Source organism: Podarcis pityusensis (genome assembly GCF_964106645.2).
Source record: "Podarcis pityusensis genome assembly, chromosome: 1".
NCBI classification, from domain to species: domain Eukaryota; kingdom Metazoa; phylum Chordata; class Lepidosauria; order Squamata; family Lacertidae; genus Podarcis; species Podarcis pityusensis.
In genome coordinates, this window is record NC_138028.1 from 47,700,303 (window position 1) to 47,770,756 (window position 70,454).

A 70,454-nucleotide genomic window follows, 5' to 3' on the forward strand; every position below is an offset into this window, starting at 1 on the left:
GTGGGTTATAAATGAAACCAAGTCTGTCTTGTGGCAATTGCATTGCTACCAAGGGCCACTAGAGGGAGCCCATGCTCCTCCAATACAATAACTCGATAGTAACTTGTGGCTGGGATTGACTTAATTCAGAATCATAGAATTGAGGAGTTGATAGGGACACTGAGGGTCATCTAGTCCAACCCCCTCAATGCAGAAATCTCAACTAAAGCATCCATGACAGGTGGATATACAACCGCTGCTTAAAAACCTGCAAGGAAGGAGAGCCCACCGCCTTCCAATGTAGTCTGTTCCACTGTCAAACAGCTCCTATTATCTTCCCCTAGACCAGTGGTTCCCAACCTTTTTTTGGCCATGCCCCACCTAAGCATCTCTTAAATCCTGATTCCCCCCCCCCCGTGACATATAATTCTTATTATTCAAAAAGTGAACCCCTATTCATGTGGAGAAAGCCTAAAAGGCTATTAATGATTAATAACTCATTTTTGAATTGCCCCCCTTAAAAATCAAATTGGGAACCATGGCCCTAGACCCTCCATTTTTATTTTTTACTTTTGTTAGATAAGGAAACAAGGAAACTATTGATGTTTGTGGCAGCAAGCTTTTGGGTCAGGCCTCCTTGCAGAACGCGGTACTGCCATGCTGCGTATGCATTCCTAGCCACAGACACCAACAGCATTAGTGCAAGTTGAGGCCAGTGGTTGTGCAACTCAGTCACCACAACTGACCACTGGCTGCACACAAGCCACTAAAACTTTTGAAAGGGCATAATCAAAGGCATTTTTCACTATCTTTGAGCAAAGTTTCTGTAAAAAGCCAGTGGCAATTACTTACATACATACTTACTTATTTTTTCTTCCAAGTAGCTCAAGGTGGTGCGACATGGTTCTCCTCCTCCCCGTTTCATCCTCATAACCACCCTGTGAGGTAGGTTAGGCTAAGAGATGGTGGCTGGCCGGCCTAGTGAGCTTCCCGGCTGAGTGGGGATCCACACTCTGGTCTCCCAGGTCATCGGTCCAACACTCTAACCATTACGCCATACTGGCTCCATACAGGAATGGAATCCAGAATTTGGCCTGCCTTCGACTTCTTGCATGTGCAGATGAGTTTGACACACCAAGGAGACTTCTCCCCACTACCACACTTCTCTGTCTTCAAGAAAGAAAGAAAGAAATCCAGGAGGCATTTAACGGTTTAGCAGCACAACATTATGAAAAGAGATTTATGAAAGGGCAAAGTCATGTTACAACCATCTGCCTAGGCTGACTTGCCTGATAGCTGGTGGCTACTCCAAGGCGCTGGGATGTGCAGGCCTCACCGACAGCAAAGTGTGTTCAGATGCTAGTAATAATAATATCTTTATTTTTTTATAATACTGTGTGCTTATTGAGGAAAGCCAGGAGGGAAGGGAGCCACCTGAATTTGGGCAATAAATAAGACGAGGTAAATTTTGCCGCTGGCTAGCAAGAAGCAGCCTTGGGAAAGCTACAAAGGTATCCTATTGTTTTAAAGAGCTTCAAAAGTGTAGCAATGTCTATCTGCTGCCGCCACCCTGCCCTGCTTGTGAATTTGTAAACAAACCCCATAAAAAGCCTGTTAAGTCCTCAGACCTCTTGCCTTGCAAGAGAACCAACTCTGTGGAGGGCTGCCCTTGAAATGTCCTGCCACTCTGAGGAAGTGGGAAGCACAAAAATGGTATACTAGAAACATGTAGTTTTTGCAGCCAAAGCAGAATAAATACAGATAACTGTCTCCTAAGTAGCCACCCTATGCTTAGGGGAACTGCCTGCACATAAGCTGAGGAGCGTTTTGGTCATACTTGCATATTCAACCAGAAACCCAAGGAAGCAGAATAGGAATATCATTCCTCTCACCACAATGAAAAAAAGACTCTCCTCTTGTGTAACTGGAGGTCAAGCTAGTCCCCTAGTCTGAAAGGTTTGGCCAAACATTCTTTAAGAGTAAGCTGTGGTTTTGATTTGAGGCAAACTATGGAGTATTGACAAAGCACATCTAACTGGGAGTCTCAGCTGATGGGACGGGGCAGCTGGCAGACAAGTCATAACATGCTTGGCAAAACGGCTCCTCTCCCCTCAGGAATGGCGGCAAACCACAACCTCCACCAATGGAGAGTGTTCTAGTCACCGCCCATCATTCCCTCAGAAAGAGCGCACTGCCAGCTGGCATCTCAATTCCGCCTCCTCGTCGCAACAATTTGGTTTTTGGCCGAGTGGAATGGTGGCAAGCTGAGTTCGGACTCTCCCTCCCAAGAGAAGGAGCAAAAGTTCACTTTTTGTTGCCTGAGGAGGAGCTCTGGCGCGATATCATGATCTGATAGATGGTCTCCCGGAAGTGCTGGTCCTGAGTCAGCCTCTTGGCCGCTTGCTTCAGGTCTTCTATGCTCTCGGCCTCCGAATACATGAACGACTGGGACTGCCGCACTGAAAATGAAAACAGCACACAGCACTTAGTGCTGGTAGAGAGCCACACCAGGCGAGGAATGGGGTTGTTGAATCTGGAAGCTATTATGATAAAGTTTGACCTAGGTGGTGTTTAGCAGAAATGACTGAGGGCTCGTCCACACAACTGCTTGTCCTGCCACTTTCCCCCGGGGTAAACCTGCTGTTTACTGCTGAATCAGAACAAACATCAATCGGTTTTTCTGAAGACTGGCAAATTTGTTCCAATTCATTTGTAAGCAGTGGGTTTTCCTGGGAAAAGCAGTGGGACACACGAATAACTGCTCAGACACATGCCTAGGAAGCCCAAGACAAGCAGAAAACCTCTTGGACTGATGCTTTCTAGGCAAGGGACAAGAGGAAGTGTGGCCTTGAGACCTCATTGTATGCACATAATTCAGTGCAAAGGCCAAAGAAGAAAGGTCAACTCACTCAGCCACAGGGGCTCACAGGCCCATCAGAGCCAGAGCGTGATGTGTACGTCACAGAGCATGCAAGGGAAAGGGGTGTCAGAGCTGGTCTTAGCAAAACTGCATCCAAGTGTTGCAAGGCAGGGCTCCTGCAAAACCTGCACTTGGCACCCCACAACACAATCCCACAGGCCATAGGAGAATATGGGGAATAGCACCTACAATCAAGCCAGGAGTTGCTGGATCTCCTGCGATGGAAACGGCAGCTTTTTATCCTGCGAGTGGCCGCCTTGTGGAGGTACACAGAGTTCTTCATGATCACAGGCATCTTGGCTTCCAATTCAGCATTTCGGATGCACTCTTCAAAGAATTCTGCAGGGAAGAGACACCCAAGGGAGCCAGTTAATATGTGCCTTAGGCAGCCTCAGTTCAGGCGGATGTAGCATTTTGGAGAATCTCCTTGAGGAGATTCAGTTCTGGCTGACTAGGATCAACAGTAGGCTTCTGCTTTCAGTTGTTGATCTGGATTTTTGGGGTGATGGCACCGGACGTGTTGGGGAAGGCAAGATAAATTATGGCTTGCTTACTTTTCAGATTGCTGACGTCGGCTTTCATTTTTTCCTCCTTCTCTTTGTTACGGTGCTTGCAGTTCAGGCCTTGCTCCAGGCTCTGCAGGGCCTCCTCAGCCTCCTGTAAACGCTTCTCCAGGTCCATGCGAACCTTCACCTCTGCCTGAGCAGGAAGGAAATCAGGCAGCCCTCAACCAACCAATAAAAATAACCCAGGGAAAGAAACAAAACACCAAAAGACAAAATGTAAGCAAGGACTTCCTTCCTTCCTTCCTTCCTTCCTTCCTTCCTTTTGCTCTCTCTCTCTCTCTCTCTCTCTCTTTCCTTGTCTTCTTCTAAGGCACATCCGGGAACTTGTATGCATAATTTCAGGCATAATTTATTTAATTATGGTATGGATTGTATTACAGTGGTACCTCGGGTTAAGTACTTAATTTGTTCCGGAGGTCCGTTCTTAACCTGAAACTGTTCTTAACCTGAAGCACCACTTTAGCTAATGGGGCCTCCTGCTGTTGCTGTGCCACCGGAGCACGATTTCTGTTCTCATCCTGAAGCAAAGTTCTTAACCTGAGGTACTATTTCTGAGTTAACGGAGTCTGTAACCTTAAGCATATGTAACCTGAAGCATATGTAACCCGAGGTACCACTGTATATAGGTTGTTCATCTAAGATATGTATTTATCTATTTAAAAGATGTTTTTGGGGCCATGCCAGTCAACATTCTGTGTGAAAGTACTGGGAGGAACGCAATTGTGAGAGACCTTTGAGGAAAGAGGAGTGTGCTTCATAACGTTTGGTGCCCTGGGGTAGGTTACTTGGCTCCCAATGTATACCTTTCTTTTATATTGCTTTTATTGTGAAGTTCATGTGTTATGTGTGTAGGAATAGGCCATATAACTTTTTGAACAAAGAATATACCTTCAGCTGTTGGCAAGAGAGAGCGAAGGATAATGAGATTGTTTGCTGAGCCTAAAGCAGAAGCCAAATTGGTGTACAACTCTATGCTATCAGTAGAGATGGGTGAATCAGTCAATTTCAGTTTCTCTCAGTTTCTCATTTTTCCAATCTTAAGTACAATTATGCACATTTCCACATTAGCTGGTGATATATATATATTTAAAAAGTCCTCATGAACATTTATCAGCATTTAAGTACAAATTTCTGCCAATATAAAGGTTTGTATACAATTTTGTCCAATATATGCATATTTGCAAAGCAATTCTCCCAAATATAATGCATTTTTAATGTCATTTTCACTAATATATGCATTTTGCTTTGGCTCAATATATGCATTTTTGTCACATTACTTGGGATTGCAACATTCAGGGAAGTGTAACTTCTCTGAATGGCTCACAGGATGGCTGTCTTCCAGTTCTCGTATGGTTTGGGAAAGGGCAAATTAGGTAGACTCCCCTTTAATTGCAAGCTGAATCAGATCGAACTGAATCCCCAGCTATCAGTACCTTGAGATCTCGCTCGGTTTGCTGCTTCTCAGCGGTCAGCTCTGAGAGCGAATTCTGCAAGGCCTGCGACTGGGAAGAGTAGAACTCCCGCTCCTCCTCCAGAGCTCGGGAGCGTTCTTCATTCTCCTTCATCCTGCAAAGCAGCACCAGAGACACATTCAGCCGTTGTCCCCATTCCTCTGCCTCTTTTGTGTTTCTAGAGTTGCCAGGTTGCAACCCACAGATTGACTCTATACCTTCAAATCCTTCCACACGACAGAAGTGGCTCCTCTTTGGCCCATTCCCTCCTCTGCCCCCATTTTCCCACTCCCTCTCCTGCCTGTGGGATGACACAAGATCGCAGGAGCCACAGAGTCAAGAGAGGAATGGATACAAAAAGCCACAGATGCCAAGTCGCCCGCTTCTTTCAACCATCAACCAGGTTGCAAACAGGGAATCCTGTCTGTTTGGAAGACTCTCCTCCCCACCCCATCCCTCACCTTTTCTCAGCCAGGAGTTTCTCCTCCAGCAGCTGGTGCATTTTCTCCTCGATCTGGTGCAAGCTGCTCTGCAGACCCCCGGCAGCATCAGGTTGCTCACAGCTCGGGCTGGTTGGGGGCTGCAACTCGCTCTGGTTCTCTTCCAGCATTTCCAGAGTCCGTTGCTTTTCCAGGGAGAGCGCCTTCAAGCCACACAAACAGGTTGGATTGGTTACCCCTTACTTTCTGTTCACATAGGGGGCTCGTCCACACTTCCTCTTTCCCTGCCACTCTCCCCTGGTGAAACCTGCTCTTTACCGCTGAATCGGGGCAAACATCAATTGGGTTTTCCATGGATGGATGTTTTCTCTGATTCAGCTGGAATGAGCAGGTTTTCCTGGGGAAAGTGGCAGGGCATATGGAAAACCACTTGAACCTGTGTCTAAAAAGCACGGGCAAGCAGAGAACCTCTTGCTTGCTAGGAATGGGACAAGCCAAGTGTGGATGAGCCTTTAGTTGCAGTATGAAAAGTAGAGTTGCTACATTTCCCTTGATAGCAGTCCTTTAAACACACCCTTGTCAAATAGAAACTTTGCAGCTTGACCCTTTCTCATCACTGCATCTCAGTAACAGAAGAAACTTGACCAGCATGATTTCTCTCTCATTCAGCATTTAGGCCGGCAACCCTTGAGATTACATGGGAAATGTACCATGTGAACAAAGTCAAAGAAAACCCATAATTCTGAGAGTGACTTTCCAAGACAATTATACCAAGAGGAAATGGTTTTATTGGAGGTAAATTAATTTGTTGATAGACGATTTTGTTGATTTCAGTGTCTATTTCTATTTTTTTCCAGTCTTGACATCTGTTTTTCCCATTTCCACATCTCTTTGCGGTTTTTAAAAATGAAAACAGCATCAAAATTCGTATACATTTTCAAGCACATTTCTCGTAAAATAATGCAATTTTGCCAAGTATACACACTTTGGGATGCCTTTTGTGATTGGTAAGCAGCATTCCAAAATTTAGAGAAGTGCAACATTTCAAAGAATGAAATGTTCAAAGAGTTTTGGTTCATGTATTGGTTCAGGAAATGAAAACTGGGTATGAAAACAAAATGTATTTCAAAAAGCCCAGGAGTCCATTGTACGATCTCCTAAAACATCCCTGCCATGAATAAGGGAATTGTGCTATAAGCAAAACATCTTTCCTTGAAGCCTTAAGATTTTAGTTCTTACTGTATAGATTAAAAACTCATTCTGAAATGATTTCCATAGAAAACAGTTGCTAGATCTTAAAGGCTGCCATCTGGAGAGAGGTGGAAAGTAAGACACCTACTTCCAGGGTCTTCTGCAATGTCTCTGTCAGGTTTCGGAGTCCTTTCTTTTCCTCCTCCACTCCTTTGAGGGACTGGGCAGTCATCTCCAGCTCCCTGGAAAACAACCAGTTGGAGGAAGAAATTTTGATTCGTGCAGCCTTCGCCAACCTAGTGCCCTCCAAATGTTTGGGACTACAACTCCCATCAACCTTGGTCAGCACAGCTGGTTGGGCGGGTCTGGGCAGGTGGGCCTGGCTTTGCAAGAAACAGCCTTGCAAGTTGCACGTTCACCATATCAGCACTAAGGTAACTATTACTGGAGTTGGGTAAATATTTTGCAGCTGTGTGCCGAAAGACAGCGTCTGGTAAAAATGCTGCTTGGAAGAATAGCAAAATTTAAGGCTTATTAACTTCAGATTAGGAAAGTCATTCTGAGCACAAGAAAAACCTGAAGGCCATATCCAAAAGAGGAGTCCAAATTGCCAAAGGAGGAGCATACATGTATTGATATTATATGGAGGTCAATTTACAAGAACTAGGCCAGTGGAGGACACAAGGATAGTTAAGAAGCAATGGGATGTACCAGGAAATAAGGGCTTTCAGTGAGGGCTTACTAAGGTGGCCATTCCCTCAAGATAATCACCCCTAGCTGCCAATGAAAGGACCCACTTTTTCACCAGGCCGCTTCAGAGTTCAGGTACTATTACCGTTTAATCTGTTCTTGCTCCACTCGCAAATCTTGCACCACCTCCTCAAACTGCTGCTTCTCTGCCTCCAGTACTTGGTTGAGGTGCTCCAGAGCCTTAAAAGAGAAGAGGAAGAGGTACATGGAAAGCCCAAAAGGCTGCAAAGTTCCTTATCTCGTACTGTGTCAGGTGCTCACATGTGGAAAACACTTCCATGTAGAAGACAACACAAACCTTGCACAGGTAACATCACACAGCATTTGCTGTATGCAAACACACAGAAGGAGGTAGTAGCAAATCACACTTTCACCGTGGCCTGGTTCTCAATGAATCTAAGCCATCTAAGTTTGTGAAACTGAACTATGACTAGACCTACTCTGGTTAGCTAACTATGGTGTGTTTGTAGCCAACAAACCACAACATGAAACCATGTTTTAAAGATGGCTTACAAATTTAGGGGTGAGTTAACTTTAGTTTCTCTTTGTGTCTGAGCCCACTATCCTGGCACGTTGTGGTTCCCCACCCCAGATGACTGCTAGGCTACAGAGGTGCAAGGCCAGAGCATTTTGAAAACAAAACCAGGATAGGGTGAAATAAAGCAACAGTTCCTTTGCCTGTGTGCAAGATTTAATCCAGTTTATTTAACAAACTATAGTTAAAACAAACTATGACTAAGGGTAAAGCGAGAATGCAGCCAATGTGTGCATATGCAGCAACAAATGCACAATACAAGTCCGTACGTTCAGTGATCAGTAGGGACAACCATATTATAATTTCCAATATAGAAGTGCTCTCCACAGAGAATTTTAGGAAAGGAGGGTAAACCTGTGGCTTTCCGGCTGCGGCCTGACTCTTTCAGCCCCAAACAGTATGCCCAATGGTCAGGGAGGGATGACTGGGAGCTGTAGTCCAGCAACAGCTGAAGGACCACAGGCTCCCCACTCCTGCTTTAAAGAGATGTCATCAAGGTTTGTCCAGGATGACCACTTTTTAAAAAAAATTTAAAAACTGAAGCACTACACGAACAACATTCTTGTATTTTTCTGCCTATTCATTTATTGATTGATTTTTAAAAAAATAATCATTTGTGACGTGCAAACTGATCTGGGGAAAATTTATTGATGCAATGATGAGGCATGGTGTGAAAAGCAGCTAGTGCTTCAAAACTTGCAGAACTATCCCCCCCCACCAATATTCTATCTATATTTAGATAGAATGACGTTGGTGTGCTTCCAGGAAAGCCATTAAAAGTGTTGCATCTGCCTTCACCCTAAGAAGAGATCATGATACTGTACAATCACTGGACCCCAAACTGCCCCATAATTTTATTATCACAGATTTTCCTAAAACCCCAGACGCCCTTCACTCTGAACCTCTGGAGGCAAAAAATGCAACTTGTTTCTATTGCATTAAATAGAAGTCTTGCTCTTACACATGTTGTCAATAAACAAAGTCAGAAAGTTAAAAGGAGGAGAATAAACCTCTCTCTGCTCCCTCTGTAGACACAGCTCTTCCGTCTCTTCCATCAGTTTATCTGCAAACAGACAGAGAAAAGTGAATGCAAGCAAATTGCTTAAGACAGTTGGACAGAAATTGCATGGACCTTGAAACACAGCACAGTGAGAACCTCGCTTCTTGCATATTGTGCTGTGATTATTTGAATTTACTATGATGAGATTGCTTTCATGTGTTCTCGTCTCCCACCAGTCTCCTGCCAAATGAATTATAGATGACAACAACAACTTGTTCAGCCTTTAGTGCCTTCCTTTCAAGGGGGTCATTGTCTACTAATGTATCTAGATTTACAACCCCTCTCATCAAGTAGGATGGCATCACTGCCTTCATTTAACAGATGGTTAAAAAGAGTACACACTGAACAAGGTCAGCAGCAAAGCAGTGAAAAAGGCTCACTCCTAGTCCTTAAGGGGCTTTGACTGTGTTCATACACTTGGGGGAGGAAGCACGCACTGTGAAACAACAGCACAGTGTTCCCAGCTCCCATGCAAATGTTTCAGGGTGGGATTTGCAGGAGAACAAGTGGGTGGGAGGTGCTTAAATTTCCCATTTCCTGATTCCATTCTATTAATTCACCACTCAGAAAGCCCAGCCCCTTACCCCAACTGGCCTCAGCAATCCAAACCCAAGATTTGCCAGGATGAACACAGTTTGGGATAGATGGTTGAGCTGGCTGAGCCTGGACTATACCAGTCCCCCATCCTCCATCAGCTAAAGACAGGCATCCCCAAACTCAGCCCTCCAGATGTTTTGGGACTACAACTCCCATCATCCCCAGCTAACAGGACCAGTGGTCAGGGATGATGGGAGTTGTAGTCCCAAAAACATCTGGAGGGCCAAGTTTGGGGGTGCTTGGCCAAAGATACGCTAGTATAAGTCCCGCATCCGGGTTCAGTCAGGATTCAGCCCAAGACGACTAAGCCCAAGCCAGGGTGAATTCCTAAAGAAGAGGCCTTCTGGGGGAGGGGAAGGAAGTATTTAATATTCTGTTGGAAACTGCCCAGGGTAGCTGAGGCAACCCAGTCAGATGGCAGATGAGTTATTATTATTATTATTATTATTATTATTATTATTATTATTTTATTACCACTGCCCCATTCCAAACTCCAGTCACTCAGACATATGTGACCTTGCAACCCAGAAGTTACACTGCCAAAAAAGGTGGTGTAAGTCAAACTGCCCCACATCTGTCAGTAGTAGCTCCACTCCCGAGCAGAGGTTGGGCTAGAGATTAGTTACATTTGCATAATTTACCCTGCATAAATTATGCTGTCTTCCTATAGTCTGGAATGCTCTGTCCCTGTGCTTCGACATAGGAGGGGCACCGCAAAGGCCTTCCCTACTTGATCTCGATGTCAGACTGCAACAGGAGCGGGAAATGTTCTCCTGAAAATGCCCCCCCCCCCCAGTCACATTAACTAGGAAGCTTCCATCACAACATCAAACGAATTTCTTTGAACCTAGGAATGGTCTTTGCTCCCAAGGCACTCATTAACTCTGCTTTATTTTTGTCTGCTGTAATAGCTTAGTAGAACATGCTGCTTAATTGAGGTCACTGGCGATGAGGTCTTGAAGGTACACAGGCAGAACTGTTAACTCAGCCATCATTACAGAAAGAAGTTAAGCACCTGGGATGCTGCATATGGGGGGGTCATTACACCTGTCACACACACCCCAACAACATGTTATAAAGCACACTGTACACTGATGCTGCTCTATAAATGATACAATGCATTAATCATATACTGATTTGTGCTGCTGATACGCTATTCCTCCCTGAGGACTAGCGGCTGTTAGTTCCAACCTAAATACTCCTGTTTCTCCTTGGCCAGCTGGAGTCCCTGGGCTTCGAGGCTCTCAATCATGGCTTCTCCCAGCTGAGCGTTTCTCCAGGTCCTGAAGAAAAGAACAAATGGAAGGATGGAAATAGCTCCTTTTAAAGAACAGCCTGCTGTCAAGTTTGCACTCTCCCCTCTCCCTGTGGCTGTGAAAGCAGAAGAACCTCTTCACAAACACTGAACAGAGAGGGAGGGAGAGAGATGGCCTGTGAAAAAATGGCGAGAGTGGGCAGCCTGATCCCCAAGTACATTAACCTGAACAGATAGGCTACCAGTTGGAGATAATGAAAACAAATCGCCAACACGACGACGGATCAGGAAACTCATTTCTCTCCAGAGAACAAAATGGCAATAAAAGCGTGGGGCCGAAGTAATTCATCAAGTCCTTTTAACCATCTCTTTCAATTTCCTAGGCTTTCTGCGGCTCTTGTAGCTCCAAAACTCTCCCCTTGTGTCCCACAAATCACAACCCTCCCGATTTCCCTCCACAGGCAGATTCTACATCCTGAAAGGCTGGAAATGTGAACCCCAAAGCCAGGATGTGGGCCAGGACCACACCCAGATTTCAGAGCAACAGATGGATCCAGAGCTCAGGATCAATGAATAATTTGAATTAACTGGTGGGGAAGCCTGAGTGCTCTGTTGCTGTTGGCTGAACCTTCCAGGCCTCTTGGTTTGGTGCTCAGGATGCTCTGCAGACGACACCCTTTCTCCCTGGGCCACACCATCACTGCCCCTACTTTGCACCAGCTTCTGAGTGCTTCTGCTCAGCCAGAATTTGTCTTTGAACTGTGATGGTGCTTCTTGCTTATCCAGATGGGTGCAGGGTTACCTGTGTGCATGGACATGCGTGTAGAAATCAGTGGTGTTTGCGTGGCTCCAATCTACTTTACAAGAGGTTTTGACCTACAAACGGCTCAGGACTGCAAGACCTCAAGGACCACCTCTTTCCATATGAACCTTCCTGGATCCTGAGATCATCTTCTGAGGCCCTTCTTTGTGTGCCTCCTCCTTGAGAGGTCCAGAGGGTGGCAACACGAGAACGGGCCTTCTCTGCAGTGGCTCCCCTTCTGTGGAATGGTCTCCCCAGGGAAGTTGCCTGGTGCCTTCATTATACACCTTTAGGCACCAGGCAAAACCATTCCTTTTTAACCAGGCCTTTGGTTGATCCAATTTACATCCTATGCCCTTTTAAAATGTGGTTTTTTCTGTGGTGGAGTATTGGGTTGCTGTTTTTATTTTTATTAGGTATTTGTGGTTTTAAATCTTGATTTTATATCTTGATTTTATTCTGTGAACCACCCTGAGACCCCTGCGTATAGGGCAGGATATAAATTCAAACAACAACAACAACAACAACAACAACAACAAAATTTACACCTATTGCTTGACCAGATTTTTCCTCTGCCCCGGCATGTGCCCCCCACCCAAAGGTTGCCCAACAGGGAATGCAGCCCCCAATGCTAGAAGCATTCCCTGAACTAGATGAATGACGTCCCTCCCTATATCTGAGGCCCCTGGACTGAGATTGCCACGCAGAGAGCAAAATGGACGTGACTGCTCTGCTACGGATGGCCAGTTTGCTTGCTTCTGTCCCGCTGAAGCCCACATTTTTCAAAATGCTCCTTGACCTTCACAGCCACGGGCTCTCTGCTTCTCTCCTAACAAAGCAACTGCATGACTGGTGGAGCAATTCCTCAGAGCTATTTTAAACTCCTCTGGGCAGCAAAGGTGCTCTTCGGTGATTTTGCTTCTGCAGCAAGGATTACGCAAGCAGCAATCTAGATTGTTACAGTGGTACCTTGGGTTACATACGCTTCAGGTTACAGACTCCGCTAACCCAGAAATAGTACCTTGGGTTAAGAACTTTGCTTCAGGATGAGAACAGAAATCGTGCTCTGGCGGCGCAGCGGCAGCGGGAGGCCCCATTAGCTAAAGTGGTGCTTCAGGTTAAGAACAGTTTCAGGTTAAGAACGGACCTCCGGAACGAATTAAGTACTTAACCTGAGGTACTACTGTACTTGTGACTGAGCTGGGCTGTAGGCCTAGAGTTCTGGAGGGTATTTTGCACTGCAGACATTCGCTTGGTTATCAGCTGAAGGCTGGAAGCCAGGTTGGCTTGATGGCATACTTCATAGTTCGTAAATTTAGGGGTGAGGCAAGTCCCATAAAGAGGGGAAGAGGAAACAAAGGTTGGGGTCTGAGAAAGTTCTGTAGCAGTTCATGAAGCAAGACAAGGGAGGACTGGAGCAGAAAGTTCAGGTAAGCTGACATAGGGAAGTTAGGGGACATTGACATAATAAGCAAGACCCAGTCTGATAAGGGTTTTTTTTAAAGGCCTGCCAGACAGTTAACAAACTATACTGTGAACCAATAAGAGGCTGGAAGCTTCCACAGCCTAATTAGGTGCTGCTGACTCTCTTCCCTCGTTCATTTGCACATGCAAGGGGTGAGTCAGCCGTTTAAAAGTGCATCAGAGGAAATCCAATAATGTCCAGGGGTGAGTGGGGCAGACATTCATTCATACAACAGTGAACTGCTGTCCCATGTGCACCCCAAAAATCGGCTGTGGGGGGCTGGGGGATCCTGCAAAGCTGTGTGTCTGCAGGGCAAACGAGAGGAATGGGATGTCGTGCAAGTCCACTCATGAGATTTTGCCAGCCGCCCATTGTTTATTATCTCTGGGATAATGGGTCCCAGGTCAATATGGAGCAGCTGGAAATCACGCTTGCAGCTATTGGCAGAACAACCCAGTGCATGTTCACTCACAAGCCAGTTTTCCGTTTCAGTCACACCTGCCAAGAAGGTTGCTTAGGGCTGCTGCATAGATGGCCAATGCTATATCTGATGCATAAGCGCCTTTTATGAAAAGTTAATGTGTGCTTCGTCCTGCTATTGCGCTTGTGTGTGACCTTGCTTCCCCAGTATGAGTACACACACACACAACCTAGAATAAACCCTGGTGGGTGAAAAGGGTTTTTGTTTTTTTTTAATTGTTCCCTGTAAGCTTCAATGAAATAAAATCTTTCTAGCTGGATATAAACTGCTGGTATGGAGCAAACAGCAAAACTTAAGCAGCTTAGCTGATGATTATAGGGCTCTAAAAGTTCCCCATCTGTTTTGGGAGTGCCTCCCACTGTAGCCCTTGCCTTGCTTACTTCTCGGAGATGGAAAGAGCTTCCCCTTTCATTATGTGAAACACAGCATGAAGGTCAGGAGGACAAGCACTTGCAGTCCAGTTCCATGCTCAGTGTGGGGTCCCTAAGCCCACTGAAACAATATAAAACACACCTAAATCAACATAGGATTGCAAGCGCTCAGTCCTTCTTATGTTTATGCACTGGACTCACTGGAAGTACATCTGAGTGTGCAAAGGTTTGCAGCCTTAGTAAAAAAACCACATGCTTGCTGAATATTACAGGTGTGCAAAAGCAGGGTAAGAATCTTGGGATAACAGACTTCTTTGTAGAACTTTGGGGAGCTGTGTGATTGCTGATGAGAAGAACATAATGAGATTCATCTTCTTGAAATGCTTCTATGGTCCTAGTTGCCTGCATCTAGATTAGGAGGGAAGGAACCTCATCTCCTGGCCACAGAACCACAGTAGTAAGTGGCCTAATAAACCCTCCTGGACACGGTAACCTAAGTACAGAGGCCACTTTGTAAAGTTCCCTAGTCTTAAATGTATTGTGGTTCTGCTAGTCAGAACAATGTGCCTACTAGGAAGTTATGAAATCTGGGACTTGATGATGCAGTGGTACCTGGAGAAAGCAGCTTTCATTCTCAGAGTCAAAGCCACAATCCAGACAGAGTTAAGTACCTTTAAATGCCATTGATTTCACTGGGAGAATTAGGGATGTGTGTCTAAGTTCTTAACTCTGGCCGGATATACAGTGGTACCTCGGGTTAAGTACTTAATTCGTTCTGGAGGTCCGTTCTTAACCTGAAACTGTTCTTAACCTGAAGCACCACTTTAGCTAATGGGGCCTCCTGCTGCTGCCACGCTGCTGGAGCACAATTTCTGTTCTTATCCTGAAGCAAAGTTCTTAACCTGAAGCACTATTTCTGGGTTAGAGGAGTCTGTAACCTGAAGCATATGTAACCCAAGGTACCACTGAACCCACAATTTCCATTCCCCTTTCCAGGGCTGTTATTCCCTGCCTACCCTCAGAAAATCCCTCCACTTCAGTTGCCATACCCAACTTCCACTTGATCCCAGCCCCAAATCTCCCCACTAAATTGTAGTTTAGCGTGATGAGAACAAACTGCTGCAAGCTCCATCAGGCTTGCATGTTCTTCCCTCCCCTCCTCTGGTGGAGTTGCAAGGCGTTTGGGAGCTTTTGGTTCTCTTTTTTTCTTAACCACACTGGTTAACACTGAGTATGGTCTGTTTGAAACAAAACAACTTCAACCTATAGTTTCAGGAGATTTCAGGAGATGGCTTGTTTAAATGAACTCCAGTTAACGTTAACCACAGCTGAGAGGTTGAACAAAATGCTGAATTCTGGTTAAAGTAAAACTGAAGCAAAGGCATCAAAATTTCTGCTTGTGGCTGGGTTGAGGAGAGGGGCAGGCAAGCTCTTCATTCTCATCACAGATTTCTGACCGTGGCCATATTCTTGCCATTATCTCTGTTACCCTCCATTACTACAAATTATATATTTTGGGACACAGCCCCCAAAGAGCAGCAGATAGTATTAATACTAACAATTAAAGTATTAATGAAACCAGAGCTTAGGTAAATAGTAGCTTTAAAGTAAGCGCAAGCCTAACAGAGCAGCTCCTCAGATACTTACACTTTCCCGGACTCCTGTAGCATTTCCAGCCACTGGGCTTGTTCATATTCTGATTCTGCTGCCAGGACAATAGTACCCTTAAAAGAGAAACACAGCGGCTATGAAGAGAGAAGCGGTATGAAAATATTAGGGCTGTTGCATGGGCCCATTGATCTGATTTGGGTCCTAACCCAGTGTTTCTGAGCGGTCCTGATCCAACCGTGGATGATCTGGGGCCACCCGAATCCTGATTGTAGACCTTGCCCAGTCATGCAATTAAGCATGCGGTCAGTAAGGGAAGAAAGGAAAAGAAAGGAAGCTCTCTCTCTCTCTCTCTCTCTCTCACACACACACACACACACCCCCCCGGCTGCACCCACTTTTGACTGGATGAAAAGTGGGTGGAGTGGACCTAATCTGTCTTAGGGTGATTTGGGGCTGCCTCAGTCTGATCTGGCCCAAATCCCAGGTCCACCTGAACCTCTTTGCTTGTGTATGACGAGTGTCCAGGGAGTATATCTGTACTAGACACATCAGTTTTATGCTAATTGAACAGGGGAAGAAGGGCTGTCGCTCAGTTGTAGAGCATTAGATTTGCATGCAGAAAATCCCAAGTTCAGACATCAGCATCTCCAGGTACAGACCCTCCAAATGTCCCTATTTTCCAGGGATGTCCCTGATTTACAGAAGCCGCCCCAGTTTCTGATTTAATCCCGGAATGTCCCACTTTTCTTTAGAATGTCCCTAGAGCTAGATAGACTAACGATATGACTCGGGAGAAGGCAGCTTCCTGCATGCGGCAGTTTCAATCACATTCATTTCTCATCTGTCGGCACACTCAGCTTATTCCTTAATTGGCGGCTTGCAACAGCTTGAAAAAATACTGTAAACTTGGGAGGAAAAAGAAATTGTCTTTACGTGGAAGTCCTCATGGGAGATTTTCATTGCATAGGGCATGTTTGGCTCTTCTTTGGCTTCAACGATGCAGCCGCCCAGAGGTATGACACCCTGCGGAGACACACCAAAAATTTAGACTAGTTTGTGTGACTCCCTACTGAATTGCAGCATGATACAGCTTAAAATGGGACGCGGGTGGCGTTGTGGGTTAAACCACAGAGCCTAGGACTTGCCATTCAGAAGGTTGGCGGTTCAAATCCCCATGACGGGGTGAGCTCCCGTTGCTCGGTCCCTGCTCCTGCCAACCTAGCAGTTCGAAAGCATGTCAGAGTGCAAGTAGATAAATAGGTACCGCTCGGTGGGAAGGTAAACGGCGTTTCTGTGTGCTGCTCTGGTTCGCCAGAAGCGGCTTAGTCATGCTGGCCACATGACCCGGAAGCTGTACGCCGGCTCCCTTGGCCAATAAAGCGAGATGAGCGCCGCAACCCCAGAGTCGGCCACGACTGGACCTAATGGTCAGGGGTCCCTTTACCTTTACCTTTACCTTTACCTTTACCTTTACAGCTTAAAATGAGTTAGGGTCAATGGGTATCTATCATGGTGGTTTCTAGCTCATCCTTTGGGGAGATTAGAGAAAAACCAGAAAGTCCCCCATTTAGATCTCCCCTCAGCCACGGACGACATCACTCTTTTTCAGCTGCAGCCCCCCTGCAGTAGCAGCCATAATATTATGGATCTATCTTAGACTGTTATATCTTTAAAGCACATTCTTTCCCTCAAAGACTTTTGGGCAATGTAGTTTACCACACAGAGGATTAGAATTCCTAGCAACCCTTAAAAAACTACAGTGCCCAGAATTCTTTGAGAGAAAATGTGCATTGACTTTTCTTTAAAGGTGCCTTATGAGAAACTGTACATGAACTATAGAATGTACATATATTAATTTACAAAGCCCTGAACAACTAAGGTCCAGAATACCTGTGGGTCCACTTGAATGCTCATATCCCAGCTTAATCATTGAGATCTCCCATAGTGCCACCAGTTGACCCCTGAGTTAGGCAACACTCAAGTGCCCACAGAGGAAATGATTGGATACCCATTCATTCATATTTAAAAGTGTATATTTAAATATACACATTTGTGTTTTTAATGCCCAGTTAGCACACCTAGGTTCTTCCAGGGATATCTTCTATGAAGAAGATACACAAGAGTCTAGCTCCAGGTGTCTATGAGGAGCACATTTGCAGATGCTGCTTACTTTAGGGTGGATATTAAAGTAGCGATTGTTTTCAAAGTTCTTCTTTTCATTCTCAGCATAGTAAAGCAGAAAACTCTCCTTGATGATAAAGAACCTGAAAAGAAAGGAAGACAGAAATATTACATTTTATAAAAACACTTAACTCCCCAATAATTTCATATGGATGACAATACTGCAGGTGGACTGTATCGTGATTCTGTAGAAAGTACTAACATTACCAAACCTTGTGTTTGACCTGCAGATCTCTCTAGCAATGGGCACCACACTCTCTCCTTCCAATGACATGTGCTGATCGGCTAGTATTGTAGCTGCCCTTACAGCTCTGTGCTTCCAACCAATAGGCTGACCTGACACTATCAGACCTGAAAGGTTTAGAATAGAGGTTTTCAAATTTTCTACCCTCAGGACTCACCTGAGATGGCTGAAAATTACTGAGGCCCACTAGTCACAAAATGGTGGCACAGGGGCAGAGCCAGGCATAAAACGGTGGCAGACAGAAGCAGATTTTGGCATAATCAGGCAAAACAATAATTCAAAATAATTTTATCCATCGTTAGAAATTGCTACATTGTGAGTCAGCAAGTTAGAAGATAATTTGAGAAGGCCTTTTATTGCTAGTAGTTCATTTGTATTGTTTTACACACACACACACACACACACACACACACGTAACTTCATGAAAAACAAGAGATACTACCTGAAAACAGTTACACATTGGGTTATAAAGTGGGGATGGATTTGGCTGAATCACTGAATGTGGTTATTTTTCACCCTTGGGTGAGGCAGTGGTGTGCGTGGGCTATTTTTGGAAGGGGTCATCACATGTGCATGAGCATCCAGCCTCCCTCTCCAAGCCGGGCAGAAGCTTCCTGGGCTTTGGGAAATAGGTACCAGGGTAACATGTAGGGGACTAGTCCAGTCCCCTTAAGGGTCCACTGACTGCATGCCAGTGGGTGGTGGCTATCTTTGTGGAGGGGTTTTCGCCAGCAAACCCAGAGAAGGAGTTAGATCGAAAGAGGTGACTACGAATTCACCCTCTAATGGGATGAAGGATGTTCCCTTGCTACTGTAATCCATCCCAGCAGTGAGAGTGTTCTATGAATATTATCTGTGCATTTAAGTTTTAGCTCTGCAGTCTGGAGGGCTTAAGAATCTCAGGAGGCCAAATACAGGAATGATACACTGTTCCCCCATGTTTGCTCTTATGTGTGAAAGGGGCAAAGCAACACTAGCAGAGTATGAAAAAACTGAATATAGAACCCACTGACATTGTCTAGGGATTTGAAGCCTAAAGTGAAATGTAATTATCCAGGCTGGAGATTTGTTTTGAATGTTCTCAAAGTGACAAAAGGAGCTTGAGAGGTTTGCAGCTCCCAATACTTCTTTAGATGATAGGTTTGCCCTTAATTGCTAATATATTTCAGAGCAATTCCAATTCTCAGCCTTGGCAAAGGAAAGGCACTTTCTGTCTGAGCAGAATAAGGGCCTCTTGATTCATCATCCCCAGAAGCTCCTGCTTGGATAGGTGTTTTCTCCAGTTCCTCAGTAAATCACTCCAGAAGCAATTCCGTCAATAATGGCATGGCTAAATGCAAATCTCTGCATCCCCATCTCAAATGCAAAGTGTTAGTCTAGGGACTCTCTAATATTTAGTTTAGTTATATTCATTCATTCATTTCTATGCCACTCTTCATCCAAAGATCACAGGGCAGTTTACAATATAAAAACACAAAAATACATAACATGATATCAAACAATAATAATAACCACACACACAGTTTAAAAGGCCATAGATTGTTTAATAAACCGAAGGCCTGGGAGAAGAAAAATGTTTTTTGCCTCATGCCTAGAGATATGTAATGACTCCCACCTTTCATCCAGGAAACTCAAGGTCACCCTCTCCATATTACCCTCATAAAAAATTGGTGAGGTAAAAAAGGTAAAATGATAAAGGACCCCTGGACGGTCAAGTCCAGTCAAAAGTGACTATGGGGTGCGGTGCTCAACTTGCTTTCAGGCCGAGGGAGCCAGTGTTTGTCCACAGACAGCTTTCCAGGTCATGTGGCCAGCAGGACTAAACCACTTCTGGTGCAACAGAACACTGTGATGGAAACCAGAGTGCATGGAAACACCATTTACCTTCCTGCCGCAGCAGTACCTATTTATCTACTTGCACTGGTGTGCTTCCGAACTGCTAGGTTGGCAGGAGGTGGGGCACAGCAACCTTCTGATTGGCAAGCCCAAGAGGCTCAGATCACAGCGCCAAGGGCCAAGCAGGGATTCGAACCCTGGTCTCCCAGGTCCTAGTCTGACACCATGGCCACTGCACCAACATCTGTTATCGCCAACTTCATTAGGAGTCAGTTGCCTTTTTCTTGTTATTGTCAATATTTGAACCCACTTAGCAGGGCATGTGGTGATGGTGGAGGAGGAGGGAGAATCATTTTTTACTTCCATTCCATCAAGTGAGCAAAGTTGCTTCATTTGTGGCCACACTCTGGGCTTTCTAGTGTTAAAGGTATCTTTGCATTTGGTCTTCCAGAATACCTTGTTTTCTTAGCAAAGAACTGAAGGCTGGAGGTGGATGGTGACTTTTCCATGAGTGAAAGATGGCATGGTGAAAGATCGCTGCCCATGCTGTGCAGACTTGATTATTTTGCTGCACTAGAAGAACCTGACAAGTCTGTTTGACTGTGACCGTGGTGGGATACCTCCCCCCCCCCCCGCCGCCGCCACTAGAACGCACATCACAAGAAATTATGGTCTTCAGCATTTCACTTATAGCCCCTGAAAAATATAAACTCTTCATTTTTAAAAGGCATAATAAAATGGATTCCAGGAATTTTAAAGACAATACTAGAGAAGACTTAAGTGCAGAAATCAGGTGTGGTCATTCAAAAGGCATTTGTGTGGAATTGCTTTCCCATTCTAGTCCTCCATCCTGCTTGAGCCCAACTTCCTAAATTAGACATGGGAGGTATCCATAAAAATACAGCCACATTTATCCTTACGCTTTATGCCAATACTTATCCTTATCCCAATGCCGGTTGCCTGACGTCAGGTGCAGGACAGCAAAAAGCACCTCACAGCACCAAGACTGGAACTAAGCCCTCTTTGAGAGGAAAAATCAGCTGAGGGAATCTCTGTTCTCTGAACTTAAGTGTTGTGGAGGTTAGCCCTACAGCTGGAGATAAGTGTTGTCTCTGCTGCCTTTTAGAGGATTCAGTACAGAAGATATCCAGAAATTGATGAAGCGTCCTTTTTTTAAAGGGACGCGGGTGGCGCTGTGGGTAAAACCTCAGTGCCTAGGACTTGCCGATCGCATGGTCGGCGGTTCGAATCCCCGCGGTGGGGCGAGCTCCCGTCTTTCGGTCCCAGCTCCTGCCCACCTAGCAGTTCGAAAGCACCCCTAAGTGCAAGTAGATAAATAGGTACCGCTTTATAGCGGGAAGGTAAACGGCGTTTCCGTGTGCTGCGCTGGTCTGGCTCGCCAGAGCAGCTTAGTCACGCTGGCCACATGACCCGGAAGTGTCTCCGGACAGCGCTGGCCCCCGGCCTCTTAAGTGAGATGGGCGCACAACCCTAGAGTCGGACACGACTGGCCCGTACGGGCAGGGGTACCTTTACCTTTTACCTTTTTTAAAAAAGACAACAACAACAAAAATAGACAAAAACTGTTCATGGTAGGGGAGTATAGTACTCACATTAATGATGCCAGAAGAAATCTGAGGGTTCAGGTGACAATTGTATAAGCTCCCACTGTCACAGTGTTGCTAATTCTAGCCGGAGGACATAATGTTCAGGAATGTTTATTATGTTGATTGCCCACAGGTGGAAGGCTCCACACTCCTGCTTTAGGGAGCGCGTAACCCCCTTCAGAACAGGTTGAACTCCACACACCTGGACAGGTGAGCTAGTTACTAACGCTATCTCCAGCTTTTCTGGATTCTCAGGTGTGTTGTTTTTTTACTGACATCCAGTCCATTATCATATCCAGGCACTGATTCTGCCTCATGTGTTCTTTCCAGAGAACTACCTTCACAAACTGCTGACTCACACAGTATGTTTTTTCTGTACACACACCTGGCATGACTGAGACTGCTTATATGAAAAAAAGAAAAAGAGCCAGATTGTGGGATCAACTCCACAAAAGCCTGTTTTCCACCCATAAATGTTTTGTTCCTAATACACACAGTCAATGAGATTAGTTAGGTAATATTCATAAGTGCGTTTTGAAAACATAAAAGGGCTGTGTTAAGTATTCCCCGCAGATTATAACATCGTTGTTGGGTCTTGGAGCCCACTATGCTTTTTTGGAATAGCTCCAGGAACTAAGTATAGCAACTAATTGATGTTGGGGTGATCTTTCCTCCTCTGGGGATATTCCAGTAAAAGTGGAACAAGGCAGCCTCCGGGGCGGTTCAGTTTTGAAACTGCTCAGTCGGATGCATGTGCCGCCTGGAAGGCTAAGACAGGCTTCCCCAACCAGCTACTCTCCAGATGTGCTGGACTACAACTCCCATCAACCGAAGCCAGGAGGATTTCCAAAGCTATTTAAATAGGTCAGGCAACAGACATTTGGTGTGGATGAGAGCATAAGATTTGTGCTGTGTCCCTGTTTGTTAACTGCAGTTTTCTGTCTGACCATCCTGAATTGTTAACTAAAGTTTGTCCAGATATTTCCTCTAATTAATCATGACTCTTATATGGCTTTGGAACCTTAGTATAGTGCAGTGCTTCTCAAAGTGCGGGTCACAGATGGGTCCAAAAATGTTCCTGGGCAGGTGACGGTGAAACAATGAGGAGCTTTTTAAAAACTTGCTTCCTCTACATTATTATTATTATTATTATTATTATTATTATTATCCTCATTTCTATACTGCTTTATATTTTTAAGAAATATAAACCTACATCAAATAAAACAATCCCAAATAAAACATTACTGAAGAAAGTCAAATATAAAGTACAGTATACGTTCAAAGCAACAGGAAACAGGAAACTAAAAGGTTATCTTAAAGATTTCAAAATAAAACTTTACAAAGGAGGTCAACTACAGAATGCACAGTTAAGGCAGCAAAGTTAACAAACAACATACCATTATTGTCATGAAGCTTCTAAATGACAGTTATTCCCTATATTTATGTATCGTGGTTAAGTTCTATTCAAATACATAATGCTATTAGGAATGGGCAGTACAGTTGTACCAAAAATTTCACCAGCATTTCTTGTGACCACTCTTCATCAATAAATGGGACGGCAAATGCCACCCACTGGATCAGACTGAAAGCCTATCTAGGTGGGCATTCTGTTCTGGTCTTTATCTCTAAACCGGGCTTGGAACACACAGCATTGCAAGCAAAGGATGCCTTCAAAGGAGAAGGACACTTCTCTGGTGGTCCTTTTCAAATAGAGGAGGCATATAGATGATCCTGGGCAGATTCTTCTTCAGTGCCAACTTCTCTTGCCATTAAAGCCTTAATTCAGGGTGGTGGTAGGGACTTATAAGGAAAGTACAACAGAGGAGGGTGGGGTCACACATGCACCAGAGAGACCAGCTATGTTAGCAGAAAGAGTCCCTTGCGTTCCCTTGGATTAACCTAACCTGTCCTTCCCTTTGCACCAGCTGCACTATGGGCAGAAGACAGCTTCCCTTCCTTGCCAGGAGGTGGTCCAGTATTGTGGCTGCTGAGTATTGGGTTGGGATACGAAACACTCAGCTTAATTTCTCTGATTAGGTCTGAAGCTCATCTTAGTGGCCCTGGACACTGTTGGGCAGTGGAATGGACTCCCCTGAGAGGCGGTGAGCTCTCTTTCACTGGAGGTTTTTAAGCAGAGGTTGGATGGCCATCTGTCATGGATGCTTTTGTTGTAATTCCTGCATTGCAGAGGGTTGGGTTGGAGTGTAGATAACCCCTGGGGTCCCTTCCAACTCTAAAAGTCTATGAGTCTGTGACAAATGATGACGACTCAGGGCTGGAGCAGTCGGGTGATGCTGGAGATACGTCCAAAAGCAGCCATGGGGTTAGATCAAAACAGTGAAAAGGGCTGTTGACCAAACTAGGGGTGGGGTGGGATGCTGTATGTCAGAAAGGAACTTTGGGAAAGGATTTAGAATGGGAGAAATCTATTACTCAGCATCTTCAGGTAGGACTCGGGGAAACCCCTGCCTGAAAGTCTGGAGAGCTACTGCCAATCAGAGTAGGCAATGCTAGGTTAGATGAACAAGACAGGTTCTTGCGGTTGTTCCTTCATTACAGGAGGAAGTTACTCCCTCCCCCGCCCAAAAAAAATCCCAAATTTGGTGCACATGCTTGGCAAGCAAAAAATCTCCTGTTTCATTCCTGACATCTTAAGAAAGATCTCGGAAAGACCCTTGTATTTCTGGGAAAGACCTATAAGTTCCCCATGCCTGTCCTGCAACTAGCACCCCCCGATTCTTGCAGCTTAGATGCATATACGCATTTGAGTAACGCTGCCTGCTAAAAGTGACCACTTCCAGCAATAAAACTGCTGCATTAATAATTACGCTCTGAGGCCGGAGTTGCATGTAAGCAATTTAGTTTGGAGGAAATGAGCATCGGAGACAACTTTCTGCCAACTGTGAAGGAATCTTTTGCCCTTCAGCGTTCTCTCTCACAGGGGATAAACCACCAGTCCTTGGCTCCTTTCAGAAACACCATGACTCTGGAATTTTAAATAGGACTTGCTTGTAAACACAAAGCACCTTGGCTGTCATTTTCTTCTCGTAACAGATTAACAAAACTTGTGTCATGCTGAACTTATGAAACAAAAGGAAAGACGACAGGAAGGGGGGAAAAGTCGCTGAGAGTAGTCTTTTCCTCATGAAGGTACTTTACTGTTGATGGTGACACAATGTCTTAAATTATGTATGAGTATTTGTAGTCAAATCTCTTATCCAGATTTATCCATCAGGTAGAAGCAGGACCAGTTCCACATGACTCATAATACATCACTTGGTCCCCACAGCACTCCTACTCCCCATTTACTCAGGAGCAAGTTCCATCTGGGCCTGAGATGGGGGTCCACAATATTACTAGGTCCAGGGGCACATTTGGTATCCTAAGAAATTGTCATGGGCGTCTCAAAATACTCATTTCACAGAACCACTGATGCTCAGATCCCATCCAAAATGGGCAAAACGCCTACACAACCCCCTCCACTTTTTGTAGACATTCAGATGTCTTTTTTTGTAAAGGAAATGTGTCTGCATTATGGGGACGTTACACATTCTCGGCTCAAACCACAACCTTCCCCAGCTAGCGTGGCAATTGTGAGAGCAAACGCAACATGGCTGAAAGTCACAGACCCCTATTGGATAGTACCTGCGACATCACTCACAACACAACTCCTCCCTGCCATACTTGCCCCATGTCCTGCCTTCAGGTCATGCAACTAGTTACCCAGAAAAGAATTCTGGGATTCAGTTCACACATGATTCAGCCAAAAGGGAGGAAAGCCGCTACTTCAGTTCCTGGCACAACTTCTGATCAACTGTGTTTGTTCCCCCAAAATCCCCACTGAGGGCAGCACCACACTCTACTAAAAAACACCTGGTCCCCCAAACCCAAGTATTCTGTGAACTTCAAAATGCCACACATATTCTGTCTTAAAGCTAGCCCAATGCTAGCTCCAGTTTTCTTTCCCTGGGGCACAGAGGGCAGCAGAGAGAGACCCCATGCCAGTCTCCAAGGAGAGCAAATGCCACTACACATACCTGCTAGCCTACAGATGCTATGAAGCTGCAGCTGATCTCTTACAACACTGTGTCAAACACAACCTTAGCATACTTGCTGAGCTCTCCCCTCAACTCTTGAACCCATCTGCTTGGTCATGGGACGGTTTTTCATGCCTGGCTTGAGTGTCCCTCGGAGGCTTCCCTCGATTTTCTGGCTCTCCCCCACCAGCACAAACTCTATTGTCGTCCCCTGCCCCCCCATCTCCCCAGGGAGCCTTTTCATTGCGACGGCAGCTCTTTCCAAACACTTACCTCCTGGACCACTTGGCAGAGGGTCTCCCAAAGGGTCTCTTCCAGAGCACTCCATACAGCTGCACTTTGGTGCTGATATCCAAGGCATCCGAATCGGCAGGTTCCATCGATGGCGAAGGAGACACCGTGTTGGATTTTGAAGTGAACATTGTCGAGGGAGGGAGATGGATTTTTGAGCTGATTCTCTGCCTCTGCTCTGCAGCTCAGGGAATCCGATTAAATGCAATGAACCAGAAGGACGTAACCAGCCGCCCCGGTGGGAGAAACACACACACACAGACACACACACACACACACACACCAGAGAGGCTGAGGCTGTGCTTTGAATCAATATCTGGACTGCTCAGTGCTCAGTCAATACCTGTCTCCCTGATGCAATGATGATGAGAGCTTCCTCGTGCCATGTGCCCGCTTCCCGATGTGCCGGAGAGATGGAGTGAGTCAACATTCCAGACCAGCCTGAAAACAAGCGAGGCAGAATGAACGCTCCAAACATCGCACAGCAGGCCAAAATCTGAATGTGCATGAGACGCTGGCAAAATGCCCACTGCAGCAGAGGCCGGCGCACATTAATACTTAGCATGCATCTGCTTCTGTCCTGTAGACACAGGGTGAGTGGATTTATTTCTCACTATGTATACAAAGGTATACACCAGTGTCCTGCTGGAGAACAACATCCCTAAACATAAGCCAGGCTTGCTTCTGTGCCTCTGTAGTGCCTGTTCAATCTTTTAACTGCATAAGCAGACTATTAGTTAAAAAAAACACAACCCCACCTATTAACCCTCTAGTACTCTTAACTGCAGAGGGAGAAATGTACTCTATAACAGCTTCCCAGAACTTCTCATCATTCAGAAGTAGGGGGAAAACAGGAAAGAATATGCTTTCTGCTTTGGCAGTTGTACTGTGTGGTGATGGGAGATTGATTATATGAGGAATGGTAAAGATTGTTCGGAGTTGTTGAAAGGGTATAAAAGCCTCATGTTCCCCCAGTCCTGTTTTTGAATTCATTCAGGCTAACATCAAGATTCCTTCACGAAACATGCCATTGATGAATTGTGTGAACCAAATAGCGGAAAGTCATTTATGCTCCCCTTTAGCAACCCCAGGAAATCATGTAACCATCATCGTTCGGGGGGGGGGGGAGGCAAGTTATTATATCTTGTTCACATCCAAGTATCTGATTCTAGAAACCACATCAGCCTTGCCATTCACGTGGTTGATTTGAGAGCCAGCTCTGAGCTTGCCTTCCCTCACACACCCCAGGGTATATTTCAGACTTTGGCAGGCATCAGGGGTAGGGAACCTCAGACTGTGTGCTGAATGTGGCCCTCCAGGCCTCTCCATCTGGCCCCCATGACACTCTCAGGTCACACCCCTCATTAGCCCTGCTCCGCACCCCTTCAAATGTCTTTGCCTGTCTGGAATTTGCCCTTGAACCTTGATCATCTTGCTTGCTTGCCTGGATTGAGCGTGGATGAAGAGAGGGAGGTGTGTGTGTGTGTGTGTGTGTGTGTGTGTGTGTGTAGAAACCAGGGTTGTGAGAGAAATTCAACTCAGTTTGCAATTAAAGCTGATTTGATCAAATCCACGCTCCCCACCCCCAAAGGAAAACCAAAGCATAGCTAAAATTTGCACTTTGCCAAATTTTGTGATGCAGTAGTGAACATGTATGTGTGAACCAGGTCTGCTGTTCTGGACACAAAACCATTTCAGCCTCCTGTAAGACAATGAAAAAGTAGACAGACTATAGGTTTGTGGGTGGTTGTCTTTTTGGGGAGAGAACAGAGCCCTGAGGTACTCCACAAGTGAGTGATCAGGGGTCCCAAACACTCACCCCCAACACCACTTTCTGGACACGGCTCAAGAGGAAGGAGCGGATCCATTGTATAACAGTGCCCCCAGCTCCCAGTTCCTCTAGACGGTCCAGAAGGATGTCATGGTCAATGGCATCAAAGGCCACTGAGAGATCCAGCAGAATTAGGAAGCAGCTTTCAGCTCTGCCCCTAGCCTGCCAGAGATCATCAACCAGCGCAACCAATCAGTTCCATGATGGGGCCTGAATCCTGACTGTAAGAGATCCAAATGGTCCACAGCCTCAAAACGTGCCTGGAGTTGTTCAGCAACCACCCGCTCAATCACCTTGCCCAAGAATGGAAGATTTGAGACTAGGCAATAATTGGCCATAATGGCCGGGTCCAAAGATGTGCAGAACCTTGATACACTTAGCCTGTGGAGGATAAACTGGCCTAAAAAATCTGTACCATTTTATGGCTTGGTTCTTTTCTTTTTAATCCTCAAACACGCAACCCACCCACATTGTGAGCTGTACTGTAGCTACAGACTTATGCATCCGAATCAATCCCCAGGAGCTCAGGTCTTCCAAGTGGGCGAGAATAAAGCACTACTCAGCTGGTCCTACTTTGGTAATAGCAACTCTGATGACTCTTGCTCAGCCCACAGCCCTGTTAAATTTTAAGAGCCTGAAATGAAAGAGACGGGGGAACAGCAAAGCTACATTCAAAAGCCAGGAAGGTTATTCAACAAAAAAGCCATAAAAGTCAGAACCCTGCAGGTGGCCAGCCTTGCCATGCTCACTAACAAGCTCGAAGGTTAATGTGTAGCCTTCCCTCGGGTTATAACTGGAAGGCCTGACTCAAGCCTTCCGGGCAGAACCAAAGTTATTACGATTAATGTGGCATATCCTTGCCCACCATGGAACAAAAAACCATGCTGTTAAACATGGGCAGAACAAGATTAGGCATTGTGCCAAATACGCTGTACCATCATACTTGGGTCCATCCATTATGGAGCATAATTAAAAATACATTAGGCTCAGCTTAGCTTAGAGACACCCCACTCTTTCTACCGGACCCATTTGGATCTCTTAAGATACGTCCAGTTTCGGAAAGGGATTTGTTTTTGTTTGCATCACAAAGAGAAATGACCTAATTTGCATTATTCAGACCAATATATGAACCGAAACACATACATTCTTTGAAACATGCCCTCCTCCAATACATTTATGAAAGGAAAGTGTGCATACAAATGTGTTTATTAGTGAAAATGCTAGTCAAAAATGCATATGGGGGGGAATCACTTGCAAAAATTGGTATAGTCATCAAAACTGCATACAAAAATTTGCTTATCAGGAACTTTACACTAAAACTCCATTCTCAGGAGTTTTTTTTTTAAAAAAAGAAAACCACAGATTGCTGTGGAAATGCGTAGAACTGGAATTTAAGATTGGGAAAACTGAAACTGAAATTGACAGATTCATGCATCCCTTGCCAATTAATTTTCAGTGGATTTTTTTTATCTACGCTGCTTAGAGATATGAATAAAGTGGTATAGAAATATTATAAGTAAATAAATACAATTAATTTTCAGTGGATTTTTTAATCTACGCTGCTTAGAGATATGAATAAAGTGGTATAGAAATATTATAAGTAAATAAATACAATGTATTACCAATATGAAAAGGCATGAATACAGACCCTCAGCCCCACTCCCCAAACCTGCTAAAGTCTCAGGGCTCCCTCCAGATGACCTGTTTGTTGAACAAGCATCCTGATTTGCCTACACAAAGCTTATGTGGTTAGGTTACCTCCGCTCTTTATTGAGAAGTTACCCTGATTTGCTTCTCAGATGTGCGCCCCAGACTTTTAAATGCATTTCCCTTTCACTTTCCCAACTTCAAAAAGTCTCCTTCTTTCTAAAAGCAGATTTGTTGCACAAGGGGAACAGAGCAAACCTAAAGTTCTGGCAGGCGTTTGAATGCCTTTTGATGGCCTGGAGGCATCCCAAGTCTGAACACATTTTGGAAGTGGTGCTAAAAGTGATGTTTTTGCTGGCTGGTGGGGCAAATTCACAGCATTTTAATTCAATAAAATGTATAGTCTTACTGTAGACTCTTTTCTTGTCTGCTTTGTTGCCCACTGGGGCCAGGCTCTCTTTAAAATGTTTCGAAGCTCCAAACATTCCCCCTACAAGGTGAGCCATGGCTCTATTTTCAGTCCTAAAGTAAATATAGCAGTAGCCTACTTAACATGTGAATAAGGGTAGCTATGCTCTTTAAACTCATCTGTAGGGTTGCATGGAGAGATAAGGCCATATTCAATGTTGCAGTTGGGAAAGGATGAGTTTAAAGGTCTCACGGCAAAGAAATCCCAAGGTCCTGCAATGCACCTTATTAGATTCTGCAAATGTGGCAATGGCAAGACCAAAACCTCCCTCAACTCCTACCTTCTCTTTTCCATGTACTCCACCTTGTGGATGCAAAGTTAACTGCAGGCAAGGAAGCCAAGTGCTGGGGAGGCTTTTACAACTGTGTTAAGATGCATTACTGTCAGGCAAAATTAAAAGGAAAAACAAAAGGACACATTTTATTTTATCTGATGCCAGGAGAAATTCATTGGCTTTAGGTTTTGACTGGCAACACAAGAACAAAAAAATATTACCTGCTCAATACATTTTGGCTCATTCAAAACCAAAGTTTCTTTCCAGTTTGGTTTTGAGTGGAAAAGTGGCTTGCTCATTTTTCCGTGCCGGCAATTAGAACTCGCGGGGCAACTTCCCTGCAAACTGTCCTTGAAATAATGAGCTGAAGGCACAGCCAGCCCAATGCATTTTGCCACCCAAGGCAGGCCACAAAAACGACACTTCCCTGCCAGTGAAGAAGGGTTGAGGGAAGAGTTACATCAGGAAGGGGGGGGGAGATAAAGAACAGGAACAAGGGTGGGAGACCTCCCATTAGCCAAGATACCACTATAAACGTGACATGGTGTGGGACAGGGGTCAGCAAGGTTTACCTTGCCTGGGCCGGTTCACTCCAGCAGAGATCCCTCCGTGGGCCAGTCTGTGTGTCTGCACAGACACAATTTTTGGCATCTGCGCATGCACAGACGTGATTTTTGGTGCAACAAAAGCAAGTCCCCGCGCTGCACTGCGCCAGTTTAGCGCAGCGCACTGGGACTCACCAAGCAGGTGGCTCAGTTCGGGAGCAGCTCGTGGGCCAGTTAAACGGCCCCTGTGGGCTGCTTGTGGCTCATGGGCCTTAGGTTGCTGACCCCTGGTGTGTGAGACAGACCTGGCCTCCAAGGAGCACAGGACAACTTGCCATTGCCACTGCAGCAGCAGGCGATGCATTCCTTGGATCTGCTGCTTCTGAGGATCCTGCCACCTGAGGCAGTCCTCACCTTGTCTCATGGGTCGGCTGGCCCTGGCTGAAGGGGCTGCATATAGAGGGGTTTGAAATAAAAGCAAACACTAAGCATTCCTACAACACTACTGCTGTCTAGAACTGTGGCCTCTATCTGCAGTAACCAGCATTACTCTGGGTTAGCATCTAAAGCCAATGGTCGCATGAAACTAGGGACAAATAAATCACTCTGTTACTTTTGCATGGATTTTCTCTAAAACCCACCCCATCCTCCCATTAATATGCGTTTTAAAAAAAAAATAACAACACAAAAATCACATAATTTTTATACGCATTTCTCAACATAATGGGTTGCACCGTTTCTCTTCCAGTTTTCCCCCCTCCCCATTTTATCCTTTCAACAAGGTAGGCTAGGCTGAGGGACACCGATTAGCCCAAGGCTACCTAGTGAGCTTCATGGATGAGTGAGGATTCGAACCCAGGTCTCCCAGATTGTAGTCCAGTACTCTAACCATTACACCGCACCGGCACTCCTCAATTTCTTCTACACCTTTTGGCAGTTTCCCGGGGGTTTACAAATGATTGCTCAGTGCAGGTTCGCTATGCAGCATCACACAAAATTTTAATGTGCCTTACAAATACGTTGTTGCTCAATAAGCTAACATTAAAACCATTTTATGCATAACTGTAGCAAATTCAAAAATTATTGCACACATTATTTAGAAATGGAGATGTATTATTTTAAAATACTGAAATTCCTCATAAAAGAATTTTAAGATTTTTTTTTAAAAAAAAGAATAAAAAACCCTATGAAGATACCTGTTTAGGAATGGTAACAGTGTGGACCATCCCTAGTACTTCTCTAAGCTTATTCTCTCACAATAGACTGCATGGTTCTTCAAAATCCTTCCAAACAGCTATCAGAATTTAGGAGTTGGGGAAATCACTGTGAGATGGTTCCACTCCCATCTCTAAGGGCAATTTTAGAAAGAAACAATAAATAACAGGAAATAGCTCGGTTGGCTACAGCATGGTAATGCCAAGGTTGCAGGTTAAATCCCCATAAAGGACAGCTGCATCTTCCTGCATTGAATGGGGGTGGACTAGATGATCCTCAGGGTCCCTTCCAACTCTATAATTCTAAGAACTTCAGCCCCATGGGAGTTACCAAACAACCAAAGTCTATGTCCATAGAATGAACATTTAACACAGGGGTTCCTAACCCTGTTAGCCCAAGAGCCACACTTGGTATTGGCCACCCCTCTGAGAACTGTGCACTAGTGTGAAACATGACCAGAATAAAAGTGCACACACAACTTCTTCCAGATGCCTCTCTTATTGGAAGTAGGAAATTCAACAGCAAATGGGCTTTAACAGTAGCACCCTGGCTATGAAACATCAAAATTGTGATTTTTGGGGGTACCAGGCAAAAATGTTTGCTTATGCATGCTTTTCAATTTGTTAGAAGTCCATTTCATAGGTTTCATTGTATTTTTGTTATGAATGAGTGCACCCCACCCTGAAATCCAAAGAGAGGGGTATAATCTTTTAAAAATAAATAAATAAAGGTTTGTATTCAAGGAGAAAGAAGATCAAACACAAGCGCAACTTGAGATGAAATATGTGGTAGAAAAGCTACACACACCTCTGAAGTACAAGAGACTTACTAAACCTCTACAGCAAGACTATTCACATGAAATAAGGCCAACTCCTTTTAGCAATGCAGCTAATAAAAATTTTAATATAATAAAAACAACATTTTTTTAAATGTTCACAAAGTGGGGAAAAAATCAAAAATAAGGCAGCCATCCATGGAATGATTTCATGTGTACAAATGATTTGGAGAAAAAAAACATTAAAATTACACTTTTGTACACAGAATCAGGTATACAGCTGTGCCCACAAAGTCTGAGCTGCTCAGAAACATAACCAAAGCACAGAAAAGCTGATCTCCTTTTGAAATAGACATTCAATTTTCAAATGTCTCTGTAAGCACACCCACCCACCCAGGTCTCCTGTGGTTCATCATAAAGAGCATAAAACAACAGTACATACACAAGTTCAAGTTTTCCCCATTTGAATACAGATGGCTACAAATGCAAGCTTGCTCTGAGTGTTTTGAGTTGTTGAGCCCTCTGAGCAGCTGAGTATTTTTTTTCTGCTGTTTCAAATTATCATTTTCAGTTATCCTGAGAAGTTTCCTTCCACCATTTGGAGATTCGGTGTTCCCTTGATATGTCTGCTCTGCTGTCCTCTTAGCTGTTATACAACAAGTTTAACTCAGGCAAGAGATCATCCCTGTTTTGTGAATGAAAGCAGGATAGCCAATTAAATGACCAAACAATGTTGCACACAGATAGAGCTCATCTTATACTGATTTCCACTTAAACTGATTTCCACTTTCAACTCAGTCCAAAACTGACATGAATAATGGAAGTACATGAATTTGTAAGTAGTTACAAATAATAAATCCCTTTATCCTCAGCAGTCTATGGCTCCTAGGAGTCTACTGTGAAGCCTAGATTGGAATTTGTATTTTACTACTAAGAACTAAGAGCAGAACTAGACTACAAAGCCCTCATTTCAAGTGAAGATTGAAATAAATCCACATTTACCATGACCAATCTGGAAGATTCTTTAAAGTTAGGATTCTCACAGATACAAGAGATGAAACATCTGGTTGCTGTTAATAATGTAAATATTCCCCTCTCTTTGCTACCTACTTTTCTTGTGGTAGTTAGCAGATGAAGCAACTAGACACCCTCATTGCCAGAGTGGAAAATCAGGTTGCTTCTGGCAACATTCTAACCTCAAGATCTTGACACACTGCCTCTATGACTTATCGCTCTTAAATTGATGCACACAGTATAATTCTACAGTGTGAGAGGTATACAGTATAATTCTAGATCCTGTCGCAAATGCTCTAGACGCAGCCCTATAAATCAAGTCCAATGAAGGCATCCTACCAGTGGCATAATGGGCCAAAAGTTAGCGAACAGGGATGGCAGAACTGGCAGGCCTTGTTTTCATAAATACAAAGTGATCCAATATAGGCAGGTACTGGCCACTTTCCAAAATGTAATGAGCAGCTAAAGGCAACTCTGGCCAACAGCAGGATTTTCAAGATCCCAGCATCACAACGCTGACTCTCAAATATTAAATATACTAGGAAAAACTGTTTTAAGTGTGGTTCAATTCCCATTCCTACACCCATTGCTTCTATGTCAGATAGTTTGCCGTTTACCCACAAGTTCCCATTTTTGCGGTTTTCCTCTCTGCCAGCTCAGGAACAGCTTCCTCATCATCTTGCCCACCACAGTAGGCCAAATCGAGCCTTTAATTATACTTGTGCCCAACTTACCTTTGGTCATCAATAATGAAGATGTGACATGCACATCTTGGTTCACATATCAGGTGTCCGTACCTTTTCTTTGTTACAAGATTTAAGAGTATTTCTGTTTTCAACATAGAGAAGAGATTCTTCTTCAAAAGAGACTCTTGAGCAGTACAAAAGCATTTTTACTTTTTTAAAGCAAGCCTATATAACCTGTGTTGCACAAACCCAGCAGCTGTGGGTTCTTACAGTCCCAGGCAGGCAAAAAGCAACAACAGGTGTTTTATTCAAGCTTCTAGTGGATCCCCTTATGTAGTTGGGTACCTGGTAGAATAGATTACACTGAGGAGGCCTGCTAAGATCTTTAAAAGTAGATCAATAATAAGCCTTCAGAAAAGACGATACATACAATATTGATTCTGTGTGGATTTTTCACTTACATTTTTAATGTTAAATGCCCCCATATATATTTTTTAAAAAGATCCCTGGTGAAATTTTGATCTTGACTGTCACTGCTGTACCAATGCCAAACAATACCAGCAAGCAAGAATCACCCATTAAAACAAAACCTTCATGAGGAATCATACCAGTATACTATGCCAAACAACTACAGGATGTGAAGAAGGCATGGAAGAGATCAGAATTGTAAGAGCTACTGGGCTGTGAAAAGATGGGGAAACATTTGTCACGTAGAATAACCAGTGCTACAGAAAACTGCCAATTCATCTTCTTGCTTTGTGTGTGTGTGTTTTAAGATAAAATGACCATTAACTGAAGAACAATGGAGGTGAAGGTTTCAAATTGAAGTAAAAATTGTGCACCAAGAATGTACATAAACTTTCAGATATTTTAGGATTCGCCCTATGACTCTTACAGTTTCTTTCACAATGAAGTTAAGTTTATAGGCCAAAAGGAAGGCTCTTCTCCATGGAAAGGCACTGCATTTCAGAATTGCAGTTACACTCGATGTTGATTGAAATATTTCGGATTGAAATATTTCAGAAGCAGATTTCAGAAAGAAAGGGAGGCTCAATTCAGACAGGCTCACAATTTAGAATGTTTCTTGTTTGTAATAACAAGAAATGTTAAGGTCTTTGCTTTTGTATAGGTAAATACTTTGGGCACCCTTCACTCTTAATGAACAGTGCTTACCTTAGTCTATTTTAGCAGAATAAGCCTTTGTAGATGTGCACAGTGTCCATTTCAATAAGCACATACCCCTCTGCGCTCAGAACCACCCAATTTTCAGCCCAATGTGACTCCTTGATTCTACCATATAGATGATAACACTCAAGGGACACAATAGATGTGCTTCCTAGTAATGCAATATATAAAATCCTATCAAGTTGTTTAACTTGTACAGATCTTTTCTAGGACTTTATCCCGTTGATGTTTCTTCACCAGATGCATCTCCCAAGATAGTTATGCCATCATTATCACATGAAAAATCTTGGAGGTGAAAACTAGTCCCAGATGTCAGAAGGCAGCATCCAATGTCAAGAGGTCAGCTGTGAATGCTGACATATAGAATACTTTTGATTATGCTTTCATGATGAGCCACAAAGTCCTTCCCAAATCATCTGCCATAGAATCTCTAAATTCCAACTTCCCTGAGAATAGGGCAGGAAGTCATAATTAAAACATCTTCAGAAAAGGGAAGTTATGCAGAATTTATATCCGGCTGCCGAGAGTATCATCTCCTATGCTAACAAGCTTTCCCAGAAATCCTCCTTTGCGTCTCTCTGACTCCTTAAAACAGATGGGGTGGTTAACAGGGTAAGAGAGACAATGATAAAAGGGCAGCTTGACACACCAGATTGCTGCTCACATCAGAGACTGAGGAGAAGATTGCTGCACTTCAGACCTTTAATGCTGGTGTCCAATGGACAGAATCAGAGGAATCAGGCAGCCGAGAACTAATGCTGCCACCTCCAGGCGACTGAGTCCTTTGCCTCCAGTAGAGTCAGGTTTGTGGCTATGTCCCATTCCGCCCACTTCAGGGAGAACGTGAACTGTGGCAACATAAAGAAAAGTTCCAGCAGAGAAAAGCATGGCGACTCCAGTGGCATTGACGTCTGAAAGTGCTTGTTTGCTGCTCTGTAAAAGAAGAGGGTGGCAAGGGAGAGAAAACACAGAGTTGATCTGTCTTTAATAATGCTTGTAACTTATTCCAGGGAAGAAGTCAACTCTGAAGAAATGTTAATGTTGACCTAAAAGGATTTCTGCAATCAAAAAATCAAGCTACCTTTACAGCTATCTTCCCTCATTGCCCCCCTAAAGATTATCTTTAATGCACATGCACTAGTCATTGCAAAAACAGAATGCCTACAGATGGTTAACATAATATTGATTATGAAATCATAATTTCCCCCCTGTAAGGGTGGTGGGCCCACTCAGATGGCCTGCACTCAGAGACTGATGGAAACTGATGTGTTCCTGAACGCTCTGGGGGATTTTCCAGTGGAGAAAGCTAACGATTCTTGATCTCGCTATGGAATTGTGCAATGAAACGTGTGGTTGACACAAACATTCCCATGCGTCCTTTCTAGCATTGTGGAGCCCAAGCAGCCCTTTGGTATTCTGAGAAGGTCCAGGCTACAGAACAAGTTGGATGAAGACCTGAGCGCAAATGGCTCAAGCCCTGCTGTGAAGTTGACCAAACACGTAATTATGCCTACCATGTGGCAGTGCAAGCTGCAAAAAAGCTCATTTTGCAGCTTGCATTGCATCCTCTTGCAGTCGGTAGCAGTTATTTTGGACAGTCTGGAAGTTACTGACTCCCTGGTGTGGGAGGGACCTCTTTCAAAGACCTACTGTGACTAACTGGTTACACACTTTGAGGATAAAGTTGCTTGACTTTGAAGTGATATTTTTTCTGCACTTGTTGCACTCCACTCAAACACTTCAGTATATGGAACTAGTGCTGTTACAGGTGCCACATACTACCACTTCTGTATTTAGTGTGGCAGCACATACACTTTGGGACTGACTCCCTGCCTACTGACCCCAGGCAGCTGACCCCAGGCAGGCTTGCCCTTTTTTCAGCTTCTGCTAAAAATAATTTTGTTCAAACAGCCTATCCAGATATGTCATATATATAGTATGTTGATGTGTGTTTTAACTGGTTTTTAGTTTACTGATTTTATTTTATTCAATGTTTTGAATAGTTGTTTTTACTGACAAGTTTATTGCTTTATAATCTTTGTAAACCACTTTGAGGGTGTTTGTTTGTTTGTTTGTTTGTTTGTTTGTTACAATCAAACAATGTATAAATTTTATGAAATAAATAGCCAAACAATGGTTTTCATTCAAAGCATGTCTGCACAAGGAACCATTAACAAAGTTGGATCCAGACATTAACAAAGTTGGATCCAGATATGCTCTTCTGTGGGTAAAGGGCTCTTGCCAGTTGCAGAAGGGACTCTAATCCTGTGGAGGTGCCTGCTGGGGGTGGGGGCAGTTAATTTCTACCCAATCATCCTTAAATTACCATTTCCCATACTGTTATCCTGTTATGAATTGACATGCTTTGAATGAGCCACAAGATTGGCTGAAGACCATCACCCAAATTGGATGCTGTTAATGAACTATTTCTGAACTGTGTTGATCAAAGATGGGATGTTCATGTTCTGGCAAAAAGTACCACACCTGCAAGGAAGTGTGAAAGGCCGGCCATGCAATGCTAGTTACAAACAGTGAGTATTGTACTGTGCCAGAAGTTACAGAAGATCAAGTACAAACAATAAGTATTACAATGTGCCAAGAACATGCTAAGGACTGCCAGGAACATGTCACTCAGGAATATGAGATTCAGATGCACAACGAGAAGAGCATATAAGATTAGACCGTCTCGGACTAAGCTGTGTGCCGGACTGGGATCCTGAAGTCTGCCACCCATAACTCTTACTAGAACTTGATCACTTCTGGCGAAGAGAGAGTTGAGTGTGTATGCGTGTGTGGGTGTTTGACTGAGTGCATGTTCCCTCATCTTGTTATATGTTATGTTTGTTAATCAATAAAGCAATTTTATAGAATCATTCCAATACGTATTGGTTGTCTGACTGCTTACTTGCCCTCTCTCTCTAGAGCTTACTGAATCTTATTTATGCTAAACATCTAAACAGATAAAAGAACCTAGTTTATTCTTAACCCCCCCCAATCAACTTTTCAGGAGGCAAAAAGGAAAGGCGGAATCAGCAGAAATTGTTTCCACTCTACCTTTCTTCACAAGGGCATTCCCTTCATTCCATATAAGATCCATTATGTTTTTAGTTACTGTGCAATTGTCTAGCTGCAGTTTTTAAAAAATACCAGTCATGCAGACATACTGCTATTTTTTCAGCTGTAAGACTAACTGGATGGTAGTGTGTTAAGTGGCTCACAAATAAAAGTGACAAAAGGAGTAGATAGAGCACTTCTGAAGAGTTGATTAAACACTGGCCATGCTCCTCAGCTATTAATCAGTATTCTGGAAAGTTAGACCTGAAATATTTACCTTGCTTAGTCCCAAGTAAGTCACCATTGACAGAACAGGGGCTGCAAGTGCAAAAACCAGCAAGTGCTTCCTGATTCGATTCCGTTCAAGACCAGCGTGCATTAGAAAGGAAACAAGACCAAAAGCAGCTGGTGCCTACAAGAGAAAAAACAGTCAACAAAACTCTTACTTACCAAATACAAAAGAAAGTGACACCCCTCTTTCTGCTCATGTGAAATTCAATGTTCAGCTAGCCACACTGCTACTAGCCTGTAGCCATGCTGTGTGTAGCTTTCTATGCATTTATGGTTATTCTGAGCATGAGGTTTGAAGCGGCTCATTTTTACTTATTAGATTTACAAACTGCCTTTCAAAAAGCATGCTATTAGCACTTCACAGCTCAAAGGTTTGCATAATCATCAAAATCACATTAAGTAGGCTATAAATGGTCTTTTCCACCTTCATTTTTATATTTATTAACGTCAAAGCAGCATCAATCACAAGTTTCTGCTGGAAAATGCACTTCTATTCCTAACTTACCAACAAGGAAGTTTCACTATGTGACCTGGAGTACAGCGGGGAAATTCTCAACTCATAGATTTAGAACCTTTTAGCATGACATCCCTTTTCTGCTTTTTAAAATAAGCTAAAACGACTCTTTCCTCACAGGGAAAGGACTCTGATTTCAACCTTTTATCACTCCTTTCCCATCCTAGGCTATCAGAAAGATGTCAGATACCACACACTTAAATGCATATCTTTACTACTAGGATGCAATATATAATTGTATGCCAACTAAAGAAAAATTAAGAAAATGTGTGGATGTCTTAAGACAGTTTATTGAATCAAAATTTATACAACCAGAGAGAATTTCTGTTACAATTTCAAATTCCTAACAGCTGATAGTGAAATATATAGATTATTGCATTGCGTTATACATGGGACTTCCTCTGAAGATGGTTCAGAAATTTCAGCTGGTGCAGAATTCAGTGGCGGGTTGCTCTCCAGGACAAGATCGCTTCAGCACAGAGTGCCAATCCTGGTCCAATTGCACTAGCTGCCAATTAGTTTCTGGGCCCAATTCAAAGTGCTGGTTTTGAAGGAAAACCTTAAATGGCTCAGGACCTTTTCTTGCCATATGATCAGATCTGGACCTTGTGCTCATCATCTGAGGCCTCTTCCATGAGAGGTCCAGAGGGCAGCAAAATGAGAACGGGCCCTTTCTGTGGTGGCTCCGTTGTAGGATGCTCTCCCCAGGGAGGCTTGCCTGGTATCTTCATTATCTATCTTTAGGCACCAGGCAAAAACAACTTTTCTCCCAGGCCTTTGGTAATGAGCCAATCTATGGCCTTTTAAACTGTGGCGGGTATTGTTTTTGTTTGTTACTATCTTACACATTTTTGTGTTGTAAATTGCCCTGTGATGCTCAGATGAAAGGTGCTATAGAACTGTAATAAATTTAACAAGCAAACAAGAAATATGTAAAGGTTTGAGACTCAAAACTTACCTTATGTAACATAATCGCAACAAACACTATTAGCTGGACACTGGTCTGAGATGTGGAAGCAGCCGCACCCAAGGCAACACCATCAGCTTAATGAGGATGGAAAAAACCAAACCACACAAAAGTGAACTCACCCACTGATCAAAGGCTTTCTGGGACCAATTTATGCAAGGAACAAGCGTACCAACACACCTCTTATTCCACTCCAGAGACCTGAACCAGAAGCTTCCCCCACCCCTCAGAAAAAAAACTTAAATTAAAAGCAAATGTGATGCTTCTTGCTTATGCACTGAATTGCATGTCCCCATTAGGTACATCTCCTTGAGCTTCATGACAGTCTTCTCTCTCCCAGCTCCTTCAATACAAGATAATGTTCAGTTAGCCTGGAGCTGGCTATAGCAAGCATGATGCAAAGGACTAATTACTTGTGTCACATTTAGCAAAGCAACCCTAATTCTAACCCAGGTGACTTGACAATATATGAAGGTCTTTGGCATTATGCAGAAATGAAAAACAGTAACCTACCTGCAGCATGAACAACTAGTCCCAGTGTGGTAGTAATTTTGGAATTGCCCGACCTTGCTGCTTCTGGGTCTGAAATAATAAAGGAATCTTAAGCAAATAAGATACAAATAAGTAGGAAGAGAACCCTAAAGAAAAATATTACAGGCATTAAGGCACAACCTTTCAACTGCAACCAAACTACAACTTCTTAAAAGGTCGCCTGTTTCTTTATTTCAGATTATGTTTAGAATTAAGGGAAGGTGGAATATTCCAAAAAGTTTTGAGAGACATTAAACTTCAGTTTTCCTATTGCCCATTCTATTCTTGCTTTTATGTGATGGGTCTGTTTGCTGCAACTGGCCCTGGATATATATTAATTGCTGCTTGTTGTTTCTAGTATTTTATCTATGGATTTTTAAATCAATTTTCTGTGTTTCATTGGACCGTTTCATATACTTTTTGTTATTTGTTTGTTTAGCATTTCCTGAAAAGTGGGATATAAATTTATTAAAATAAATAAAATACGAGTAGCTGCATTTTCACTGATTGCTATTATTTCCTGAATTAAGACCGCATTTACCCAGTACTTTAAAACTAAGCTGTCATACTGTGTACTTTTTTGTTTAACTGTAAAAATCTGGCATATTATGAAACATTTTCTTTACATCAGTGAGCGTATAACAAATTGTTTTACTTAAGAGTGAATACCAGAATATTCATTCAGTTACTTGAATATTTCAAGGCCCTCGTCATTTATTCTGGTTATGTGTCCATAAAAGTTAAGACTTACCATCTGTAGCGTGGACATGAGAACTGCCAATCTGATCTACCAGAAGCATAAAGACAAACCCAAGGACCAGGGAAACACCAATATAAGCATGTAACCTTGAATGGTCATGGCTGTGGACATGGTCATGTACTACGGGCACATCCGCTGCTTTTTCTGATTCAACCATCTTTTGAGTCTCGCTAGCTGGGTGGTGCTTTGCTAGAAGAAACAAAAACAGGACAATCTGGAGTTATAACACAGAAGCCTCAAACGTTACATTCCCAACTTATTTTTAATTGTCAAAGTTGGTAAACAATTTGTTGCCCTACTAGTCCCAAAGCACTCCTTCCTGCTTTTGGAATAAAATATTGCAATGATAACCAAATTCTCTATAGCATATGAGGTAATCAGGATAGCTATGTGGTGTTCTTTATATCCCAGGAAGAGATTGTTATATGTCCAGGGAGCCTTTCTCAACCTTAGGTTCCCAGATGTTGTTGGATTACAACTCCCATCTTCCCTAACCACTGGCTCTACTAGCTAGGGATGATGGGAGTTGTAGTCCAACAACATCTGGGTACCCTAGGTTGAAAAAGGCTGCCCCAGGATGTAACACCAACATGGCTCAGTCATCCGCCTCCCCAGCTCTCTGAGCTGCATCACATTTTCCAGATGGAAAGAGTTAGTAAACAGAAAGAGGAGACAGTTAAGGAGATGGGGAATGAGCAACAAAGAGGACAGTGAATATATTCTTATTCACCCTTATTTGCAGGGTGGATGTATCTGTTTCCAAATGATTAACAATTGGAAAGTGAAGCATTCATCTAAGGCAAAGGTACCCTATTAGCGGAATGCCAAAAACTTTATGAGGGTAATTTCTTTATTAGGCCAACTCAAATGTTGCAAAATGGTGTGCAAGGTTTTGAGTTCTCCAGATGGCTTGGGTGGGGTTTGGCGAGGCTGTCTGATGAAAAAACCATCTGTGTCTATATCTGGTAAGAGTCTAAAAATGAGATGTAGAAGGAGGCAGCAGACATTCAAAATACTCTTTTATGTGTAACACAGGCTTCAGGTTGCACCAAGGCACTTTAGGAAGGCAAGACACATAATGCTCAACTCCTCATCTCTGAAAATACAAACACCAGCTGTTACACAGTTGTGTCTCCATCCTTAGACAAAACAGACAGGTTCCTTCGAATAAAGAGAAACTATGCAGTCTTTATGCTAGCAAAGGTAAAGATTTTTAGGTGTATTTAAGATCCTCTTGCTCTGCTTTGGGGTCCTGCTGTTGTACAGCTAAGCTATGGTTTAATGTGAATGAGCAGCATGGTGATGCACACTGCTCAAATGTTCTTCACAAATCAAACAAGCCAGATGCTGGCTTGTCCTGTTATCCAAACCCAAACTTGTGGTTTGTTCCTCCCCTCTCCACAACAAATTATAAGCCCAGGTTCAGATGAGACAAGTCAGAATCTGGCTCGTTTCATCTTCTGCATGGCAGGAGGGAGCAGCACCAAAGGAATTCTTGAGAAGAGTGCAGTAGCATGATGCTAATTTACATTAAACTATAGTTTGTTTAAAATTATGATTTAAATGAGATGTGCAAAGAAGGCTGGTTCTCTCAGCCTAACACACAATCTTATGGTTGTAAGTTGTTTTAAATTGTTGTTAATATTGTTTCCTGTCCTGGGACCTTAAGGTAAAGGGCAGATAAAAAAAATAAATTAGCAGCAGCAGCAATAACAACACCACGCTGTGAGATACAGTCTTCTAAAAGGAAGAGTAGGATTAAAATCTAATAAGCACATAGAACTGTCCAGAATTTTACCTATTTTTCACATTATAATCTTTGAATCCCCATGTTTTTGAAAGCCCCCTCCATTTCAAAAACCGACTGCCATGTGGCAAGGAGTGCTGTTAGTCAAGAAAAACAAATCAAAATTCCTCCTTGGGCTCACAGAAGTAAGTTTCAAAGTTATCCGGATCCTGGTTATGATATTTAATCTATTTTGGACCTTTAATTATGATGGAAATAGAAAGCTTAAAATTGTTCTACAACTGTTACAATTCAAAATACCTCATGGTCTATAAAGACCACAACTTGGGACTGCAAATAAACTACAAGTTTCTCTTCTGTAGTAACCAGTGCTTGAATTTTTAATCATAGAATCTTAGATAAATAAAATTCAGAATGAATCTTTCATAAAAACCAAAGAGACCCCAAAGGTCATCTAGTCCAACCCTCTGCAATGCAGGAATCTCAGCTAAAGCATCCATGACAGATGGCCACCCAACCTCTGTTTAAAACCTCCAAGGAAGGAGAGTCCACCACCTCTCATGGGAGGTTCCACTGCTGAACAGCTCTTACCGTCAGAAAGTTTTTTGAATGTTTAGTCGGAATCTCCTTTCTTGCATCTTGAAGCCACTGGTTCGAGTCCTACCCTCCAGAGCAGGAGAAAACAAGCATGCTCCCTCCTCCATGTGACAGCTCTTAAGATATTTGAAGACGATTATCATATCTCTTCTCAATCTCCTCTTTTCCAGGCTAAACATATCCAGCTCCTTCAAACGCTCCTCATAAGGCTTAGTTTCCAGACCCTTGATCATCTTGGTTGCCCTCCTCTGTACACGTTCCAGCTTGTCAACATCGTTCTTACACTGTGGTGCCCATAACTGGACACAGTATTCCAGGTGTGGTCTGACCACAATACACAGTGGTACTATTACTTCCCCTGATCTGGACACTATACTTCTGTTGATGCAGCCTAGAATAGCATTAGCTTGTTTTACTGCTGCATCACACTGTTGACTCATGTTAAGCTTGTGGTCCACCAAGACCCCTAGATCCTTTTCACATGTTCTGCTAGTAAGCCAGAGGTCCTCCATCCTCTATTTGCGCTTCTGGTTCTTCCTGCCTAAGTGCAGAACCTTACATGTGTCCCAATCTGTTAAGGTCATTTTGAATTCTGATGCTCTCTTCTGTGGCATTAGCTACCCTTCCCAGTTTGGTGTCATCTGCAAATTTGATGAGCATCCCCTCAATTCCTTCATCCAAGTTGTTTATAAAGACGTTGAACAACAACAGGCCCAGGACAGAACCCTGCGGCACCCCATTTGTCACTTTTTTCCAGGATGACGAGGGACCATTAATGGGTACTCTTTGGGTTCGGTCATTCAACCAGCTACTAGTGCACCTAACAGTTACCTCGTTTAACCCACATACTCTGCACCAGAATAATAGTGTTGTTTTCTCACCCTCCAGGATATCTTCATAAAGTGCATGTACTCCTTCAGGCACAATGACAGCCAAGGCAGTTCCACAAAGAAGTCCAGCACCAAGGACTGTGACCAGCTTCAACCTTTCCTGCAAATAAAATTCAGAATGAATATTTCATAAGAACCAAAATTATGACACACAAATAATTTTTGGATAGATATTGTTTGCTCAAATATACACCTGAGCTCTTGATATTAGAATTGGAAGAGGGGAACAGAAACTTGTTTTGGTGCTAGCCAGATGTGGCACTTCAAGCGTCTTGCCTGCCCACTGCCAACCCTAAACTCTGGAGCTGGAGAATAAGTCTGGGGCTTTTTTGTGATGGACAGTGGTGGCACTTTACACACCTTACCACAAAAATGGCTATCCCAACTTTTGTTTGTAGCTTGGAGCAGCATAGCAGCAGGATGGATCATTGTAATGTGCCTTCTGAAACACAGTACAATTGCAGTATCACTTCTTGCCAGCTCTAAGCTAGAAAGCAAGGGTGGGTCTCCTCTCATTGCCTTTCACCTTGGCAAAACAGAAAAGCAAAAATGCAAATAACTGTTTAAAAAAGAGAAACCGAATAGTGCAATTCTGAATACATGTATTTGAACTGGCATTTTACCAAGGACTGATTCACACAGCTATCTACAGAAACCCTACAAATCTCCAAAATCTAATGTGGGCATACACTGCAGGAAGCGATAGTCGATCAAGAGGTCTCTGGACCACATACACATAACAAATGGGCAGTGCTTTAAAAACCCATTTTGAGAATTTCCAATATGAGCACCACTTAATATTAATGTATCACACTGCCCTAGCTTGCTTAAGCAAGTTGGTAGAAGGGCTCCTTCTGTTTGCATAAGGGACTGAGATCCAGAGGAGGCTTCCAGCAGTGGAATTAGGAACTGAACAAACCAGGCTTTTATTTAACCAGCCATGTAGAAAAATGTAGTATCATCTTCCAAATACATAGCTCCTCAGCCACTGTGGCCCAAAGGTACAGTACATCCAAGATTTCTGGAAAAACTTGCAATTAGCTTGCAATAAGCTGAAAAGGTGCTATTCACTACAAAAGTTACACAACTAAGGAAGCTGCCTACTCCAACTACTTGTTCTAAACCAGCAATATTTTCAAATTACTTGTTATAGCTCAGCACTTTACAGTCAATTCTCCCAAAGAGAAAAATCATAGTACAGTAAAAAGTATCCAAAAGCAACCGTGCCATTCATGTTTCTCACAGTTAGAGTAGTTGCCGCATATTATAGAAATCTTTTCTAATAGTGTTATTTAGCATATATGCTTCCTTTAAATATGCTGCCATTTCTGAAGAAATGAAAGCCCATATAAGAACTCAAGTACTGCCTTTAATACATGAAACATCGGGTGATTGTTTGTCTTGTACATTTAACCTTTAGCATCAAATTTCACCCCCCCCCCAAAAAAAACCACACACCATGGAAGCTTCAAAAAGTATTTTTCAGGAAGTTTTTATCACAACACAACCCTAGTGCTATGTATGCAATTTTTTTTTACATATAAGATCAGAAGAATCAGAGATACTCTGTCAAATGGACAGATGTGAGGCAACAGGTAGAGGTTATGGAAAAAAGTTTCCTTGTTCAAGTTTGAGTTACCAGTAAAGGACAATAACAAAGTGATTAAAAAAAATCAACATTTTTAGTATAAGGAATACCGAGTTCTCAGTAATTTGGATTTCACAAGACATTTCTGCAAGCTATACAAACCAAGCCACACAATACAAATGTTAAAGCTACTTACCTTTACCAACATTTGCACCACACACACCCTTAGCAGAGGGAGTTAAAGATCAGAGGGAACTTAGTCAAGTAAAAATTACAGTTAATCACAGAGAGAACTCAAAACGCTGCTTTTGCTTTTTTAAAACCTCCAATTTTTGCCACCTCTTCTTCCCCCCTAGTCATCGCAGAGCACGGAAATCGTGACGTGTGGATCATGGGTAGCTGGGACGTGTACCCTATTTCAAAAGGTGGGCTAAGTTTGCAGGTTAGGCTTTCGTTTATCCAGAGCATTTATTAAGTTGCTTTCTCTCAATGTTTCTCATTTGCTGCCTCACTCTTTTTGAAAAAGCAGGTGGTTCTGTCTGTTTGTCTCTCTCTCACACACACACTGGACGAACTCGCTCCTGCGCGTCTCCCTTACAAAAGCGGACGGGCAGTTACGCGGGAGCCTCCTCCTTACCTCGGAAAAGTTCACCGCTAAAGGGATGATCCCGGCCACGTAGCAGCCAACCAGCATAGCCAGGGAGAGCAAGCTGATCGACAAGAAGTCATCCATGGCCGGCTTCTGCTCCTCGGCCGAGCTGCTCGCAGGGGCTCCGACTCACGAGAGGATTCGCCTTCCCGGCTGCGGAAGGGGAGCCAGCCTCAGGGGTCGCATGAAGCAGCGAGCGGGACAGCGGCCCCTCCTCCCGCGCCCGCAACAGGCCGAGACCCCGCGAGACACCTGCGCGCCTGGGACGCCGCAAACTCCCCCCAAGGCCCCGTCCGCCCGCTGCCTCCGCGGAGAGGCTCGGAGGCCCCGACCCAACCCCTGGAGGCTGCCTCCCGTCCCTCGGACCCGCAGCTCGAAGGACAGGCGCCCTTGCGGTGCAAGCGGAGAGGCAGGCAGGCCGGCCGGCTCCCGTCACGCAGAGCGAGAAAGCTACGAGGGAGCCCGAGAAACGGCCTGTGCCTCAGCCTCCCGCCACCATCCCTGCCGCCAGCATATGCCCAGCTCCCTCAGCTGTTGCCATGAAGGCCAAGTGGCAGCTCCTCACTCGACTTCCTCTTCCCTCACTCGACTTCCGGGACACTTGGCAGTTGAAAGGAGGCCTGTTGACCAAGCGACGCTGCATTTGACTCCCTCGTCTTCCCTGCCCAATTTTAAGATGGCGGAGAAAGGGAAGGAGGGCTGGGCATTGTAACGGGCGGCCATGCGTTGTTGTCTTTTTTGCCAGGAATGAGACGGCCGAGCGAGCCCTCACTAAAGATGGCCGCTTTCTGAGTTCTTGCAAAACTTCCGTCTCCCGCGCGGAGAGAACTGACGGCGAGCCACAGTCTCGCGAGACTTTCGTTATGTACCCGAACGAGAGGCGAATCATGTTTATGGCACTATGAAGGTGCTGGTGGGTGTGAGGTAGTGCTTCCGGTGGTCGCGGTGCATTGTGGTCGAGAAGACGTTGAGAGTTTTGTGCTTCGCGCCTGAGCCGAACGGAACGAGTCGCCATGGTGAGTTAAGGCAGAGAAGCTGCCCTCTCGTCTCCATCAGGCGGGAGCGCGGATGGGTTTGGTTGGAGAGCGTGGAGGAGAGGGAGGCGCTCCGCGTGGCGTCTCCCGGCGCGCTCATCCCCTGCTTCGGGCCTAAAATGGCCATGGCCCCGCAGTAAGGTCCGTTAGGCGGCTGCTGGGCTGCCGCCATATGAAGTGCCTGCTTTCTCTTGAAGGCTCCCGTAGCATCTCAGGAAGAACAGCCGCAGTTCACCCCCACTCCAAAAAGTTGCTCAAACAAATTCGAGCTAATAATGCATAAAGGCGTGCTTTGCTTTCCATTATGCCTCGAGTTGGTGCGTGGAGATAGCAGTGCATGTTTTGGAGTTCTCATTTTTTTTACTTTGGCGTGCTTTCTATGATAAAAAGTAAACTCAGTAAAGCGGGCAAATCAGGCTATGAATCACAACAAGCAATCCTAACAACAAAGTAAAAAGAAGCAGCGATGTTAAAAAAAATAGCTCTATAAAAACCATATCAATGTCAGCTGAGTTCTAAAACTATATTTTGAGTGAGTTGTTTTAGCTGATGACAAAGGCCCCTTAGTGCTCACATAACTTTCAAACACCAGCTTCAAGCTTGTCTCACCCGTGTTTCTTTTTATGAGGGGGTGTCTTTCTCCCACCTAACCCTTCTCCCCCAAATCACACAGATGTCACTGCTGTGGTGGATGAGAATGAAGCTCACACTGAGATAAGTCTGTTTAAGTTGTATCATTTGAGGGTACTGGATGGAGCTTAATGTACTTTTTACAGATAAACTCCTTGCACAATTGAGAAAAAACAAGCATGCTAGGGAGAATGCAAAGCCAGAACACTAATCCCTGTATGGAGGGATTGTTTCACTCTTTGTTGTGTGAAGGAGCATTTGATCACATGAGCAGAGTCCCTACTTACAGTCTCAAGTGCCCAGGTGTGACGATGGAAGGTTCTGTTCCATTGCTGATCTTCAGGCAGAAACACCCCACCCACACGCAGCAGTAGCCACAACAGAGCCTTTCAGGGGCATGTAAGAGAAGGACATGAACTTTCAGGTTCCTGGGTATCCTATTTTCTCCAATGTGCCCACAAACTGACTGCAAAATTGCACCAGTCCTGGAGCTGGTGTAATGTATTCTCTCTCTTCCCGCCCCCATTGTTGTAAATTGGAGAGAAACCTGCAGGAGGAAAAAAGAGCCCTCCTCTCCAGCTTCCATACAAAAAAATTCCTTGCACATAAACAAATCGTCTCTTCCCCCCCCCCGCCCCCTTTTTAAAGATCATTCGATTCTATGTAAATGTTAACTTTCTTTTTATAGTCTCACACAATTTTGCTTGTTCAACCTACCAAACGACCAGAAGGCAGGACTTATGCTGATTATGAGTCTGTGAATGAATGCATGGAAGGTAAGTACCACTGCTCTAGATGGAAAGCCAAACAAGTACCTGCTTAGATCCTTAGGCTGGGCCAGATCAGTCATTTACTGTGGGGGGCAGAAGGAATCCCAACCCAGTAAAAGTCTTGGGCTCTTGCATTATCATGGGGATACAGTAATTACTGGCCTAAGATGTACTGCATGTATTTGAAGAATTACTTTTACCAAATTATGAAGACATTTTAATGCTGCATTATTGGTAGGCTTATCCACATAAACCAAAGTCTACCTTCTTTCAAGCTGTTGTGATAGCCTATTTCCACACTGATCCCCTTTTCCTATGTTTCTTGACATGTAAGAACTTTAGCAAGCTGGAACCTTAAATGTTTCTAATATAAGTCCTGAATATTTTCTTAGGAGTCTGTAAAATGTATGAAGAACATCTGAAGAGAATGAATCCTAACAGCCCTTCAATTACATATGATATTAGCCAGTTATTTGATTTCATTGACGACTTGGCTGACCTCAGCTGCCTTGTGTAAGTATTTTATAGCTTATTATCTGTAAAGATACATATATTGGCTTACACATGTATTCTGAGGTATACATATTTACAGTGGGATTTTTATGTTCCTCAACAGCTCTGCAAGTTTTCAACCAGTGTGTCATGGCACCCTGGGGTGCCTTTAATGATGGCCAGAGGTGCCGCAGACAACACTGGCTTCTGTACCTCTTTCTTTTCCTCCTCTGATGCCCTCTTGCGTTGCTGCCTCCCAAAGACTTGCACAGCTGTTTATTGCAGCAGCTCTGGCTACAAGCTTCACAAGGAATGGTGCCTCTGGGAGGCATCTCTTTGCGGGGGGCGAGGAGGCAGCTCAGAGACCAGGGATGGCAGCAGCAACTGCTTGGAGGACTCCCAAGGGGAGGGGAGGGGAGGGGAGAGGAGAGGAGGCTGAGGGAACACTCCACAAGGGAAGGTGTTTGAAAAAGCGTGAGAGGCTGCCAACTCTGCAGACAAGGGGTGACCTAACTGGACTCCTGAGCTCCACATGGGTGCCGCAGAAAGAAGGTAGTTGGTCAACGGAACCGTGAATTTGAAAAGGTTGAAAACCTCTGGTTTGATCAAATGGTGTCAAGTTGCATGGCTACTGCCTGTTAAAGCACATTGCCTGAAAATGGGAGTTGTGCCACTAACTGCTATTTATTGTAATCCTCTGGGTTCTGGGCAGGTATTTTACAGTGTAGTGTTGCAACTTCCTTCTCTGTGGCCAGAGTATCTCCTTTTTGAACCCAACCGGATGTACAGTCTCATGGCTGAGGCTGAGGTTGTGAACCATGAAGGGTATGGGTCTAGAAAAAAAATGTTAGGCCGCATCACTCCTTGCTTGTACGAGCATATTAGATCAGAAGTATTAATCAGTTAAATCATAGTTATTCATATTTATTTAGATTTTATAAAGCCACCAGAGGGCATACTTTGAGCATGAAATATTTTATGTTTTTTAGCTGTAGAGGTCTAGATGGTGGTTCTGCTACTGCCCCTTCCATGGCATACTATCAATGACAAATTAAAACCATACAGACATGTTCATGGCACACAACTGAGTTCAGCACAGCCGGACATTTAGAGACCTGCTTATTAGCTTGCAGTTATACCTTTCATTAAGTTGAGATGCAGAGTTGGTACAGGCTTTAGATTAATATTTGTTTGAAACTTTGTTACTAGTGCTGTGTTAATGGTAACCACTGAAGGCATTGTTCCAGCATCACAAGATAATCGCATTTGGAAGCAAGTGGAGACTATTTTGGGCTGGGCTTTTGGAAGCAAGCTCTTACAAATATATAAATTCCTCCAAGATACACATCAGACTTGCTCTGTGACCCTAGACATTATCACCCTTCATTTTTAGAATTGCAGGGGTGTTTATATTCTGCTTGGAAAATGGGATCCTGATAATAGGTATCTCTTCCATTTAGAAATCACTGGTTCATTCTAGAAGAGAAACCATGGCTTCACTCGCATTTTTGACCTGCTGACTTTGGCTTAGCCTCACATACTGTATTCTTTATTTACAAATACTCTGGTTCAGCAAACAGGACATGGCTGAGGTACCATTACCATTTGTATAGGGCAAATGTGAGCTCTGAAGCAGCGGGCATTGATGGGCAACGGGTGTGTGTGTGGAAACCCCTGCTGGATTGAAACTATTGAATTTTGATTCCCAGCAGACACTGTTCTAGCATCCTACTGTTGTATAAGCTGCTGTTCAAAAACGTGTGAGGTTGAGGCTGATTGGTTTTGTGACATTTAAGAAATGCATGATGAACGATATTAACTGGCCTGTTCTTTTCCCCTCACAGTTACCGTGCTGATACTCAGACATACCAGCCATATAATAAAGACTGGATAAAGGAGAAGATCTATGTCCTCCTCCGCAGACAAGCTCAACAAGCAAGCAAATAGACACCATGGTTAAGGGGGTTTTGAGGGAAGGGTTTTGACAACAGGTGTGTACAGCGTTCTGTAGTGAAAGTTTTGTATTGTAGTCCTCCTGTTCATTCTTGTTAGCCTGTATCTGAGACAAAAATCTGTTAGAATTCCCAGGGACTTTCTCAGTTTAATACTCGAAGAAAAAAGGATATGCCTTCCACAGGTCTTTTAGTTTAATTGTCTTTGCTTAGACAGTTCTTCTTTCGTTCCTCACTCCCGGGATTGTTCAATTCTGCTTTACCACATTCGCTGTATGTACTCCTCTTTAGGGGGTTTTCCAATGTTATTTCTTGGAGGCAGTCACGGTGAAGAATAAAATAAATACTCTTTAGATAAATGTGTTGAGTGGTGGCTTCATAAGCCATGTAAGTTAAATATAGCCAGCTTGTGGAACTAACCACTTGAAGCTTGAATACTGATTGGCTCGTGAAAGATTTTGAGTTGCTGCAATCATCATACATCATGACAACATGCAAATATAACCAAATAGAGTTGGACCCTTGGTTTGGTGCTTTGAACAGGCCTTGGTTTCCTGCCAATTATTGTTTCAACATTTACATGGTTTGGGGGTAGATCTTTATAAATTGCTGAAATTGAAATATCAGTTGCTGGCTACCAACAGCAGGAGATAGTTGCTGCTGTCACATCCTGCTTATGGACTTCCTATAAGCATCTGTTTGGCCACAAAGTGAAACAAGTTGCTAGTGAAACAAAGTGAAACAAGTTGCACAAAGTGAAACAAGTTGCTTGATAGTTTTATTCTCACACTGGTGGTGAGATCCAAGGCCTATCTGCTGCTGAGGCATTCTTTGTTGGGTTCAGGGCAGCCATTCCCAATTCGAAGATATCAAGCTACTTTTAAAATAAACCATTCCTTGATACTCGGTCTCTTTAAGTACCGTACTTTTCCGTGTATAAGATTAGGTATTTTTATTTAAAAATCATGCTAAATGTGTGGTGTTGATTGGCTCAACAACTCTGGGCAATCCTCCGCAAAAAAGTTCAACAACTCTGTGCCATCTCCCCTTCATTTTCTTAAATTTGAGTCCCCCTGTACATAGAAAATGACAGTACTTAACATTTTAGTTAGAAGAGAACTTGCACATGTTCGGTTAGCTTTCAAGATGGCAATTGGGTACATGACATCTCTACTTCCTGATTCTCACAGCTATGTATTGGCCTAACAGCACTGGAAATATTAGTGCAAATATTTTATCTCCCACCTTTTATTTCTGGCTATCAAATGCATCTCTTTTAAGAAACTTTGTTCCAATAGTTTCCAGCCCACACACTGCAACTATCAATTATTTAGAGGCTGGGCTTTCTGTTCCAGCTGAATTTGTGAGATGTTTCAATGAGAACAAATAATTTGTTTCTCTACCAGCTCAACTATTTTATGATTCAAAAAGCATCCTTGGAGCCTGGGATACTTTTGTGTGTGTAGCATAAAGTCTGAATTCATTTACGTTAACATTGCTTTGAGCATATCTTTGTGCACTGTGACTCTAGCATGCAACCATTTGGCCACTGCTAACAGAATAAGGGGCTCTTCTGGGCAATTTGAGTGCAAGGCACACATCTATACCTGCCTTCCCCAACCTGCTGCCCTGCAAATATTTTGTATGAAAAAGCCAAATAGGTTTTTGGTTTGATGGGAGTTGTTCAAAACAACTGGGGCACCATGTTGAGGAAGTCTGTTCTACATAAACTTGACATTTTGTTAGTATTAAATTGGAGAGAGACGCTGCATACAGCTTAGCAATTATGTCATATGGACAAATCTCGAGTCACAGATTATTTTCAAGCACAACAAAACCAAGATTCCTTCTATTCTGGTAAATATAGTGGCACCTCTATATCCAAGTGATTTCAGCCGGGAAAGAAAGTTCAATCAATATTTAGAGAACATGTAGAAGCTACTAGGATAGTCTTACATGTTAGGTGTGCACTTCTAATTACCGTATTTTTCGCCCTATAGGACGCACTTTTCCCCCTCGAAAAATGAAGGAAATGTGTGTGCGTCCTGTGGGACGAATGCAGGCTTTCGCTAAAGCCTGGAGAGCAAGAGGGGTCGGTGCGCACCGACCCCTCTTTCCAGGGTTCAGGAAGCTATCCGCAAGCCTTGGGAGCCCGGCGGGAGTTCCCGCCAGGCTCCCAAGGCTTGCGGACAGCAGCCTGCAGCCCGAAACCCGGGGAGTGCAGCGGAGCACGCCCCGGGCTTCGGGCAGATATCCGCAAGCCTGGGGAGACCGGCAGGAGTTCCCGCCGGTCTCCCCAGGCTTGCGGATAGCAGCCTGCATTCCGAAGTTTATCTCTCTGAGGTTGAACCTACACATATAGTGGAAAGAGGTGGTAGAATAGACTGCCACTTTCATGCTGCTCTTCAAGCGGTCAGGGGTGGGGTGTCATGCTTTCTTAAATGCTCTCCTGAATGAAAAAGCCTGCAATTAAGAGACCTAGCACAGGAGATCAATATGTACAAAAGGATTTTGGCTTACCAAACAAGCCACTGAGCAGTTTTTGCAATGTAAGCATTTTGGACTAACCATTTGCTGAGCATCTGTATCTTCAAACCTTTGAGAAGACTTAGCTGGATCTGCCCAGATAAGCAACCTGTTTTATATTGGAGGTTCTCAGACTAATATAAGGTAGACATACTTTATCTGTGAGGAATGTAATAGGAAACTATAGTGCTGTATTCAGCATAAGCAATGCTGTTCTGTTGCCTTTCAAAAGGTCTTTCCTCAACCTGAGGGTGTGTGTCATCTGTAAATGTTTCTTCCATTTTATGTGCCTTAAACATCACAAGGTAACTTCTCCCTCCCTCCCTGGTATTGTTTCTCCCCGCTTGGTAACCTTTTATTTTATTTGTATAACGGGTTATTCTTCCTCTTCCCCCTTGTTTGTGATTCACTGAAGAAGTTACATTAAAAAATAGATTTGTTTTATTTTAGAGCATTAATGTGACCCCTAATGTAAATACACTAGTCAGGCAGCATATAAAATACAATTATGGAAAACGATTACAAGACAGGGTCAGCAGTTTAAAAAATCATGAAGGGTCAGATCCAGCGTGGTGAGAGAGGGATCTTCTTGCACAGTGAGGCTTCTTCATCACTTTCTCTACAGCAGCTCTCATCATGCTCCCAAAACCTGCTCTGGAGGCTTGGAAAGAAGTGAAACCAGAAGTCCCATTGATCAAGTGGGTTTCCATTGTGCAAACAGATGGACGTTAGATGTTGCCCTAATACACTGTCTGCCTCATAAGAGTCTGCCAGAATGGGAAGGTCTCCAGTAGCCATCCAAACAACGATGGAGGGGGATTAGAGGATCTTTTAACAATAACCTGCTTATAATTTCCTGGGGGTGAGTGGAGGGAAGAGGTTAGATCCCTGCACAATATCTTCAGAGCTGCTTGGGAGAAGAAAGCTCCAGGCCCCTTCTAGTCAAAAGAGGACCAACATTGGAGGACTTTAAGAAGGAAGTTCTCCCATCAGCTAGAAACCAGCTGTGTCTTCTACTTCTTGCTATGATGACATGAATGCAAGGTAAGTGTTGATGCTTTTATTACACCTTTCACTCAGTGCTGATCTGATTCCAGCACCTCTGCAACACAGACAATGACTCATTAAGGAGCTACTTTGAAAGGTGGACTGGAATCTACTTTTAGAGTCTTAATTAGCAGAACAGCTGCAGATCCCCTCCAACTAATCCTACAGAAAATCAAAGCTTTTCAAGTGCTTTTTTGTTTGTTTATGAATAGGTGCCGTAGCATAATAGCTATACAGCAAAATACCTATGAAAGAACTGCAAATATCTCTACTAACTGCAGCATTTGTAACAGCTGAACCATTACATTTCTTTTCCAGTACAAATCTATGCAAAGCAATCATAGAATCCTGCAGGGAAAAGTTAAAGCAAACAAATTTCCCATCTAAAATACTTAAATGGCCAATGTAAGGCTGAGATGCCAACAAAATCCCTGGCTGCAGCTACCATAATGGTTATGGAGCCAGATTTACAGAAGCAGACCTCAGAGTTGCAGGCTTTTATGTTCATGGCAAATGAAAAAAGCACAAAAAAGTATATATATTTTTACCATTCATGCTTTTTGAATGAGCTCGTGACATTGATAACAACCAAGCAGTCTTCAAAGCAAATAGACATTTAGGGTTTTTTAGACAATTTTTGTGTTCACTGCAAGGATTGAGCAGGAAGCTTCGTTCAGGTATCAAAAGTTTACAATTCTGGTAAAAATTTAACTTCTGCTATCTTTTCTGATAATAATCAGGGCTATATGCAGTGCTTTTAAAAAAAAATATGTTTAGGGGTACTCTCATTTTCCTACTCGTATTGAAATACTGCCCCTCAATGAGGCCAAACTTAGATTCACAAAATGTTTAGGGGTATGCACCCCCCAGAAAAAAAGCACTGGCTGTATGTAACAGGGTTTTATGAATGTCTCAGTTAAGAGCTAAGTGTTGTATGATGATGATGATGAATCTAATTTATATACTTCTCTTTGTCAAGTTAGTGGCTAGAATGTCAGACTAGGACCTGGGAGACTTCAATTCCGCACTCGGTCATGAAACCTGGGCCAGTCACTGCCTCTCAGCCTACGCAATCTCACAGGGTTGTTGTGGAGATCAAATGAGGAAGGGGAGAGCCATGTATTGGGCTGCTTGGAGAAAAAAAGTGGGATATAAATCCAATAAATGAAGACATCATTAGTAATGAAGGCTATCACTGCACTACTACCGATCTTGCGTTGTGTACATTTTATTGCTGTATCCTATCACTTCTGAATGAGAGACGCGGGTGGCGCTGTGGTCTAAACCGCTGAGTCTCTTGGGCTTGCCGATCAGGTTGGTGGTTCGAATCCCCACGATGGGGTGAGCTCCCATTGCTCAGTCCCAGCTCCTGCCAACCTAGCAGTTCGAAAGCATGCCAAAAAGTGCAAATAGATAAATAGATACCACTCCGGCAGGAAGGTAAACAACGTTTCCATGCATTGCTTTGGTTTTGCCAGAAGCGGCTTAGTCATGCTGGCCACATGACCCGGAAAAACTGTCTGCGGACAAATGCCAGCTCCCTCGGCCTGTAAAACAAGATGAGTGCCGCAACCCCAGAGTTGTCTGCGACTGGACTTAACTGTCAGTGTTCCTTTACCTTTACCTTTTTATCACTTCTGAGAGGTTGAAGAATCTCCTCATTGTTCTGCTGAAGGGCAGAAATGCTTGCCTACTTCTTTAAAGAAAACCAAAGCTATGAACATTGGGCTACCCATATCAGATATTTTTCTTTACAAAATAAACAAATATGGTTTTGTGGTTTGTCTCAGTGCCACTTGCAAGTCTCATTCCTCTTCACTGGAGATTTGTTTAGGGTCCCCACCCCCTTTTATAAACAGCCGTACGAATTTCACACTGCTAATGCAAAATACATTGAAACAAAGTTCCCTGCAGAGCAGAAAACACCCAGCCACCCACCCAAAAGAACGCACATTATAATGACGACCTCTTAGAGCAGAGCATACTCCACTGCCTATGATGCAAGTGGACAGGAGTAGACAGGTATGGAGTATTTTAGATTACCAGCAAAGCATTCACCTCTATGTTAATCACTGAAAATTGAGTATAGATAGAAAATTGTGGAAGTACCCAAGCACACAGTATCTCCTCTCAGCTCTGCCCACAGCAAGCCTTGCTGTCTTGTTGGGGCTGAGTGTTTCATCAGGAGGTGCTTGCGGAAAAATTTCAATGTAATCAGGAGCATACTTTGGAGATCACTGACGGCAAGAACTTCCACTGCCATGTTGGGATAATAGAATAGCTACTTCACCACCCACCCCAATTCAATTCAACATTGCAGCTTTGATAAAAATGACAGCATTAGACATTCCGCAGGCTTCTGCAATAGAAAGGGATTTCAAAGTCCACATAAGTGAATATTCACTGAGTGTCCTATTTGGCTGTGAATTTTCACTGAGTGTCCTATTTTGCTGTAATCTATTTTTTTCCTGCCTTAGATATTTGCAGCACTGCACAGGTATTGAAGGAATTTATTTGCATCTTACATCTGTGGAATTAGGTTATTCTTTGGCTTTGCATATTATGAGAAGTGATCCTTTTATTATGTCCTCTTAATAAGCATTTCATCTCCTCTGCGGTTTCAAAATTGAAAATCACTAAAGCTAAAGAAAAACCCCATCTGGAGATATTACAAGGAACGTCTGCAATTAGTTCCTTCTAATTACTGTAATCTGAACTATGCTTGTGCAAAGAGCTTAGCTAGCTGGGTTGCGGGCAATTTTCCAATTTATACTATTGCTTTCTTCTTCCTAGTAAGCCTCAGTTTGAGTCTGACATATGCACAGATAACAAACTAGGCTCCATATCCCGGTGCACTGCCACGGCTTCTTGAGTATCAGCAGGAGTCTAACTGGCAATTTCGAGTTTCTTCATATGTGGGATGATCTTGTTTTCTACCCCCTGTTGTGTCCTCTTATAATCCAGCCTTGCTGAAAATGTTTACCAACCCACTAAAAATTTTTTTTAAAAAATCCTAAATTCTGTCACATTTTGCAACAGATCCCTGTAAATACCTGGGTTGACTGACATCCAATGCCCTTTTAAAACTGGCGTGTGTGTTATTGAGTTGTTCTTGTTTTTATTTTGATTATGTATTTTGTGTTTTAATATTGTGTTTTTATCGTGTGAACGGGCCTGAGACCTGCGGGTACAAGGCGGTATACAAATTTAATTAACCACCACCACAACAGATGATCCAGCGGCTGGAAGATCCCCATGAAAATAGGTTGGGCTTTGAATCACCATATGAATGATTCAAAAACTCCAGTCAATTTATTTAACACCAAGTAAAATTGCAAAAATGTACAAAACGAGTTAAATTTTATGTTGGAAATGTAAAGGGAAGGAAGGTACTTTTTATCACATGGGGTGGACATGCACACTGGTAAAGGCTTTTTGGGAAATGATATATAATGAATTAAAGAAAATGTTTAAAAATACATTTGTTAAAAAACCAGAAGCCTTTTTGTTAGGTATAATAGGTGAAGAGTTACCAAGAGAGGATAAAAGACTTTTTATGTATGCAGTGACGGCAGCGAGAATACTACTAGCCCAGAGATGGAAGGAAGGAGAAGTACCAACAAAAGAAGACAAAACTGATAGAGTATACAGAGATGGCGAAACTGACAGGGAGGATCCGAAACCAGGAAGATCTAGTATTTTTAAAAGACTGGAGTAAATTTTTAATTTATTTAAAAGACCACTGTAAACAGTTAAAATCATTGGCAGGGATGTAATGACACTTGTAATGTGGAATTAATTATGGTAACTATAGATATACAACAGATGGACAAAGGTAAAAGATGCAGTAAATTTAATTTTAAATACAGAACCCATGGAGGGAGGGAAGGAGGTCTGAAGGTTCAAAAGAACCCTTTATTTTAATGTTTGAAATGGTTAGAGTTAAAATGTATAAAATTGTGGGGGGGGGGGACCCAAAAAGTATTTTTTAAAAAAAGTTACCGGTAAATATGAAAAAAAAACAAAAACTCCAGTCAATTTTCAAGGAATCCAAACCCTGATTAAAACATTGCACCCCCCCAAAAAAAATCCTACAACTGTGAACTATGCTAATACATTGGTACCTCGGGTTAAGAACTTAATTCATTCTGGAGGTCTGTTCTTAACCTGAAACTGTTCTTAACCTGAGGTACCGCTTTAGCTAGTGGAGCCTCCCGCTGCCACCGCACGATTTCTGTTCTCAACCTGAAGCAAAGTTCTTAACCCGAGGTACTATTTCTGGGTTAGCAGAGTCTGTAACCTGAAGCGTCTGTAACCCAAGGTATCACTGTATCTGCGTATATCAGAGGCTTTCAGCATCTCACCCTTTTTCAAACACCCACCCTTGTGGAGTATTCCCTCAGCCTCCTTTCCTCTCCTCTCTCCTTGGGAGTCCTCTGGGCAGCCACTGCTGCCGCCCCGGGTCTCTGAGTCGCCCCAAAGAGAGGTGCCTCCTCACACTGCCCCACAGGGGCCTGGGAAGCACCCCCTAGCCACCCCAGAGGCACCATTCGCCTGCTGAGCTTGTAGCCAGGGGTTCTGCAACGAACAGCTATGCATGCCTTTCAGAGGGAGAGATGCAAGGGGGCATCAGAGAAGGGAGGGAAGGGAAGGGAAGGGAAGGGGGACAGAGGCCAGTGTTGCCCACAGCACCCCGACCATCATTCAAGGCACCCCAGGGTGCCACGACACACTGGTTGAAAACCACTGGTATATATTCCAATTGAGTTCTAACAGGGAGAATTGCTGTGAGTCTGTGACATTTTCCCCGATTGCCTGATCCTTTTCTCACTAGCTTGGATCTTCCTTCTGCAGTGCATTACTGGAGCAAAGCCAAGCAGATCACTCAGCGAGGAGGTGCGGTTGGAGATTTAGTGTAAAGTGAGGAGGTGGGCAAATTTCTCTCGTCTTTTTCTCTCCTTTATCCCAGGAGAAATCAAAATAGTCTGCTATGTTACTGTAAATGTGCCAGAAATAAGTGGAAGTGGCCACTTTAGGCTTTTGGTGGCTTTGGTTATTATTTTAATATGGCAGACTTGGTTTTTTGTGCAGTAAGCTAGATGCAATTAATAAAAATGTATTAGACACAAATTTGTCTGTCTGGTATTTAATGCTTGCAATCTCACCATTGCTCTCTCCTTGTGGAGCTGGCAGGGCATCTTCTGCTGCTGTTGTGAATCCTGCCTCTAGGGAATATATAGTGTGCATTATGGAAACTTTATCTGGGTCTATTTAATGAACTGTGAGAATCAGAAACACACATCTTACACAGTTAGAAGTAAAAGCCCTGATAAAATTGATCTTCATTTAGAAAGCTTTTCCAACTCTTAGAGCTGATTTAGTAATTCACTCCTTGTTGTGGCTGCCATTTTGATTTGGGTATTTAGCTAGAAGTACTTTATTACTAAAGAAAATGCATCTGTGGAAGCTCTTTAGACTCATGTGTGAAATGAAAAAAAGCAAAGAAAAAATTTGACTTTGTGGGAATGCAATCCAAGTTACTGCTTTGCAATCCCCAGTCTTTTCTTTTTCTTTTCTTTTCTTTTAAATTTTTAAATTAAATTTTAGTAATACAGAAAAAGAAAAAAGAAAAGCACCCTAACGGTGCAAAGACATACAAAAATAAGGCTACTATTTACATACACATACACATAAATCCTTCCCACCCCCATATCTTCCCACCACCACACCCTTTGACACCCCCCCACAACATCTCGACTTCCCTATCTTATAGATTCAATACTATCATTGCAATTTTTAAATCTTAAATTCTGATCTCATTATGACATTCCTAATTAATATTTTCTACTTTACTCCTTTAATCTAAGCATATCAACATTTTGTTTCTTGAACGGTGTTTGTCCATGTATTCTTCAAAACATTGCCATTCTAGCCTGAGTTTTTGGTTTGTCCTTTTCTTCAAGATTTAAGTTGCAAAAAAATGTAGATTGGTGGTGCATTTTTTTTAAAGACATACATTCACTGGGTCTTATTAAATCCCTTCCCCCCTTATAAGAACTTCTCTCAAAGGTTAATTGGATTTTTTTCTTCTTAAAATAACAGTCCTATGTTCACATTATACTGGCACTGGTGATAAACTATATCCAGAATGTGCTCAGCCTGGGAGCAGGGAAACCACAGCTTAACAGCAATCATGCATCCTCTGCCCTGACTTCTGTGTTCTGCTGTATGCATCTGAATACCAGTTGCTGGACACTGCAGCAGGAGAGTGCTCTTGTGCTTGGGTCCTGCTCATGGGTTTCTCACAGGCATCTGGTTGGCCACTGTGAGAACAGGATGCTGAACTAGATGGGCCACTGGCCTGATGAGGCAGGTTCTTCATACTAACTAGAGCATATGGGCTATGAGTCCTGGAAGACCTGCTCCCTGCCTTGCAGGTCTTTCCCCACCTGGCTTGGGAGGGTAGAGCAAAGATTAACTCCAGCTACAAAAGCTGAGGCTGTTGAACAGACTCTTGGGTTATGGTATTGTTTGGAGGTGGGTGGGTTGTTGCAGCAGTGGAGCATGTTTTCCTGGCACCCAGGGGTGGGTTGGGGTGGGGGCACGCGGAGGGCGATGTGAGGAGGACTGATTGGAATGGCACATGCCTGTTGTGTCCTCTTCATGCCACCCTGCCCAGTGTGAGGCTGCAGTGTGGGATCGGACTCACAAAGCAGTGCAGGGCCGGTGGGGGCCAGAACAAAATATGCCTCTGGGTTGGTTGTTGGGTAGGGTTGATGCTTCTGATATAATTTTTTTGTGACTTCATTTTAGATTTTATTATGATTTGTGTGGAAATTGTTCAGTTCGGCTGTGTTTTTCTTTGGTGTTTTGTTTATTGTCTATGTTTCTAATTATGTATTTTTTCATGTTGTAAGCCACCTTGAGCATGGTTTTTAACTATGGAAAGGCGAGAAAACAAATAAGAGTACAGTGGTACCTCGGGTTACAGACGCTTCAGGTTACAGACTCCGTTAACCCAGAAATAGTACCTCGAGTTAAGAACTTTGCTTCAGGATGAGAACAGAAATTATGTGGCGGTGGTGCAGTAGCAGTGGGAGGCCCCATTAGCTAACGTGGTACCTCAGGTTAAGAAGATTTTCAGGTTAAGAACAGACCTCCAGAACAAATTAAGTTCTTAACCCGAGGTACCACTGTAAGTATGTTCTTGTGTGATGTTTCCAAGGACACTGCAAGCATATCTTCTGTTTCCATTTTTCTGAGTGCTGTGCTTCTTTCTTCTGCTCCCCCTTCCCGGGCTGACCACACACCGGATTTGACAACCGTTCTGCCAGCATAGCAGAAGCATCTCTCTATAGAAATAAAGAGCCTATCCTTGAGCTCAGCCTGTTTTTGCTGATAACCTCTCCACCTCCTGAAGTCGGTGGTCAAGGGGCATTTGAGGAACTTACAGGAGCCACTTTAATTTCCCAGAGCCCTTGCCAAGCAAAGGCCAGAAAGTTTGAAATAAACCAAGGTGATGTGTGCCACACTAAATATTGCTAATGAGCATCAGGTGTTTGCCAAGAGGAGCCTGACTCCTCATCCTCTGTATGGTAATTATTTTAAAGATCTACTTAGCATTTAGATTGCTTGGGGGAAGAAAAGCATCCAGCAAATGATTGCCTTGAGAGAGAAAAATGCCCGGGTATTAAATGGGTCTCCTTGAATGCTGTTTTCATCTATCCAGACAGAAAACAGAGGTGGCACTTTAGCCTGGGATAATTAGAAGGGCTTTGACATCATTGGGCTGTCCTTGTCAATGGCACTATAACATCTCGCCTCAAGATTAAAGAGAGGGGGAAAGAATGGAGCAGGTAGGGGAACAATAAAAGAGCACACAATGGTGTGCTTAAGCAAGCTAAAACCCATGGGCATTAAACAATGTCCTGAAGTCCGCACACAAAAGAGAGAAAGAGAAAGAGAGAGAGCGCAAAGGGAGGGGAAAAACCTGCTTTGAGATGCGCCAACTTGAATTGCTCACGCTTTGTAATTTATAACCCAAAGGGTAAACACTTCAGTACAATTTACACACAGCTACATCTGTCAGGTTTTTAAAGATCTTTCTTTTTCAGCTATTAGTGATCTTGGCTGTGATGCCGTTCAGCTCTAAGGCAGAGGTTGGCGAAACTCCACAATAAGAAAAATAATAAAAGAGCACCCCCCAGCTTGCTGCAGATGCTGAGGAGGAAGAACCGTTCAATCCTAGCTGCTAAATGCAGGGTGGCCTAGATGCTCACTGGGAAGTCTTTTCACTGGGGAGGGTTTTAAGAGACCTGGCAGGCTGTGCCCATTAGCACCAGGCAAAAACGGGGCCAGGGGTGCCAACTTGAATAAAATATTGTGGGGCCCAAGTAAGCCCTGGCCATACAGAATCAATCACAAGACGCACCATTTGAATGGCAAAGCCCATCAACTGGGGGGATGACTCCTTCAAATATTTACTAAATCATAGCACCATTAGAGAAATCGAGTCCCCTCCCTGCACAAGCTCATAACATCACCCCACTCTTAGAAAAAGGCATCTGACCAGAGATGTAAAAGAATAACAGAAAAGTTAATGAAGGCGTTTGAAGCAAATCGTAACACAATGGCACTTTTAACCCATGATAGCCATGTTCCAATATATAAAAGGATGTCACATAGAGGAGGGAGAAAGATTGTTTTCTGCTGCTCCAGAGAAGCGGACACGGAGCAATGGATCCAAACTACAAGAAAGAAGATTCCACCTAAACATTAGGAAGAACTTCCTGACAGTAAGAGCTGTTCGACAGTGGAATTTGCTGCCAAGGAGTGTGGTGGAGTCGCCTTCTTTGGAGGTCTTTAAGCAGAGGCTTGACAACCATATGTCAGGAGTGCTCTGATGGTGTTCCTGCTTGGCAGGGGGTTGGACTCGATGGCCCTTGTGGTCTCTTCCAACTCTATGATTCTATGATTCTATGATTCATTCCTTCCAAGCAATCCCCATTCCATTAATAAATCTCCAGGCCTCTTGCTCTCCCTTCTTGGTGTATACTCCAGACACCATTCTGCACCCCAAAACAGCTTACTCAGTCACCTTTGCCAAGCTAATATATATATATATATATATATATATATATATATATATATATAGTGGAGAAGTGGAATAAGAAATAAGAGGTATGTAGAGATAGCATTGGATGCTTCATTGTAAGGCCCTCAAAACTCGAAGCTCTTCTTATATAGAGAGGTCAATTATACAAAACATACATGCACATTGCATTTTATCTGCCCTAACAATGGTTCCACTCCTACAGGCTTTCAATTGTGTTTTGCATTGGTTCCCATGGAAATGTTACCAGGGGCGGCTGATATTCATTGAAACCATGTCTGTTCAGTTCTTAGTGAAAACTCTAGGCCAGTGTCCATCTGCTTTTCTTTAACAGCAGACTAACAAGACATTACACAGGTCTACTTCTGCTTTACATTTGCAGGCGTGGCAGTGGAGGTGCTGGACCATTGTCTTGCCTTGGTAATGGACAGGATGAGAGCTCAATCCAGATAAGACTCAGGCACTTTTAGTTTCCCTAGACTGGATGGATGGGAGGTAGCCTGCTCTTCTTACACTCCCTCTGAAGGAGTGGGTATCCATCTTGGGGATCCTCCTGAGCTGGAGCCTCAGGCAGCCTTGGTGGTGCAGAATGCCTTCCATCAGCTTCAGCTGGTAGCCCAGCTATGCCCCTTTCTGGACAGGGATAGCCTCACTTCTGTCATCTATGCTCTGGTAATCTCTAGGTTATATTGCTGCAATGTGCTATATATCGGGCTGCCTCTGAAGATGGTTTGGAAACTTCAGTTGGTGCAGAATCTGGTGGTTAGGTTGCTCTCTGGACCAAGATGGTTATGCTAATTTGGGCCCAGCTTCACTGGCTATAAAGCCTTAAACAGCTCAGGACCTCAAGGATTGCCTCTCCTCATAGGAACCATCCCAGACCCTGTGATCATCATCTGAGACCATTCTTTGTTTGCCTCTTCCCTGAGAGGTCTGGAGGGTGGCAACATGAGAATGGGTCTTTTCTGCAGTGGCTTGCTGCTTGTGGAATGCTCTCCCCAGGGAGGCTTGCCTCACGTCTTCATGACTTATCTTTAAGCACTAGGCAAAGATGTTCCTCTTTTTCCAGGCCTCTGGCTAATTCAACAATCTATGTCCTCTTAAACTGTGTGTGGGAGGGTATTGTTGTTTTTGTTATTGTGGCATGTATTTTTGTGTTTTTATATTGTAAAGTGCCCTGTGATCCTTGGATAAAGGTTGGTACAGAAATGAAATACAGTCGTACCTTGGTTTTCGAACAGCTTAGTTCTCGAACGTTATGGCTCCCGAATGATCAAAACCTGGAAGTGAGTGTTCTGGTTTTCAAACGTTCTTTTGGAAGCCAAACATCCAATGGAGCTTCTGCAGCTTCCGATAGGCTGCAGGAGCTTCCTGCAGCCAATCAGAAGCTGCACTTTGGTTTTCGAATGTTTTGGAAGTTGAACGGACTTGCAGAACAGATTCCGTTCGACTTCCAAGGTATGACGGTAATAAATAAGTATTTTAAAAAGCAATGTCTTAGCAGTACTAAAGGCTAAGCATGTAATCAATCTTTATTCATTACACTCTATTTGTTTATCAGTGGACTGATTACATTTACATCCCACCTTTCCTCCATGGGGCTCAGCATAGTTCTTCTCCTCCCCATTTATCCTCACAGCAACCCTGTGAGGTAAGTTAGGCTAAGATTGAGTGACCAGCCTCAGGCCACCCAGTGAGTTTCATGGCAAGTAGGGAAATAACTGCAATGTAAGAGTTTTTCCCATGACCTAGTCTCCAAAGACATGTCCCCAAAAATCTTAAGAACACATGTACATAGGAGCAAAATGTTGAAAGTGAAGGAGAGCCGCTGAATATATACAAGGGTGTAAAAACATGTATACATGCCTCAGCCTAAGTTTGTGAATCCAAATCTCTCCCCAAGAGATTCTACATAGACAATGCAAAATGCACCACTGTTTGGTATCTAAAATGTAATGCATCTTTCAAGTCTTCAGCAGACTTTATTTTGAAGTTAACCGCTGATAAAAACTAATCAAAACAGAGGTGTAGGAAAGGTCAATCCAGTTTAAAGTCAGGGAATTCCACATGGGTGTTTATAATAGTAATTTAGCACGGGTACAAGCTCCTTTACATAAGACTGCATTCTTTTTGTGTACTCTTGATGCTGCGCTCATGTTAACTTCAGGTACCTTACTGAGGCTGTTGTGTCTTCTGCGTCCATGTTCAAAGCGCACTTTGTGCTATGATAAATGTGTCCATCTGCCAGTTTGAAATGAATAAAGTTTGCAGTGATGCTCCATTTGAGAAACTCTCCACCTCGTGCTGAATCCTAAATCTGCCTGCACATTTCTTTTTCATGCCTAGACCCTTGGAACTACTGCCGGGTCTTTTAGTGGCAGCTAAAGCTGGTGTAACATTGAGCTATCGCTGGAGGTGTGAATTTACAGCTGCAGAGGCGCCTTCCCGTGGTTGCTGCAGTCCCAGAAGTAATCCAGTGCTGAAGCGTTAATGCAAATGCAGCCTAAGATGGAACCCAATTAAAATGCTGAAACACATTTTCAGAAGTGGAGTTTATTCCAGCATCCTGACACGTTCTGGTACATGCTTTGGTTAGGGAAAGGGGGGAAACAAACCTGCGTCCACATAAATTACTTTTGGCAAAGTGCATTTTAATGAAAGGAGAGGAGAAAACAAAGCCTTCCAAAAGGATTTCTGGACAGCATTTTTGGCTCCTGTTAAATAAATCCTGCTAATTCCCCATTCTGCACATCCAATTACACTGGATAAGATTTCATTAAATCTTTTAAAAATCCCTATTCCACCTTTTCCTGGTAATGAAATCACTTGTCATTGTTTCATTCTGACTAAGTATTTCCCAAGCTGAAGGCTACACTCAGCCCCTCTACTTAAAACAATGTAAGGCTTTTTTGGGGGAGGGAAAGGTCTTTGTCATGGAAGGTGGCTTCCCTAGACAAGCATCCCCTGCTGGACCAGAAACCCCAGCCCCAAATCAGATGCTGGATTTCTCCCTGCATCCAGCATTCAGACTTGTGTCTGTGGTCCCCAACACAGAGAATAATGGGCACAGCACCTAACAGGTGGTTGGGGATGCCAACCTGCCGAGTATCTTAACACAGCCACTCCTTTCCCCCACTCCGGACGGGGCTTGGATTTAGACCTTCAGAGAAGACACACAGCACTCTCTTAGCTGACTACGCCTGCCACCTGCTGCTCAGCTAGGGGACTGCAAACCGAGGTGTGTTTCTCAGTCAGGGTCTTTAAAGGAATGTCACAGGAAGTAGTAGTATATTATGTTGATTTTGTAATGGTAGAGGGAGGCCATTTTGGAAACACCTTGATTTTATTTGAATTTGAAAAGCAGTGTTTGAATCCTGGGGCATGGGGACTTTTAGCACCACCTAGCAATTTAAATGGCTTGATATTAAGACACATAATCTTCACTTAAGCAGTGATGTGAACATACAAGTCTTTGCAACTGTCAGGCTACAACTTGGGAAAAGGGGAAATCCTTGCTTTTTGCTAGCAGATGCATGTAAGTTAAAAACAGAGTAATTTCTCCTTTTATGGCGGAAAGACTCATACTGAAAGCAAGCCATACTACTGACAGGCCTTACTGTCGCCCCTCGTATTCACCCTGCTCTGATGTTAGCTCCAGCAGCGTGAGGCTTGGTTTTGATTTCCTTGCTAAATGAGCCATACTTCTTGAGTGCTTCTAATGTGATCCGAAAATCTCTCATTACCTCTGAAAGCTTCCCAAATCTTACTGTTGTGATCCCTTACAGTTGCCTGCTTAATGGCTGCAACGGAGAATCATGGAGTCCCCCAAAGTTACAGTGAAGGTGACTTCACTTAGCTGTTTGCTTCCCAGCTCGATCTAACAGAGAAACAGCAGCATCAGATACAGACAGTAGCGCATGGCCCTTTCAAAGTCCTTACTTCCGCACCAGGGCCATCTCAGCAGCTCCCCCTCTTCAGAAGTCTCCTCTACCTCCAGATATAAGAAGAGTTTGGATTTGATATCCCGCTTTATCACTACCCTAAGGAGTCTCAAAGTGGCTAACATTCTCCTTTCCCTTCCTCCCCCACAACAAACACTCTGTGAGGTGAGTGGGGCTGAGAGACTTCAGAGAAGTGTGACTAGCCCAAGGTCACCCAGCAGCTGCATGTGGAGGAGCGGAGACGCGAACCCGGTTCCCCAGATTACGAGTCCACCGCTCTTAACCACTACACCACACTGGCTCTCACACACAATCACACACCTATACTCTTTCTACATGCAGGTTTAATTGACAGAAACTGATACGGCACAGTTCTCTCACATGATTCTACCACCTTAGGGCCAATTCAGACATGCATGATTAATTATCAACATCATGCAGAAAATTTAATGTCTGAAGTGTTCATATTTGAAGTCTCTGAGTGCTCATTACACAGTTCCAGCAACAAGTGGAATGTATGATGCCATGGTTGAAAAGATTTCAGCTTGGTGCCATATACAGAAACTGCATGAAATTGTGATCAATTTAGCTTTCATATTAATGTATTTGCGTGGTGTTACATATATAGCCAAGGGATCCTGGTTTAAAACAAACAATTCCTAACGCATGGTTCAAAGCTGGCCTCTTGAGCAATTAACCATTGCTTTAAACCAGAATCCCTGGTTTGTTTATAACGTTAATTTGAGATTTTTCAAAAGTGAACTAAACTTGGCAGAAGCCCAGTCAGGTGAGAAGAGAGAGGGGGGAAGCATGAGAGCTGATGCTTCATTCCAGACTCATAGATATTCATCCTTCCGCTAAATCATGGTTTAATGTTACCAGACCTCTTTAATGTGAACCAGACCTCTTGGTAGTGAAGACCTCTGGTATAAAGTGACCACATGAAAGACTCTTTAGGACATTGCAGGGCCTATACTAATGTCAGCATGCAGGCAGCACCTCAGTTCTCTGAGATGACACAGACTTGACAGGCAAACAGTGGTACTGCTATGCCAAGGAACAATTCACTAACATGAGTCTTGCAACAGTCATGCAGGCCATAACTTTCTCTCCTGCTGTTCCCATTCAAGTATAATTCAAACCAGGTGGAAGAGGCCATGGTCCCTCTCTTGTTAGCATTCTCCTAAAGGGAACCATGTTTGCACAAAAGGGTCTGCTCTCGAAACTGGTTTAGATCCTGGGAACATATACACACCAGAATTCATGTTGGGTTGCATGTCAACACTGAGCTCATGCAACCTATGCAGTGATGCAGGTCAGTTGCACAGTGCAATGCAGCTCATCTGAGACTTGATATTGTGCATGTTAACTCAACAGTAAGTCCCACTGGGTGGTATTCAACTACCATGTCCCATCAGCTCAATGATTTCCATTTGCGCAATGGGGTTGTTGCCCGCCCCCCCCCCCCATTCCCAGCGTCCTTCCCAAATGTTCTCCAGAGGGCTGTGGAATTGATTTAGGGAACACACCGGGGGAGAAGAGGGGCAGGACATTCCGTTGCTCAAGCAGAAGTCCTTGAACTAAGAGAACATTCAAGTAACACCACTCTGGCTGTGATCCAATGAGTTCAATGGGCTTATTCCCACACAGATATCGACAGGAGCACAGTCTTAGTTGGGTGCACTGCAGTCACAAGCTTTCAGCCAGTAGCAAAGGGGCAAAGTGCTAGTCTCTAAGTCTGCTGGGAAAAGTGATGGGATCAGGAGGAAGTCAGCAAATGGTCTGAGTTCATGTTTTACACTCCAGGGAGGAAAAAAGTAAATAAACACAACCCAGCAAAGTTGGCCTTATCTCGTGCAAGGATGCAAAAGTCTGGCTTTGGTCTTGGGAACAGGCTGTGAAGCAACTCCTTAGGTCTTAAGAAGGAAATCCAGTTCTGCTTGATTTGTTAACATGGGCCAGGCACAAGAGCACAGCTTGACCATTTGGGCATCGGTTCTTCAGCACAAGCTGTGCTTACAAGAATATGGTAAATAATATAATGGGTTGCT

The 70,454-nt window shown here is 43.6% G+C and overlaps 3 protein-coding genes and 1 long non-coding RNA gene across 8 annotated transcripts; 2 read left to right on the plus strand and 2 right to left on the minus strand.

Moving 5' to 3' along the window:
• Positions 1-1,373: 1,373 nt before the first annotated feature.
• Positions 1,374-26,358, minus strand: PLEKHD1 (pleckstrin homology and coiled-coil domain containing D1). The gene is made up of 13 exons (XM_080994010.1): positions 25,653-26,358; positions 17,645-17,738; positions 16,408-16,497; positions 15,511-15,587; positions 10,681-10,772; positions 8,843-8,895; positions 7,383-7,477; positions 6,696-6,789; positions 5,378-5,559; positions 4,899-5,031; positions 3,454-3,598; positions 3,089-3,238; positions 1,374-2,438 (listed from the first exon to the last, which is right to left on the minus strand). Exons 1-13 carry the CDS (start codon positions 25,799-25,801, stop codon positions 2,284-2,286), a joined length of 1,509 nt encoding a protein of 502 aa, XP_080850136.1. The 5' UTR covers positions 25,802-26,358; the 3' UTR covers positions 1,374-2,283.
• LOC308473657 lies at positions 2,353-21,867 on the plus strand. Of its 3 annotated transcripts, XR_013984152.1 has the most exons (4): positions 2,353-2,490; positions 3,516-3,681; positions 6,026-6,151; positions 10,709-10,847. It is a non-coding gene; the product is annotated as an uncharacterized lncRNA (long non-coding RNA). The 3 variants fall into 3 exon arrangements; XR_013984151.1 differs by lacking the exons at positions 6,026-6,151; positions 10,709-10,847 and adding an exon at positions 21,476-21,867; XR_013984153.1 differs by lacking the exon at positions 6,026-6,151 and having other exon boundaries at positions 10,709-10,841.
• A 6,167-nt stretch (positions 26,359-32,525) lies between the features above and the next one.
• Positions 32,526-47,609, minus strand: SLC39A9 (solute carrier family 39 member 9). 2 transcript variants are annotated; one of them, XM_080975906.1, is made up of 8 exons: positions 47,465-47,609; positions 46,888-47,052; positions 44,654-44,762; positions 41,420-41,617; positions 40,651-40,719; positions 40,129-40,214; positions 38,643-38,777; positions 32,526-36,244 (listed from the first exon to the last, which is right to left on the minus strand). In XM_080975906.1, exons 2-8 carry the CDS (start codon positions 46,981-46,983, stop codon positions 36,014-36,016), a joined length of 924 nt encoding a protein of 307 aa, XP_080832032.1. In that variant the 5' UTR covers positions 46,984-47,052; positions 47,465-47,609; the 3' UTR covers positions 32,526-36,013. The 2 variants fall into 2 exon arrangements, with proteins under 2 accessions (XP_080832032.1, XP_080832031.1); XM_080975905.1 differs by having other exon boundaries at positions 46,888-47,609.
• A 167-nt stretch (positions 47,610-47,776) lies between these two features.
• ERH (ERH mRNA splicing and mitosis factor) lies at positions 47,777-52,136 on the plus strand. Of its 2 annotated transcripts, none has more exons than XM_080975931.1 (4): positions 47,777-47,915; positions 49,252-49,339; positions 49,726-49,846; positions 51,670-52,136. In XM_080975931.1, the coding sequence occupies exons 1-4, from the start codon at positions 47,913-47,915 to the stop codon at positions 51,770-51,772; spliced, it is 315 nt and encodes a 104-aa protein (XP_080832057.1). In that variant the 5' UTR covers positions 47,777-47,912; the 3' UTR covers positions 51,773-52,136. The 2 variants fall into 2 exon arrangements, with proteins under 2 accessions (XP_080832057.1, XP_080832056.1); XM_080975930.1 differs by lacking the exon at positions 47,777-47,915 and adding an exon at positions 48,194-48,250.
• The last annotated feature ends 18,318 nt before the right edge of the window (positions 52,137-70,454 follow it).

What these genes read in the sequence shown, in the direction of transcription:
- PLEKHD1 (XM_080994010.1), bottom strand. Translation starts at nt 25,801, where the DNA reads ATGTTCACTTCAAAATCCAACACGGTGTCTCCTTCGCCATCGATGGAA. An exon ending in CTACAGGAGTCCGGGAAAGT is followed by an intron (nt 10,773 to 15,510) that starts GTAAGTATCTGA and finishes TCTTTTCTTCAG; the next exon opens with GACCTGGAGAAACGCTCAGC. An exon ending in GGAGAAACAGGAGTATTTAG is followed by an intron (nt 8,896 to 10,680) that starts GTTGGAACTAAC and finishes GTCTGTTTGCAG; the next exon opens with ATAAACTGATGGAAGAGACG.
- SLC39A9 (XM_080975906.1), bottom strand. Translation starts at nt 46,983, where the DNA reads ATGGATGACTTCTTGTCGATCAGCTTGCTCTCCCTGGCTATGCTGGTT. An exon ending in TAGCGGTGAACTTTTCCGAG is followed by an intron (nt 44,763 to 46,887) that starts GTAAGGAGGAGG and finishes TTTTATTTGCAG; the next exon opens with GAAAGGTTGAAGCTGGTCAC. An exon ending in CTTACTTGGGACTAAGCAAG is followed by an intron (nt 36,245 to 38,642) that starts GTAAATATTTCA and finishes CTTCTTTTACAG; the next exon opens with AGCAGCAAACAAGCACTTTC.
- ERH (XM_080975930.1), top strand. Translation starts at nt 48,209, where the DNA reads ATGCATAAAGGCGTGCTTTGCTTTCCATTATGCCTCGAGTTG. An exon ending in TTCCATTATGCCTCGAGTTG is followed by an intron (nt 48,251 to 49,251) that starts GTGCGTGGAGAT and finishes TTCTTTTTATAG; the next exon opens with TCTCACACAATTTTGCTTGT. An exon ending in TGTGAATGAATGCATGGAAG is followed by an intron (nt 49,340 to 49,725) that starts GTAAGTACCACT and finishes ATATTTTCTTAG; the next exon opens with GAGTCTGTAAAATGTATGAA.